Source organism: Protopterus annectens, chromosome 2.part0, assembly GCF_019279795.1.
Source record: "Protopterus annectens isolate FY-2018-M chromosome 2.part0, PAN1.0, whole genome shotgun sequence".
NCBI classification, from domain to species: Eukaryota; Metazoa; Chordata; order Ceratodontiformes; family Protopteridae; genus Protopterus; species Protopterus annectens.
Window position 1 is genome coordinate 1,454,754,929 of NC_056728.1, and position 72,089 is coordinate 1,454,827,017.

General features: G+C 39.0%; 1 protein-coding gene across 1 annotated transcript; it reads right to left on the reverse strand.

Moving 5' to 3' along the window:
- Window positions 1-21,595: 21,595 nt before the first annotated feature.
- LOC122792847 (uncharacterized protein K02A2.6-like) lies at window positions 21,596-23,038 on the reverse strand. Its single transcript, XM_044060407.1, has 2 exons — window positions 22,145-23,038; window positions 21,596-22,009 (listed from the first exon to the last, which is right to left on the reverse strand). Exons 1-2 carry the CDS (start codon window positions 23,036-23,038, stop codon window positions 21,596-21,598), a joined length of 1,308 nt encoding a protein of 435 aa, XP_043916342.1.
- Window positions 23,039-72,089: the final 49,051 nt, after the last annotated feature.

Sequence of the window (72,089 nt, forward strand, 5' to 3'; positions counted from 1 at the left end):
GGTTATTTTCTTTTCTTCATGCAGTTACTTCACAATACTAACATTTGTTTTCATTACTGTACGGGAGCCAAACATGGCACAGATGAGTCAAAAGCAGAAGTCTGGTATCCACATGGCAACATCTGCTGCAGGATACACCCATAACTTTATCTTCCAAAAAATATACGTGTGAGAAATCTGGGAGATCATCAGTTCACCTAAAGCATGGTTTTGTGATGTGGGCGGAAACCAGGGCAGCCACTGAAGAGTTGTGCAGATACAAGGAGATGCAGCCTCCAGAAAGAAGGTATTATAGCCCTTTCATCTTCAAATGTTTCTCCTGTTGCTCTCACTTATAGCCAGTAAAGTACACATACCAGATAATGGGAAAGTAAGTTGTGCAGAACAGAGCCAGTTGTGCATTTATAACTGCACGATGGGTCCCCCTTCATTAATGGTCTTTAAGGCAGGCACTTATAATTTATATATTCATGAGAATTTCATTATCCTAATGATTAGTATGCAACATGTAGATTTGCATTTCAGAAATATAAACAGTGACTTTGACTCAGAGAAATTATGGGACAGGGTGCATTTATAGTTCCATTTACTTCCTAAGTATTCTTTAAGGAAAGCTTTGAAATGATTACAGATGAGGTTTGTTGGAGGGATGTTAGGATAAAGTTTCATAATAATGTTATACAGAGAGAACCATCATTGTGGTTGCTTGACTTGAGTATTTGTACTAGACATTTGTCTTCAGATCTTAATTATCTTTAGGGTATGTACAACTTTAATAGTCGACTTGTAAATGGGCACTTATAAGGTCTGAAGAGAATGCTGTTAACAAGTTTCATCTATAAGTGTGTAATGAAATTAGATAGCTCAAGGCAGTATAGGTACTCTCCTGTACCACCTTACTAATGTGTGCTGACCTAACCCTGTTCCTGCCTGTGAGCCCATACCTACATATCGCTTTGCCAGAATCCCTTTACATAACACTACCACTACAAAATGCACTCAGACATATATTACATACGCCATCATGCATACAAAACACTAAGTATATCCCTTTTCCTGTAACCCTAGCACACAAAACAAACACACAACCCTAATGCCAAACCTTTCTCTATATCCAAATATTTTGGCATTAAAACCAAGTCATATGCTTACCATACCTATGACCAGTCAAACTGTCCATTTTGTAACACCTCCAGCACTCAATAAACAAAGCTTTTGATGAATTTTCTAAGCACTTCACTCAGTAGCTGAACTGCAGTAAAGTGCCCTTACATCCACAGATATATTTATATATTTATTATTTATTTATTTTACATTTGTTTACCGGGATAGTCCGACTAGATACATGTCCATTTTCAGTGAAGGCCCAGGGAGAAAAGCTCCAAAAACACATTCAACAAACTGTTGCATTTTTACAGTTTAAAACACAAAATAAAACACAAATAAAAGGCTTTTCACACATGTAAACAAACACAAAAACAGATACACAAACAAATTATTAAATTTTTACTTAGATGGAAAATTCTAGACGGTGTTTTTTTAAGAATGATAGGGTATTGAATGCCTAGTAGGCAAACCTGGTAGTAGATCCAAGGAGATCATAGGATTTATAAGTTAAGAAACAAAGTAATAGCTGAAGTCCTCAATGTGCATACAAATGATGGTTAGAGTTAGTCTGGATTAGGACAAGGACATAGCCATCGTTTTTTAAAGTACTGAATCAGACTTTTGTTGAATTGAGGTAGAGAGAGTTCAGATGTAAGATTAGCAGGAAGAGAATTCCAAGTTTTGCCAACAGACTTAGCAAACAGAGATTCTCTGGCTGTGTTGTTGGATTTGAGAGTTTGAACTAGTAGTCTTTCAGGTGAACGAAGTGCGCTAAGGTTACTGTAGGGAGTGATTAGGTTTTTAAGTACGAGTGTATTATCTGGTTGGTACAGGATCTTGTGTGCAACTATTAGTTCGTTAACCTGAAGTAGGTTAGGCAGTTCAAGCCATCCTAGTAGATTTAGGTTATGACAGTGATGAGTTCTGTAGGCTGCATCGGTAGCAAATCTAGCAATATGATTGTAGCTGCTAGAAAGTTTATTAAGGTCAGTTTTGCTGAGGTTTGTAAATAGAGGGGAAGCATATAGGAGGGTGGAGAGTAGATGTACGAGCAATTACAGTTCTGGCTAATAGCGTTAGGAAGGGCTTGATCCTATATAGTGAGCCAAGTTTTTTATTAACTGTTTTAATAGTTTTATTGATATGCAGATTAAACTTAAGGTTATTATCTATTATAACGCCTAAGAATTTGGTTGAGGAATCTGGAAAAATAATGGTGCCATCGCTGGATTTTAATGTAAAGGTCGTAGGGGTAGACCTGCGAGTGGGGGAGAAAAGCACCAGTTTGGTTTTATTAGGATTTAACATGAGACAATGGTTAACGAGCCAATTTTCAACTGTGTTAAAAGTATTTTAGGATAAAATCTGCAACTCTGTAGGTGAAGTGTCGGAGCATACTAAAGTGGAGTCATCCGCATATTGAATGCATGTTGCATTTGGGATGACCTTATACAAATCATTGATGAAAATGGAAAAATAATAGTGGACCTAGTATGGAGCCTTGGGGTACTCCAAGGGTGATGGATAAAAGGGTGGATAATTTGTTCTGCCATAGGACAGCCTGTTGTCTGTCACTGAGATATGATTGAAACCATTGCATAACATGGTCTTCTAAGGAGATGGATTTCAAAGTGTTTATGAGTATTTGGTGGTTTACCATATCAAAGGCTTTTGAAAGAACAAGAAAGATAACAGAGGAAAGTTTATTATTGTTTTGGTGTTGGTTAATGATGTTAGAGAAGGAGAGGAGGGCTGTGGTTGTACTCTGGAATGGTCTAAAGCCATGTTGGGTGTTTGCTAGAAAATTATTATGGATAAGATAGTTCAGGAGTTGATTGTGGACGGATTTTCCCATAATTTTAGCCAAGGGTAACAGAATAGCTATGCGTCTATAGTTTGAAAGTTCAGTAGAGCTGCCCCCTTTATGGAGTGGGATGACATGGGATATCTTCCAGACGGAGGGAATGTACACTTCAGTTATAGTTCTATTGATCTGGATAGTAATGGGGTATGCTATGGCATCTGCAGCTTTTTGTAGATATTTTTCAGGAAGGAGATAAGCCGACCTGGTAGGCTTTTGTTTAATTTTCAGGCCAAAGATCTCCAAACTGGCTTGAAGTTAAAGGGGAGTTGAGAGCAGGGTGTAGTGGCAGAGAATATGGGCATCCAGGGGATAATTGGTTAGCTAGATTCTGGATGGTTGTTCTAAAGAAGCTTTTGAAGGTATTAGAAATTTCTGATGGGGGGGTTTGGTTAGAATCCAAGGGGGTAGGAGTGGAAGACTGTCATAGGTTCATAGGTTTATAGGTAGGTACTAGGCTATTGGCCCTAGGGCCTATATAAGCCTAACCAAAAAAGTACCCTGGCTTTCACCACCCAAGAAAATTATTTTCCTGTGCCCCTGTCGAGCAGAGCCACAGAAGTGATCCCTGGGGTGAATTTCCTATTTCCCATCCAATCATCAAGATTTTTCTTGAAGAGTGCTAATGAGGAGCTCTGTTTGACATAGACAGGTAGTCTGTTCCAGAGTATGGGAAGTCTCTGGGACAGAAATCTATCCCTCCAGCACATTCAGTTTATTGTGGTGATAAGGTTTAGGTACCTAGAGCGTGTAGCTCGGAGGGATTGGGATTTCTTTAAGTGGAACATGTCCAACAGCTCTGGGTTTGACATAGCTTTGTATGTTAGGCAGAGATCGCCTCTGAGTAGGCGATATGTGATGGAGTAAAGCTGGAGTTTTTTGAGACGGTCTGCATAGGGCATCTGTTTGAGGCCAGTAATCCTCTTTGTGAGGTATTTCTGTGGCCTTTCCAGTTGTTGTAGATTCTTGTGAGGTACATACCAAAAGGGGCGTTGTACTCTATAATGGGTCTAATGAGTAATGAGTAGTGGGGAACAATGACCTATTTTTTTCTGGATGAGAAATGTTTTGTGATGAGGTGTGCCATGTAGAAGGATTTCCTGACCACTGTGGCAATGTGATTATCAAAGGAGAGATTACTGTCCACCTGTGTCCCAAGGTCTCTTATCACATTTTCGGTGTTAAGTAGACTACCAGCTATGTGGTAGTTCATGATACAGAGTTTTAACCAAAGGGGATGACAATACACTTTTTGGCATTGAACTTCAGGCCATGGCTTTGACACCAGGCATCTGTCTCAGTGAGGCCCTTTTGTAGTATGTCCACATCGTTAGGAGTTTTGATTATGGCTCCTAGTTTGCAGTCATCTGCAAACTTTGTTAGCCAAAGACCTTCTGTGTTAGCCTGTACTTCAGAGAAGTATATACCAAACAGGAGAGGACCCAGGACTGAACCCTGTGGTACTCCACTTGTCACTGGTCTGAAGTCGGATTTGGAGTCTGCTACTTTCACAGTGTGGGTTCTGTCCATGAGCCAGTTGGCAACCCACCTTGTGACATAGGGATTTATACCTAGTTTAGTGAGCTTGTCTATAATTCCAGAGTGGGGGATGATGTCAAAAGCCTTGGCGAGATCTAGATAAGCTGTGTGAACCACCTTACCCTCATCTATGGCTTTGGTGACTGCTTCAAAGAAGTCAATCAGGTTTAGGAGACATGATCTGCCTTTTACAAATCCAAACTGGGTAGGGTCCAGAGTTTGGAGATTACCAATGTCTTTGTTTATGAGTTCCATGATGATACGTTCCATGGCCTTACAGACCAGGTTCATCAGGGTAATGGGGCAGTAGTTCCCGGGTTCTGTCGTGGCTCCCCCTTTGTGGATTGGGATAACTGTCTCAGTGCACCATTCAGTGGGCACAAAGCCTGAGGTGAGGCTATGATTGAACATGGTACTTAGGTAGGGTGCCACTTCATTCTGTAGTTCGTGTAGAACGCAGCCTGGGGTATTGTCAGGTCCCATGGATGCTGTGTTCTTGGCTTTGGAGAGTGTGTTTTTTACCTGTGCAGCCATGATTACAGGAACTTTGCATTCTTCCGGTATAGAGATGGGCCCTCTATGGTGTGAGAGGGGGGTAAAGTTAGCACTGAACCTATCTGCCAGGATGTTGGCAATATCAGTTGGTTCTGTATATTTAGTGCCATTGTGCTGTAACTCAGAGCATATCTGAGTGTTGCCATTGAGATTCTTGACATAGCTATAGAATGCTTTGTGGTTGTCTTTAGAGTCAGTGGCAATTTTGTTTTCGTAACTAGCTTTGGATGATTTTATGTGGGATCTCAGCTTCTTACTGAGGTTGCCAGGGAGTTCCTCCAGTCATGGGATTTTACTCTTTTTTGCAAAAGTTTATTTCTTCTGTTTTAGAGTTTGTTTATGACAGAGGACCACCAGATTGGCTTCCTTTTTTTGGAGGATAGCATCTTGGTTCTATTAGGGATAGCATGATCCATGCACTCGTGTAAGTGCTTATAAAGTGCATTTGTGTAGGATTCAGCAGTCGCACCTCTATTGTCCATCTGCATGGGTATCATGAAGTTTGCCACTTCTGTCTTAAGAAGTGTGAAGCTGGCTTTGGAGAGGTTTTTTACAATGGTTTCTCTAATTGGGGGTGGGGGCTGTCCTGGACTAAGGAGTTTGTTTATACCTACCCAAAACTTTTGTGGCTTGTTTTGGGGTTTTTCTTGTAGATGACAGTAATAGTTTTTCTTGTCTAATGTGGTGGATTTTTTGTTTTATTTCTTAGCTGTCTGTATCTAAGTTGATCTATGTTTTTTTTTTTTTTGTGGTCCTCGAAGTGGCCCAAGCCATATTTCTAAGTAGCATTTTATGTCTGGTCTCTTTTGAGAGCCAAGGAGCAACTTTTGTTTTGGTTCTAACAGTCTGTGCTGGTGCATGGGTGTCAAGGATGGACAGGAATTTGGTATTAAAGTAATGTACTGCTTCTTCAAGTGGTAACTGTTTCAGACCTGACCAATTGCAAGATCTGAGTTCATTTTGGAAATTTGTGCAGTTGAAATTCTTATTGTTCCTTATTGTTTTAAAAGTGCACTGGTTGTGGATATCAGCTTTTTGCCTGATTAAATAGGTGAGGAGGTGATCACTTACATCATCAGGCAGGATTCCACTCTTGTATTTGAAGGGATGGGTGTTAACAAGAATCCAATCCAGAATATTTGCTTTATTGTTGGGTTTACTGATCCTAGTGGGGGAGGATATGACCTGTGAAAATCCATAAAGGTTTATGTCATGAGTGGGGGGTTCTGAGGAACACATGTTCCAGTCTATGTTGAAGTCCCCAAGTACAATGGTTTCTTGGGGGTAGTTGCTGGATAACCATTGTAGGATATCTTCAAGGGTATTCATGTTATTGCCTGGGAGAATATGCACACAGATGAGATTTATAGATTTGTTCTTATTAATGTGGAGCTTAGTGATAAGAATTCCAGCATTGCCAAACAGGGATGTTTGCAGGGCATTATTGGACACTTCAAGCATGGAACTGTACAGAACAGCTACCCCACCTCCCTTTCTATTGGTTCGATCAAGCCTTAGGATGTTATAGCCTGGTGGTATAACTTATTTGTCTGAAGTAGAAGGTTTTAGCCAGGTTTCAGTCAGACATAGTATGTCTGGGGAAAGAGCATCTAAGAGGGCATGTAGGTGTTAAATCTTATTATTTACACTTCTGATATTTAGGTGACTAATCAAGAGTGAGTTTGGGGGTTTGTCTAAGATTTGTGTAGTAGTGGGACAGTTAGTAAAGGACCTAGAGCCAGTGGATGAGGATGGGCCATGATTTGGGTGGATATCTCCATCCATTGTCAAGGTGCATTGTAATCTGATTGTGAGCTTCCAGATTTTAATTAATAGACTTTGGTATCTTTTGGTTTTAGGGTTGGCATATCTTTTTCTAATGGTATGCTGAAACCTAGTAAGTAAGGAGTTAGATGCAAGGGGATGTATTAAGTGTTCAAGCTTGTGTGGAGCTATAAAAGTGGAGGTTTGGCCTTTTGGGCAGTAGAAACCTGGGTATATATTATATTCATAGGAAGTAAGAAGATATGGGACAAGCAGATAGTGTAGCAGAGAGTACAGTGGTAGTATTTTAAGTGGTTTCATTGAAAGTAACATTGGGATTATTGAGGTTGACTTGTCCCCAGTTTAAACTTTTTAAGATAGGATAGAAAGGTTAAGTACTGGAAAGCCTATTGATGACTTGGATATAGCTGATTGGTTGACGAAATAGGGGGTGTGGTTGTAGCACTATATATTTAGCACCCATATTTAGGTATATGTGTATGTGTATGTATGCATGCATATATGCACATTTATTTTTGTCCTAGTGACCTGGTTCATGGTTAAATGGGACTAAGACGAATTAACTAGCTCATTTCACAAATAATTTTGTTAAAGGTACAGCGAAAAATCAACTAAACAAAGGTCCAAAGTGGAATGTTGGAGTGAGATAGTTGTCATAAACTAGGATGTTAAGATGTTGGCTTTCCTCTAGGGGATGTTATCAAGAAGAGAATTTAAATAAGTTTTTGAAATGTACAAAAAGTCATTACATAGACATGTTTCTAACTGCATTTTTACTATTTTTTGTGTTAAATGCTTTGCCTACAACAGGACAGATAAGAAATGCAGCATCTGTCCCTTTTGCCATACTAACTTGTAATCAATTATTATCTTAGATACACTATTTCTATCAAAACTTTAATGCTAAATTAAAATTTTACAGGCAGGATATTGACTATAAGGTTATAGAAAACAGTCTGGCATTAGTATAACATTGTAACCAGTGACTGAATGATTTTAAAAAGTCAGTAAAATTTAATTCAGACTACAGACAGAACCAAAGCCTCTGCATACATTTTATAATTGCAGAGCACTAGAACTTGCAGCACTGAAGTCATTATAAGAAAATGAAGAACTAATTCTTAAGGTAGCTGACAATGGAGAGGCAGTGGTTGTTGTGAACAAGCGCTAGTACATCGATAGCATGAACAAATTGTGAAGTGATGAAAAAGCTTATAAACTATTCATATGACAAAGATGTATATCCTAAAGTGTAGTATTGATATTCTTTTAAAGGAAACTGTATTTCAAGGACAAATACAAGAGCAAAACTTCAGTGTATTAAAAATCTGCACATCCTATCTGTACTTTGGTATATAAATTACCTATAATACATAAAAACATGAGCAATTTCCTTCATGACCTATTGTCTTGGGTAAAGGTTATTTATCAGAGGCAGTTTCTCTGTGTATGGAAAGACTTGCCTAACAACAGCTAAGGCTTATGCAAAGGAAATCAATGAGTTTCTAATTAACCATAATTGGTAAGAAAAACGTTAGTACCGTCACGTGGTTATTTTTGTCTGTCAAGTGTTTACACTATAATTTCCCATGATTCATCCTTTCTTTCTGTAAGCTGACTCAGTGCTCATGCCACAAACCTGTGGTACTGGAGCAACAACTCTGGGTGGCAATTAATCAGTCAAGAAAATAATGTCTTCAGCAGATTCTTAACATACGGTGCTGTAGCTAACACTTGATCAATGCCTCGTTATAGGAAAGTTGGGTGTTTATATGTTGTAACACATATTTGCCAGTTCCTGAGTGACTGACAAGCCAGGCTGTAGCAAGTATTGAGTTAGCTAAGGGTACAGGCAATAATTAGTGAGGAGGTCTTTTAGGTAAGTAAAGGGAGCTTTATTGGTGGTAAGTTTTAGTTAACAGATGAAGTTAGCATCAAGCAGTGGGTAGGTTGCAGAGTGATTTGAGTAGCTGAGCTAATTGTAACAAAGGAAATGTAGGCTTGGAAGGGTAAGCTAGCTCCCCCCCCCTTTTTTTAGCGCAGAAATGATTTCCTGAGCAGTGAGATATTTTGGCTAAGGGAAATCTATCCAGCAAGTTGCCAGTTAATTAAGGTAACATATACGCCGGTCTACGCCATAGAGTTGTGACAGTCACAGACAATTTCCAAAAAAAAAAAAAATGATTTAAGAATTGACTGTTCTGTGCTAGTGGATGGTTTGTCACATTAACAAGAAGATTAAGAGAGGAATAGGTAGCTCTGAGTGGGTGTTGGGTGGTTTACAGAACTGCAACAAAGTTGTTGCAATAATCAGTAGCTATATTCATGCAGTCTAGATTTGAGGGGTACAGCTGACCAATAGGCCTTACCACATGCAATATGCATGTATTGCCACACTTTGTGGGTGGCACCATTTGTAACAATAGGAGAGGGTGCTGCTCCTGCCCTTTGCATCAACCAAGCAGGAATAATTTTAACACAAAAAAATGAAGCCATTCTAGTGGTCCCCTGCCATTAATAAACTCTACAACAGAAGGAAGAAACTGTTGCAGAAAAAGTTGAAGTAAAAAGACTGGAAAAATTCCCTTATTAGTCTCAACAAAAAGTTGAAATCCCTCATTAAAACCTCCAAAGCCAACTATGAAAGCAGAATTATGGCAACAACAACCACAAAGCCTTCTATAGTTATGTCAAGAATTCCCATGGCAATACCCAGATTTGCTCTGAGTTACTGCACAATGGTACCTCCTATACTGAGCCAACATACTAGCCAACAGAATCAGTGCCAACTTTACCCCTTTCTCCCCCCCTAAAGGACCAATCTCTATACTGGAAGAATGCCAGGCACCCAGCATTACTGCAACACAGGTTAAAGCTGCCTTATCTAAGGCCAAGAATACAGCTTCCATGCGACCCAAACTATCCCTTGCTGTGTTCTATATGAATTACAAAGTGAACTGGCACCACATCTGTGTGCTCTGTTCACTCTCAGCCTCACCTCAGGCTTTGTCCCTACTGAATCGTGCATTGCTACAGTCATCTGTCTCCATAAAGGCGGTGCAACTACAGACCCTGGAAATTATTGCCCCGTTAGCCTGATGAGTCTGATATGTAAGGCTATGGAGTGCATCCTTATTGATCTAATTAACAAGGATATAGGGGAAACTCCAATCTCTAGATCCCACGCAATCTGGTTTTGTGAAAGGTAGATCATGCCTGCACAACCTGGTTGACTTCTTTGAGTCAGTCACCAGAGAGATGGATGAAGGTAAAGCAGTTCATACAGCCTACCTCGATCAGGCCAAGGCCTTTGATACCATTCCTCACTCAGGAATTATTGATAAACTCACCAAACTAGGCAACAACCCCTATATCGTTAGGTGGGTTGCAAATTGGCTCACAGATAGAACACAGTGTGAAAGTAGCGGACTCCAAGTCAGACTGTCGACCAGTCATGAGTGGAGCCACACAGGGATCAGTCCTTGGTCCTCTCCTGTTTGGCATCTACTTCTCAGAAGTCCAGGCCAACACAGAGGGACTCTGGCTGACCAAATTTGCAGATGGCTGCAAGCTGGGAGCCATTATTAACTCTCCAAGTGATGCAGACATCCTACAGAAAGGCCTCACAGAGATCAATGACTAGTGTCGAAACCATGGCCTTAAGCTTAATGCAAAAAATGTGTCATCATCCCCTTTGGGAAAAACTCAGCTCCCACTAATTACCACATCTATGGGAACCCACTGAACACTAAAAGCGTTATGAGAGATCTGGGGACACAGGTTGTCAGCAAAGTCTCCTTCGACCACCACATTGCCACTGTGGTCAGAAAGTCCTTCTATGTGACACAACTCGTTACCAAGGATTTTGCATCCAGGAAGAAAGAGATCATCATTTCTCTCTACTCTTCCCTCATTAGGCCAATTATTGAGTATAATGCCCTATTTGGCATGTACCTCACTAGACACATGCAACAGCTGGAAAGGACACAAAAGTACCTCATGAAGAGGATCCTAGGCCTTAAACACATGCCCTACATGGACAGACTCAAAAAACTCCAGTTATTCTCTGTCTCATATCGTCTACTAAGAGGCGATCTCTGCTTGACTTGCAAAGCCATGTCTGACCCAGCCTTTTAAAAATGCTACATTTAAAGTAATCCCAATCCGTTCGTACCATACATTCCAGAGACCTCATCCTCATTACCACAATCAACAGAACATGCTAGAGGGACAGGTTCATAACCCAGAGGCTGCCCATGCTGTGGAATAGACTTCCCATACATGTCAAGCAGAACACCTCAATGACCCTCTTCAAGAGAAGTTTTGATGAGTGGATTGGAAATAGAAAGTTCACCCTGGGGACCACTCCAGTGGCTCTACTTGATAGGGGCATTGGGAACTAACGACTAACAACGGGTAGCACAATGCCAGGGCACTTCTATGGGCTAGGATTGTAAAGGCCCCAGGGTCATTAGCCTATTACACACCTATGAACCTATGAACAAAAAAGGAAAAAATAATAATAATAATAATAATAATAATAATAATAATAATAATAACATAAACTAAACATTTTGAAGAGGAAACAGGAACCATGAAGACACTATACATAGTATAGCTTATGGTGATGTTACCACCACAGCTACTAGTGCAAAATAAGGCCTTTCAGAGCATTGTGGGGGTACAAGGGAGTGTGACCCAGAGTAGTGGAATGTTGCTGCTGCACCAAGTTTAGATGGGCCAGAAGTCTTGTACTAGGCAGATGTAGGATGTTGCGAACCACATGACAGTTGTCATTTTCTCAGCAGTATTCACCTGGGGAGGCCAGATTTTACTGCAGGAATTTAAGGTTTGAGTTTGTGATAATCCACATGGGCAGCATACCTCTCAACTTTGAATTTTATAGACTGTTCACCTGTGCCTTAAATTTTAGCTTGTTCCTCACAATTCATTGTTTCTGACAACTCATGGGATGGTAGTCAATTAATGATGGCATACACATGAGTTCAAACCTCAATTCCTTTAGAAGGCCTGCAAAGGCAAATCTGTTATTATTGTTAGGTCTTGTGTTAAAGAACTATATGTGGAATCTATTCCAAATATTGTGGTCGTATATTCTTTGTTGATTTGCTTAGTCAGTTTTCTTGTGCTTATATGTTGAGAGGTAAGGTCTGTAGCCTAGGATACAAAGCCAGATTCCCTTCCCTTCCATTGTGGTGCTATAGAATGGGGGCAAAAAAACAAAGTGGAGCAAATAGGAGGTAGCTAGAGAGAGGTCAATTGGACAGGATGACAGTGAGGTGGTTTCTTTAAATAGTTGGGGAGGTGTTCTATAAAAAAAGAAAGGATGAGAAAAAACGGGTGAGATATGATGTCAGCTTGTAGCTAGTCTGAAGGCTATAGCTTTTATGGTCTGTTCTTGTATTTGAACCAGAGGCCATGATGGGCAGGATATATACAGATATATCTGCATGTAGCAGTAATTCACTACAAATGGAAAGTAATGGCCTGAGGAAAGGGGGAGGGGTGAGGGATACTTTGGGACATTGGAAGTCTATTTTAGTAGGGGGTGTAAGGTCAGCAGGAAATGAGGAAGAGTAGGGGAAACTGATCAACATGACAAGAGGATAGTATGGCCAAGTTGTGGTAATCCACACAACATTGTTACTAGAAAGATGTACATAGGCTTTATGATGGGGAAAGCATTGCAAAAGATGTGCATACTGAGTTCCAATATAATTTGCTTTTCAAAAAAAAAAAATCAAAAAAGAAAGAAAAATGGCAGAAGAGTCGTGGGAGGGTATGGATGGTGGGAGGTACAGGGGGGAGCAGTGTGATTATTGCCAGTTGGTGATGGTGGTTATTAATCTTTTGCTTTTGTTGATAGATGTTTATGCTGCCAGAATTACATAGGAAGTAGGAAATGGCTGCTTCACAAGCAGTGACTCTCTTTCAGGAGGTAGCATCCCATCAGGCTCCAGAGGAACCAGAGAAACCTCCCACCAGTCAAAGGGGAGGAAGAATCAATCCACAGGAGGCTGGCGCTGCAGCCAAGTGGTCAAGAAGGCAGAGGTAGAAAACTATCAAGAGTTAGGAGGAGGTGGCAACCATTGTGGCATCCCCTGAGAACACAGCAGGTAGTGATTTGTATATCTCCTACTCAGCAGGAGGATAATAAGACACAGGAAAGTGTTAGTTTGTTAGTAGTACTGCAGGAATGGACTGAAGGAAGTTGAAGACTGTAGCAGTTTTTCTGAAAGTTAATTTTAGGCAGAGACATGTAGGAGAAGACAAGAATGATGGAGGTCACGGAGAAGGCAGAGGTGTAGTGGCACCGATTAACTTTTGAGCTGCTGGGAGCAGTATCTGAGAGTGATTTGAGGCTGAATATGCCAGCTGTGAGCTAGCAAGGAGACCTCTGATTTTTGGCAGGTAGTCGAGGCATTTTCATCATGCTTCACATACCAGTGTAGTAAAGAAGAAAATATGGAGAGGGGAATTTGTTGATATTTTTGAAATTATCAATGTGGATAGAGCACAGTAGATCACTGAGGTGGAAACCCTGGGGTGTACGGACCTGACAGCAGCTCTATCCACATTGGAGAGGTGGGAGCCTAGGCAGTTTGAGGTGAAGGGATAATTGGGTATTGGGGGTTATGTATTTTATGGCAGTGATCTTGGAGAAGTGCCCCAAACAAGGTTTGCCATTGATAGCTTATTTCCATATTATAAGACAGGCACAGTGATTGGGGAGAGGGGTGCTGGTTTAGGTACATCCTGCATTTTAGGAAGTTGAAGGCAGTGGATAGATCCCTGAATTGGGAAGGTAAGCATGCAGAAACTTGGTTGGAAACAATAATAGGTAAGGTAGGAGGTATTCTCAGAGGTAGCCAGGAGGAAGGTTCACATACGCTTAAAGTCTGTAGGATGTCCAATGACAGTAGGTGTAATTTGACCATGTGCAGGTTTGCCATGCTTGCTCATATTGTAGTCACCTGCAGAGTGAACTTGGGTGTTGGTGGAAGGAGGTAGAATAGGAGAGATGAGTTCCTCTGGGGCCATAAAAGAATAACAGAGCAGTAATTGTAGAATAGAGTGGCACACAAGGAAGTGGTTCCTTTAGAGGTCAGAAGGGCCAAGATACCTTTCATGGAGGGGCTGGCTGACTGGTTGTGGCACTCTTCTAACTGATTTGAACTGTTTTGGAGTTCTTTTTTTAAGTAATAAAACTATATTAACATAACAAACATTATACTTCACATATATTGCTATATATCATATAACCAAAACAATATTACATAAATTATTCAATTCCTGCTTTTTTTTAAAGAAACATCTTCATTAAACCATAACTTACTACATAGGCAATCTCTGTTGTAGTAGAGTTAATTGGTGGTTTTAAGCAGGAGTTCTCTATTAAATTCTCTGTCTGGGAGTGTGAGAATATTTGTAATAATCTAAAGTCTGTGAAAGGTAAAGGTGACAGTGTCCAGGCTCTGTTGGATAAAGAGGTGAAGGCTATCAGGATTTTATGCCCCCTGCATTTTCCTCTTTTTAAGAATACAGGATTTCACTGTAAGAGTTGGCTCCCAGAAAGTGACCTGGGGAACATCATTGATATATTGCCTCTCTTTTTCAGAGGGTCATTCAATCAATAATCCCATTGATAAGAGTGAGGTGAAGGTGCATTAGGCACTATGCATCACTGGATGATGCCATGGGAATGATCCTATTTTTTCCAAGACCTCATGATTGATAGACCTAGATATTTAGTCAACGTTTCCATTGTTCCCATTCAGCATGAAAATGTGCCTGGGCTGGGGATGTGTCTTTGAGGTATTTTGTATTTTAGCAAAGCCATGCCCTGGGGTTGCTTCATAATATGTGCTATTTTTGAAAAGTTTAGTTCAGCCATACACTAGATTTGGGAACAGAGAGTCTCAGGGTAAAGAGCACTGCATTATTTAGATTATTATTATTTTTTCGTTAGGAGAAGGAAAAGATGGAATATAGAGGGTACTCATAGTTTTGTAGACTTGTGAGAGGTTTCAGGGGTGCCATTGGTGTAAGAGAAGTGAAAAGGCTTAGATAAAGTTGTAGTTTTCCTAGGTTCATTGGTGAATGTGTCCATAGGCCTTTTTTCACCTTCCAGAAGATAAATTGATCAGATTATGGTAGAACACGAGGGTAAGTGAGGTGATGAAGTTTCTTTGTTTGTTGAACTTTACATGTAGAGCAGCTGGCCTATGCAGATCATTAAATAGGTCAGTTACAAATCTTTAAGAGGTTATAAAAAAGAAGCATCACTCGGTTAGGGTGTCCCAGAGAGTTAAGGAAGATTTGTTAATATACAGCAAGTTCTTAGAAGGTTTTAATGGGTATTGCCTGTGTTAGGAAGACTGGGTTTCATCAAATGATTTACAGCTCCGTACAAATGCAGTAGTGGGATTAGGCATGGGGGCTTACTTTAAGGGTAAGTGCTTTTCCATGGGAGATGTCTGATGCAAGAAGAAGAGACATTGCCTTTTTTGAATTGATGCCAATTTGGTTAGCAATGGTTATGTGACAAAGTGAGCTGTCCAGTAAAAGGGCTGCCTTTCATTCCAATAATAAAGTGGTGGTGCATTTGTTTATTAAAGAAGTCAAAGAAGAAGGATGTGGTTCAATTGTTGTTAAGAAAGTCAGCATCACATTCCCTTAGTATTAATGATCATGGGAGATTAAATGGGTTTGCTGATAGATTGCCTGGTTTTCAGTTTTGTAGATTTAGTGCCCTGGCCTGAAAGGCAACAGAGCAACCAACTGCAGTCCCAGAGTGGGTTTAAGAGACTGGAACTTTACAGCCAAATTATGGTTGGTTCAGTGTTCTTGGTTTGAATATACTAAGAGGACTAGTAGGGCTGCATTGTCATCTATTCAGTCCTCTGTTGGTGGAATGCCTTTGCAAGGCAGGAACTGGTCAGTTTGTTTATTTGCTAAGTATGCAGTTCAAAAATGGGGGAAAATTTAATCCTTGAGAATGATGAGGGTGCATTTAGTGACTGAGGACATCAACAAGGTACATGAATAATTGAAATTTACTATGCATTCATAAATTGGTAGAATGTTGTACGGATGGGAGAAAGTTAACGGTACATTGACAGATGGCAGGATGCCCATTATTAAGCAGGTGTTCATGGTGGTGATAAACAGAATGCATGTGATGTCTGCTTCTTTGGAGTTGCATGCTTTATGAGCAACTTTGTTAGTATGCTTGTACCAAGATGCATTTCAGATCAGTAAACTTTTGGGGAGGCTGAAATGGTATGACATTTGCTTGACAGATGAGGTGGTGTTAGTTAAGCTTTTGAAAATTAAAATAGATCAAGCTGGCATATGACAATGAGCAATTTTGGAGACTATTGCTGAGACAATTGTATATCCTGTGTGGTGGATGCATGTAGAACTGTGTTACCTATTCATTTCAATATGGTTTTGAATGAGCTTTCTTTACTCAGGGATTTGCCCTAGAAAAGTATTCGTAAAACTCTTTTTGGATAGGAAAGACTTCAAATTTGGCTCCTGATGGTAAGCCCACATGTTTTATTAAGAGGAAGGGTAGATGGGTGTCTGCTGTTTATAAGTCCTGTATAAGGGGATTAGATTTCTTGTTCCTTTAATGTCTGTCTTTGTTTACAAGATGAAGGAAAATATTAATCACAGGTCATACTTGTATTTTCTGGGATGATGGGAATGCTACAATAGACAGACCGGTGGTGGGGGGTGGGGGATTTGTGTGCCTTGATACATCCACTTAGGATGTACTCGGGAAAGGGAAATGAGATTTGTTGTGGATGCAGGTGATATCCTGGCTGGCAGAGTCCAACGGCATTGCACTTAGGTTTAGGGTTTGCTTAGCAGACAAAAATCTGGGTACAGTACCAAAATAAAAATTGCTATCCTGGATATTAGTGATTCACTTCTTATTAAACAGAGATTTCCAGGGGCATTAGTGGTCTGGTGTGCTATCATTCCTAAGCTTTATTGGAGAGGAAAGATTAACATTTCAGCTGTAGAGTCATTTTATTATCTATAGGGTGGCAGAGGCAGGGCTTTGCTGGGCTTGTTAGTAGTTCAGCATTGGAATTTTGCGGATAGGGCCTAGCTTGGTTCAGGCAGGACAGTGTCCATTTAACCAACAATGGTCTTGATCTTTTTAACATCTGTACATCATTATTTGTGAAGTAGGTGCCTGTCTGGGCTAATAAGGAAATGAAGGATTGACAGATATTTTTGGGCTAAATAGGGGGAGGGGGTGGAACAAGCTGCCAAATAGGCATCCTTGTGGACAGATTTATAGTCATAAAGATATTTCTCAACTTTTTTCTAAGATCATTAACAAGATTAGTTCAGGGGTGAGCAGTGATAGACATGTTCTGTGGAATTTATACAGAGTTCTCAAATAAGAGGGAGAAGTACGTAATGCACAAAATAAATTCTTGGTACTGCCCGAATGCTTACAACAACTACTATAACTGTCGCAAAGGTTAGCTAGAGCAGGAAAACAGTGTATTAGAATGTTTCAACTATAAATCTATTTAGGACATTATGTTCACTACAGGAGCTGTAAAGATGAGCATCATTTAACTATAGTCACAGGCTACAGATTCGGTGCTTTTACAGCTATAGTGCTTTTCCTAAGACACAGCAGGTATAAAAACAGTCTAAAAGGAATTACAGTTTATAAGGATCTTAAAAGTCAATGAATGGCTCTTTCCTTTCTGTAGAGCAATACCCATTAGATAGTGCAGTCTTATATTTACTGCAAGAACAATGACAACAGTTGACAACATTAACACAGACAGATTTTAGAGGGGGTGCTAGGAGTGCTACAGCTCCCTATCATTGCTTATGTTAAGAAGTGATCAACTAACAAGTCATTAAATAGTTTTGAATTAGGGTTTTCCATATTACAGTTTCCTCTGTAAATTACACTTGCAGGTGAACTCTTTTGTCATTGTTGACCTTTTTTCATTTTAAAATTCCATCTGGAGGTTTGAAATGTTGACATTAGGCTAATTAGCAGATAATCAGTTGAAGATTTTGCACTTTGCATCTCAGCAGAAGAAATTCTGAAAAGTTGTTTGAGCTTCATATCTGTAAGAGTAAAACTTGACAATCTCCCGTAGTTATTTTGTTTCACCTAGTAAATTATATTATAACTTGTTGTGACTCCCATAAGTATATCTCCAAATAATTCAAACCAAAAGAAAAATAAAAGTTACACAATATGGAGGATTATGAGCACTTTGCCAATGCTAATCACAATATTCTGTTTTCATAACATCGATGCCAAGAAATTCACTTTGAGAGCAAAACAGTTTTGCTTATTATTATCATGAGCTCACGTTTTTTAGCACAGTGTTGCAGTTAGGTATATAAGCCTGTGTTTTTTTTTCTCATTTTAGCACATTAATATGTCTAAGTACAATCTCTTTGCAAGAGAGATTTTGAGGTTCACTATGGGTTGAAGTTCATCATGGGACAAACTGGTCTACATTTAAATGCATTTGGCATACAGGATTACATAGTCACACTAGGAGGTTCAAATGACTGTGTGCAAATTTGGGAAACATTGAGTAAACCACAACCCTTGTAATACATTTAGAGATTTTGGTAATAGGCTAGAATGAAAACTAAATAAGGGTGCTGCTACAGTTTGCAAGAAAGCTGCTTTTGCTCTGCATTTATAGAAGAATGTAAATACTAACAGTAAAACAACAGAGACAGTGCATTTGATGGCACTAGGCAAATTCTGCATTCATGGCCTGCTACTCATATATTGTGTGGTCACGGGAAGCTACCCCATCTATGTGAGTGTTGCATTCATCACTGACACATATCCATTGTCCTAATTTACACAGAGAGTAGTTTGCAATGCAATTACACTTCTGCAGCAATCAGTGCTTAGAAATAAAAGCAGGGATATCACAATAGAAAAGGAGTAAAAGCGTAAATTTTGCTTTAAGTGCATATCAAAATCATTTCCTTAACTAACATCTGATTAGCTGTGCTTCTCCTGTAGGGTTACAAGTTTCAATATGGCTCCAGTGGAAATGCCTGACTCAGGGAAGGATATAAAGCACAAAGGTGGGGGTGGGAGGGATGTTAGGAGGAGGGAAGGTTCATTCTTAGGAAATTCTGCAAGACTGCCTCCCACCAGCGTACCTTTGGGAAGGAGAGAACCGATAGGTTCATAGGTTCATAAATTAGTACTAGTTTAACTGCCCTTGTGGGCCATTTTAAGCCTAGCCAATTAATCCATATGAGAATCAAACCCTGAACTTTGTGTCCGCAAGGCAAATACCTTAACCATTATGCTAGGAAAAATATAACTCCCACTGCTTTGTAAAGGAGATGGAACAGGAAAGTTAGTCACTTTCATTGTCACTCTAAGCATAACAAATGGAGGGGACATAACTGTAATCTGAGTTTAAGGTAGGTAAAACAAATATTGGATACTACTATCTAAAAGCACAGGTTTATATACTACATCTACTTAGTTAAGGAAAATAAGCACAGGTTTATATACTACATCTACTTAGTTAAGGAAAATAAGCACAGGTTTATATACTACATCTACTTAGTTAAGGAAAATAAGCACAGGTTTATATACTACATCTACTTAGTTAAGGAAAATAAGCACAGGTTTATATACTACATCTACTTAGTTAAGGAAAATAAGCACAGGTTTATATACTACATCTACTTAGTTAAGGAAAATAAGCACAGGTTTATATACTACATCTACTTAGTTAAGGAAAATAAGCACAGGTTTATATACTACATCTACTTAGTTAAGGAAAATAAGCACAGGTTTATATACTACATCTACTTAGTTAAGGAAAATAAGCACAGGTTTATATACTACATCTACTTAGTTAAGGAAAATAAGCACAGGTTTATATACTACATCTACTTAGTTAAGGAAAATAAGCACAGGTTTATATACTACATCTACTTAGTTAAGGAAAATAAGCACAGGTTTATATACCTCATCTACTTAGTTAAGGAAAATAAGCTATACTACATCTACTTAGTTAAGGAAAATAAGCACAGGTTTATATACTACATCTACTTAGTTAAGGAAAATAAGCACAGGTTTATATACTACATCTACTTAGTTAAGGAAAATAAGCACAGGTTTATATACTACATCTACTTAGTTAAGGAAAATAAGCACAGGTTTATATACTACATCTACTTAGTTAAGGAAAATAAGCACAGGTTTATATACTACATCTACTTAGTTAAGGAAAATAAGCACAGGTTTATATACTACATCTACTTAGTTAAGGAAAATAAGCACAGGTTTATATACTACATCTACTTAGTTAAGGAAAATAAGCACAGGTTTATATACTACATCTACTTAGTTAAGGAAAATAAGCACAGGTTTATATACTACATCTACTTAGTTAAGGAAAATAAGCACAGGTTTATATACTACATCTACTTAGTTAAGGAAAATAAGCACAGGTTTATATACTACATCTACTTAGTTAAGGAAAATAAGCACAGGTTTATATACTACATCTACTTAGTTAAGGAAAATAAGCACAGGTTTATATACAACATCTACTTAGTTAAGGAAAATAAGCACAGGTTTATATACTACATCTACTTAGTTAAGGAAAATAAGCACAGGTTTATATACTACATCTACTTAGTTAAGGAAAATAAGCACAGGTTTATATACTACATCTACTTAGTTAAGGAAAATAAGCACAGGTTTATATACTACATCTACTTAGTTAAGGAAAATAAGCACAGGTTTATATACTACATCTACTTAGTTAAGGAAAATAAGCACAGGTTTATATACAACATCTACTTAGTTAAGGAAAATAAGCACAGGTTTATATACTACATCTACTTAGTTAAGGAAAATAAGTTTATTTTAGATATTAACACTGAGACTTTTTTTTCTCTTTTCTTGCCTTTTAACACTGTCTAAACAGCTCTCAAAAATCAGGGACAAATCTAGAAATAATCAGGGACAATGAGGGAGAGTTTTAAAATATTAGCACTATTAACTTGAGGCATTCGCAGAATACATGAATGTGAATTAATATATATTTCCTAAAGTAAAAGGAGTTTATAACTCTAATTATTGCAATTATTTAGGTACAATTCACCACATTTTCTCCAAAAGTCACCAATTTTAGGAGGAATTAAGAGGGATAGACCTAAAATCTGAGTCAAAATCATGGACAGTTGAGAGGTAAATAACTTTATTTGCTGTCTTGGCATTTCTCTTTGGCTATGTTACAGAGTTCCTTTCTAATTTTCATCACTACATATGTAAGACCATGTTGCTGCTAGTATAGGGCTGGATGGGAGGTTTGTAATGGCTAAACTGTTTCGACTTGGCATTGTGTTTTTTTCCTCCCAGGAGACCACACGGTTCTGGAGTTGTAAGGCCTTTCTTTATTAAGAGCCTCCAGGTGCGCACCCATGCTACATGTTCACAACTTCGCCATAGCCATACATACACCGGAAACAACAAGTTACCAGAGAATATACAGAACCAACACTACATGTTGCTAATTCCCCAGAGCGCCCCTACAGTACAATAACAGCATTACTTGCCCGATACTACATTCCTCCCCTCTTAAGCACTGAATACCCTTCCGTACATAAGAAAAACAAGGGAGCAAGCCAAAAACAATCCATCTAGTCACTTAATGTTTAAATACCCGGCTAGTATTAAACGGTTACCCCCACAATCGAGTTAGGTTGCTCTTTTAACCTAGACATGCAATTGTAACATTGATAGTCCTTCAAGTAACTAGGTTTAACCAGTGCCCGCTTAGAACGGCGCAATGGTACCACCCTAGGTGACTCTGGTGTCACAGTTACTATCTCTGGTACCGGTGTGTCCATCCCTGGAACAGTTGGGTCCTTGGGAACCCCTCCTTCTGAGTCCCGGCGGTCTCCCTCGGCCCCCACGATCGGAGATCCTCCTGCCGCTGCGAGCCCTTCTCCCGGAACTAACGGCATTTCCGGGGCTGGCAGTTCCATGGAGTCCTTCTCCTGCACACTCCGCAGAATCTGGTCCACATGTCTCCTCACCAGTAAACCTCCATTCAACCTCACCTGGTACGACAGGGGACCCGTGCTCTTGACAATAAACCCTGGAATCCATTTAGGTCCATAACTGAAGTTCTGCGTCATCACTGCATCTCCCTCCAAGAAACTTCTCTCTCTCCGTCGTTGATCATGATGAACTTTTTGCCTCCACTGTATCCTCTCTACCTTAGCTCGGATGTTTGGATGCACCAGATCCAACGTGGATCTTAATCTCCATCCTTGCAACATCTCGGCAGGGGACAATCCCGTGGTAGACTGGGGTGTAATACGGTAGTTGAATAACACCCTTGATACTTTGGCTGCCATACTTCCGTCTCCAGCCTTTTTCATCATCGCTTTAAAGGTCTGGACAGCCCTTTCAGCACAGCCATTTAAAGCCGCATGGTACGGTGCTGATGTGACGTGTACAATGCCATTTTTTTCCAGGAAACCCTTGAACTCTTCACTCATGAAACATGAAGCATTATCTGATACAATAGTCTCGGGTAATCCTTGGCTACTGAAACTCTTTCTCAGGCATTCAATGGTAGTGGTGGAAGTGGGTGTTTTGACTGGGTAGGCATCCATCCATTTAGAATGCGCATCCATTATTATCAAAAACATTGCCCCCATAAAAGGCCCGGCATAGTCTATATGAAGTCTCTGCCAAGGTCTACTCGGCCACTCCCATGGGTGTAGTGGTGCCGCCACAGGTAAGTTGCGATGCTGCTGACAGATTTTACACTCTTTCACAGCTACTTCAATGTCGTGGTCCAACTTTGGCCACCAAAAATAACTTCGTGCTAAGGCCTTCATTCGGGTGATGCCCACATGATCCTGGTGCAGCTGTTGTAGAAGTGCACGTCTTCCTGGGGGCGGAATTATCACTCGTGCCCCCCACAACACGCATCCATCTTGCACACTCAGTTCTGTTTTCCTCACTTCATAAGGCCGGAAAACTGGATCAGGTTGTTGTGTTGTCCAGCCTTGCTGGACCCATTGAAACACTCGAGCCAACACCGGGTCTTTTCGTGTCCATTCGCTCAATTCCTTCGCGGACACCAAAGTGATGTCCTCCATCATCAACACCCGGTCCTCCCTTTCCTCTCGCTGGGAGGCCCGGTAGGCAGACGGCTCAGCGCGTCCGCATTGCTATGGTGTTTTCCGGGCTTATAAACAATCTCATATTCATAAGCTCTCAATGTTACAGCCCATCTCTGAATTCGGGGAGAAACCATCTGAGGCACGGCCTTCATTTCGTTGAACAGTGACAACAAAGGCTTATGATCGGTGCACACCGTAAACTTCCTGCCATAGAGGTATTTGTGGAACCTCTTAATTCCAAACATTACAGCCAAACCCTCTTTGTCTAGCTGGGAATAGTTTGACTCTGCTGGTGTCAAGGTTCATGACATGAACCCAATGGGTCGTTCTTGTCCATCTGGCATACGGTGTGCTAACACTGCCCCTAACCCATAAGGTGAGGCATCACATGACAAAATTAAGTCCTTGTGACTATCGTAGTGCACCAAAACCTCTGAAGACTGCATTAGTTCCTTGGACTGCTCAAACGCTTTCTCTTGTTCCTCCTGCCACGTCCACAGGGTCTCCTTCCTTAACAGTTTATGTAAAGGAGCTAACAGCGTTGACAGATTTGGTAGGAACCTGTTATAATAGTTGAGTAAGCCTAAATAAGCCTTCAGCTCTGTAACATTTGTGGGTGCAGGTGCCTCTTGGATGGCTTTTACCTTGTCTGGCAGGGGTGTAGGCCGAGGCATCCACCTTGTACCCCAGGAACTCTGCTTCCTTTACCATGAAAGCACATTTACTCCTCTTCACCCGTAAACCAGCCTCTCGCAGTCGACTTAGCACCTCATTCAAAGTCTCCAGATGCTCGCCATTGTTCCTCCCCGTCAACAGGATGTCATCCAGATACACAGCCACCTTCGGAATTTCTGCCACCAGTCCCTCCATTATTCTCTGGAAAATAGCTGGACTAGAGGAAACCCCAAAGGGTAAACGATTGACTTGGAACAGCCCTTTGTGTGTGTTAAGGGTGACATATGCCTTTGACCCTTCTTCCAGAACTACTTGCTGATATGCCTGACTGAGGTCCAATTTACTAAACTTTTCACCTCCCGACAGCTTTTCAAATACATCCTCCACCTTGGGTAATGGATACTGCTCCAGTTTTGAAACTTGGTTCACTGTTAGCTTGTAGTCACCACATATGCGTACCGTATTATCTGGCTTTAATACTGGAACAATGGGTGCCGCCCATTCCGAAAACTTCACTGGTTCAATTATACCTTGCTTGGTGAGTCGCTCCAACTCAGTCTCCACTTTCTTCTTCATTGCATATGGTACGGGTCGAGGTTTGTAAAATCTTGGCGTTGCGTTTTCTTTAACATGTATCTTTGCTGGTGGACCCCTCCAGGTCCCCAGTTCCTCTTTGAACACTTCTTCGTTGTTCGCCAGCACATCTTGCAAGGCCAGCCCCTGCTGTTCTACTTTATGGAGCCGTAGACAACCCATTTCCAGCTCCTTGAGCCACGCCCGGCCTAACAGGTTTGGTCCCTTACCTGCTACCACCATGACTGGCAACTGCTTGACTTTATCGTTATGTTTTACAGTTACTTTGGCCATCCCCAGTGTGGGAACTGTTTCACCGGTATATGTTTTCAAAGTCACTGAACAGTCCCGCAGCTTCTGAGCTTCTTTTAGCCATAACTTCCCATACTCAGCCTTGGACAGAACGGTCACACTACATCCCGTATCCACTTCAAACTGCACCATTTTACCATTTAAGTCCAACTGGGTTGTGATGGGATCGACTCTTTCCCACCTGGCCTCTTCCATGTTAAACATAGTAAACACTTCCTCATCTTCCCTGGTGTTTTGATTTGTACCTTCATGCAGGTGGTGTGCATACTGCCGTTTTATTTTCCGGTTTCCCTTTCTGTCCATCATACTGCTTTTTTCCTCCCCCTTTCTCGGCTGGTCCCTAGAGGGCGTAGATCGGCACATTTTCTTCACATGGCCTTTTTTTCCGCAAGCATGACATTTTTCATTTAAGAAACGACAGTTCCTTGCCAGATGTTCTCCGCCACACCTGTAACAGGCATACTGACCAGACTTCCCTGGTGATTTATGCTCCCCAACCACTTTATGCACTGGCAGTGGGGTAGCACCCCTGCTCCCCACCCCTTCGATGGCTCTTGGCTGCAAATCACGAATGTCTTTATTCGCCGTCTCTATGGCCTGTGCCAACTTCAAGGCCTTTTCAAATGACAACTCAGGCTCTGCTAACAACCTGCGTTGTATGCGGTCATCTGCAATGCCACATACGAGCCTATCTCGTAGCATTTCTGTCAGTCTGTCCCCATAATTACAGTGTTGTGCCAGTTCCCTCAGCACTGCGACATACTCCGTTACCGTTTCATTGGCCATTCTAGTCCTTGAATTTAACTTGAACCTTTGGACTATTGCACTCGGCTTCGGGTTTTAATGTGACTGAAGCAAGCTCGTCAACTCCGTGAACGATTTATCCCCCGGTTTATCAGGACTCAATAAGTTCCTCATCAGACTGTACGTCTTGCTGCCCACCGAGCTCAGCAATATGGCTCGCTTCCGGCCCGCATCCATTATCTGGTTTGCTTCAAAAAAATGTTCCAACACTTCACAATACTCCTCCCAGGTCTGGGTCTGACAGTCGTATGCAACCAGCGACCCCAACATGGAACCAGACATAACCCTGGCAGGCCCAGTCTCTTCGTCGTCCGACATTAACTGCACCCCGCCGTTTTCACTCGCAGCGGACTCGGAGGCATCCGATCCTCGTCGCCAATATGTTATATCCAGGTAAATAAGGAGACCACACGGTTCTGGAGTTGTAAGGCCTTTCTTTATTAAGAGCCTTCATGTGCGCACCCATGCTACATGTTCACAACTTCGCCATAGCCATACATACACCGGAAACAACAAGTTACCAGAGAATATACAGAACCAACACTACATGTTGCTAATTCCCCAGAGCGCCCCTACAGTACAATAACAGCATTACTTGCCCGATACTACAGATATTAACACTGAGACTTTTTTTTCTCTTTTCTTGCCTTTTAACACTGTCTAAACAGCTCTCAAAAATCAGGGACAAATCTAGAAATAATCAGGGACAATGAGGGAGAGTTTTAAAATATTAGCACTATTAACTTGAGGCATTCGCAGAATACATGAATGTGAATTAATATATATTTCCTAAAGTAAAAGGAGTTTATAACTCTAATTATTGCAATTATTTAGGTACAATTCACCACATTTTCTCCAAAAGTCACCAATTTTAGGAGGAATTAAGAGGGATAGACCTAAAATCTGAGTCAAAATCATGGACAGTTGAGAGGTAAATAACTTTATTTGCTGTCTTGGCATTTCTCTTTGGCTATGTTACAGAGTTCCTTTCCAATTTTCATCACTACGTATGTAAGACCATGTTGCTGCTAGTATAGGGCTGGATGGGAGGTTTGTAATGGCTGAACTGTTTCGACTTGGCATTGTGTTTTTTTCCTCCCGTTTAAATGCTGCTTAAACATCTTGCTTATTGTCTTTGCATTTCTCTTTGGCTTTGTTTCAGAGTTAATTTCCAATCTCTAGCACTACTTGTGAGTGACTCCATCCATGCTAGTAGAAGGCTGGGGGAGCAGGGTTTGTAATAGCTAAAACTAACATCTGGTTAGTTGTGCTGCTCCCATAGGACTGCATAATTCAATATGGATATTTTGTTATCAAAAGCATACTTCGCACTCCTGAAGACACTGAAAATCTGAACAAAGGCTTTTGAGAAGTATGGGTATCTAGCCAAAAATCTGGACAACTAATTAGCATAACATCATAAATCTCTGTCTACTTCCAATAGGTCTGTCGGATCAAACCACTCAGAAACATACGTTTTAAAACTTAAAAAATGGAAGTAGCAAATGACGCAAAATATTATCAAAATAATCATGTTTTATTCTGAACTCCCTTACACTAATTCCTACACCTATAGAATCCATGCAATTTAGTTAGTGCATCGAAATGTGTACATGAAAGACAAACAGTCTAAGTACTTGCTCAGATTACAGTACTCAATTTACTATTCACACATCAATGTGGCTTTTATATATTTTTGTACAAAAAGGTATTTTACTTTTTTATTTCATGTGATAGCAGTGTCTTGTCCTGTCACGAGTGTGTGTGTGTATATATATATATATATATATATATATATATATATATATATATATATATATATACACACACACACACACACACACACACACACACACACACACTTTTCCTCGGGCGTTTATTGTTGTTTGAAGGGGATAGGTTTAAGACAGGCAACCCCTAGCTATCTCAAGGGACCTAGTCAACTGTAAATTCACACAGGCAGACTGCAGAGAAGACAATCCAGAGCTTATCTAAACAGACCTGTATTGTTTTGTGATTGTGCTTGTTAAGAGAAGTTTTTATTTGAATTGATATGCAATTTTTACCACAGTTTTTCATTGTTTGTAGGAAGGAACAGATAGTCTGTAGACAAGAAGATTTGCTTTGACTTATATTTTGTTGTTTTAGCTTTAATTTTCACTGTTTGTTGTTAGAAAGGGATAGGTTTTAGACAGGCAAACTCTAGCCATCCCAAGAGGCCTAGACAGCTATAAAGTTGCACAGACTGCAGAGAGGACAACCCAGACCATAACTAAACAATCCTGTCTTGGCTTGTGATTTACTGATCTTTACTGTTAAAAAGAGATGTATCTGTGAGCAAAAGTGAGCAGAACCTACTATGCGCATTCATGCATGAGGTAAATGAATTCTAGCTTTTGTGGGACTTTCACAGCTTATACAGTAAGAGCATCAAATTTACTGTAGTTAATTTAATATTTAACTGTGGGTTTAAATTGTCTGAATTCTGTGATAACTTCATTTTTGATTCTTTTCTTTCATTTCCTTTTATAATTCTTTATTTATTTGCAGCTGAACATAGATTCCTTAAACGAGCATGCCATTAATGAATTGCCAAAGCACGCATTTCTTGTAGGGTACAATAAATGTTATGCATATTTAAAGGCAACGCATGATAACATTGGTGATCTGTGTACATTTGCAGGAAATATAATGAGCATTCAGTACTGCTGTGCTTGCCAAAGCTAAATAGAAGATGTTAGCCTTAGAATGCCTTAATGTGAAGAAGTTTATATCGATTTCCATTAATTTCAGTAGAAATGATTTCATTCACAAGGACTGTCTGACTTTTGGTATGGAACTTGTAGCCCTCTTAGATAGCATAGCGTGTATAGGTGTTAGGATGCATTTTTCACAAATCACATAAAAAGGAGAGTCAGGTCACCATGAATAAAAAGAATTTGGGGGTAAATACCTACATGAAAAAAAAAAGGAAATGCGTAGAGCATTTGACTCTAATTCTGGGCATGCATGTCTTCAGACAGGATGGTGTGTACTTTTCAAGATCAGGGAACAGAATTTTTGTAGCATGATATTTTGCAATATTTGACAAACACAAGGCAGGATTTTTGCCAGATCGAAAATTTAACAGTTCACAGATAGCAACATTTGATGTATCTCTGATGGTTGTTGATATTTGGAGCATTAATAATACATTTTTTTAGGGGAAAATTTGCTAAATTTCCACAAGACTGATGTTGTTATTGTTTATGAAACATGGTTAAGGAACAATGATTGTCAGGGTATAAATGTTTTTACTGTAAGAGACATTCTGACAAAAAAATCAGGTGGAGGTGTTATGATAGAGATTAAAGATAGTTATAAGACCTGTGATTATTACATGTTCAGTGATAATCCTAATACTATAGATTGTGTAACTTTGACAATAAAGACAACCCTGGAACATATAACAATTGTCGGAGAGTATAGACCACCAAAGTCAAGTGCTGATGACCTAGTCCAATTCATACACTTCTTGCAAGAAACACAGGAGGAAAAATAACAGTGGCTGGGGACTTAAATTTACCAGAAACAGACTGGAATAATATTAATTCAAGAAAGTTAGTAAGGAAATTATTCACAATGTATGTTCAGAAGCAACAATTAATTCAGATTGTAAAAAAAAAAAAAAAAAACTACCAGGGAACTGAACATACTAAACATTGTTTTGCTCCTAAAGAAATTGCAGTTACTTCAGATCAAGTTTTACCACCATTGATGAGCAGTGATCTTGGGGTTATAATGGTTAATGTATTCATAGGTTCATAAGTTCATAGGTGTGTACTAGGCTAATGGCCCTGGAGCCTTTACAAGCCTAGCCCATAGAAGTGCCCTGACATCGTGCTGCCCGACGTTAGTTTCCAGTGCCTCTATCAAGTAGAGCCACTGGAGTAATCCTTCGGATGAACTTTCTATTACCCATCCACTCAAGATTTCTCTTGAAGAGGGCCAGTGAGGTGTTCTGCTTGACATGTATGGGAAGTCTATTCCGGAGCATGGGCAGTCTCTGGGTTGTGAACCTATCACTCCAGCATGTTCTGTTGATTGTGGTAATGAGGTTGAGGTCTCTGGAGCATGTGATAGGGAGGGATTGGGATTGGAATTTCTTTAGATGGAGCATTTTTAACAGAGCTGGGTCATACATGGCTTTGTAAGTCAAGCAGAGATTGCCTCTTAGTAGACGATATGAGACAGAGAATAGCTGGAGTTAAAAAGCTAAATAATTCTGTTAAACTGAAATCTAAACTAATGCACAAAAGTTTAATAACAGATTAAACAAAAGAGTTACAATGTAAAACTATTTGAAGTGACACATTCAGTGAAAAAGCTGAAGAAGGAATAGGAAACGTTTTAAAAGAGAAATTGTTTGAATGCAAAAAATAAAAAAAATGTTTAACATCAGGATCTGTGCATACAACATTGGGGGATATATTTCCTTAAGAACAAGATACTTGGTTAAGGTGAGACATAAAAAAATATAAGAAATGGAAACAAGTCAGACTACAAGTTTAAAAAATGAAATAAACAAGCTGGACAAACAAATTAAGCATAGTGTGAGACAAGATCAAGAAAAATTTGAAGAAAATGTATATAAAGATATTGTGCTTAATAGAAAAACATTTTATAGATATACAAGATGTGTAAGGAGTAAAAACATACAAATTGATAAACTGTGTGCAGATTCTAAAATTTATTCTCAGACACAACAGATTATAAATATATTTACAAAATCATATGCAAAACAGTTTGGCCCTACAAAGGGGAAGATAAGTTGTAACCTCAAGTATTGAAATCAAATTAGATTATATTGAAAAAGAACTATGCAAACTAGATTCAAACAAGGCACATGGGGTAGACAGAATTAATAATAGTGACTTGAGAACGCTTCAGCAAGAACTTACAATGCCATTATATTTATTATTTACAAGGTCAAATGAATATAGAGAGATTCCTAAAGATTGCAAACATGCACTTTTAAACCCATCTTTAAGGGAAAGAGGAATAGGACAAACCCAAAGTCATACTGACCCTTAAGTTTACTTTCACATTGTGGAAAATAATGGAAAAGGTAAGCTAAAGTCAGAACTGGAAAGTTGAGACTTGAAAGCATATATCAGTATGCATATCTTGAAAATAGATCTATTACCACCTGTTACATGATGTTCCTTTATAATATAATAACAGCTATGCATGAAAAATCATGCTGTGATATCATTTATATAGATTTAACTTCAGCATTTGACAGTGTCATACACAAAACACTGCTCAATAAATTAGTACAACTAGGTATTGATGTACTCTTGATAAGATGGATAGCTGCATGGCTTACAAATAGGACATGACAAGTATCATACAGCAATTAAACAGGTTAAATTCAAGTTTACAGTCATCATGACCCACAGGTCTCTGTCCTAGGCCCATACTTGTTTAGATTCAGTCTTCCGGATCTATCTTTTTCATTTGTGGTGTTCTACAGTCTGTATGCAGATGACTTGAACTTAGATAAACAAATTATATGTGTTACAGATAAAAAAGAACTTGACTAACTTGACCATTTGGGCTCGGGGAATAGTATGCTGATAAATACATCAAAAACTATGTATATGGGATTTAGGGACATAAACTGAAAAGTGAATATTTAATACAGCACATAATGATTGAAACGGTAGACTCATTTAAGGACCTGAGTATACGAGTCAATCTAGCTTTGATTTTTTCTTATCATATCAACCAATCAGTTAATGATAGTTATAGAACTATATAGGTTGTATAAAAAAGAGTCATAAGAGTCTAGGAAATCAGAAATTATGAAGTCATTGTTTGTTAGCTACATTAGACTCAAATTTGAATATGGAATAACAATATGGAAAACTTATAAGGAAACAGGCATGAGTAAACCAGGAAGAGTATGGCAGAATTATACCAAGGGGTATCCATGGATGTTAAAATTTAAATTATTATGAAAGACTAAAATATTTGAATGTGTACAGTGTCTCATATAGATATTTAAGAGGAGACCTTATTCAGATATATAAGAAATTTAGAGCCAGATACCTCTGGGAATGTTTGGGTTTATCATAAAGTAGTGTTAAAGCATCAGACACCCTATACTGAAGATTCTATAGGAATGAGAAGTGTACAAACTGGTTCCCTGAGAGAGTAGTTGATGCATGGTATAGACTACCAAACTACATAAAATCAAATATTAGTTTAGATATTTTTAAGAACAGCCTGGACACTTATTAAGTGAACAAGTGTTTTGGTATATTGGCAAGCTAGAAGGGCATTAATGCCCGTACTTCAAACTGTATATGCATGTATACAAGCCTAGTACTTCTAGATTTTTTCAAATGTCCATATGATGCATTCACAATATACTCAACTTTCTTACAAGGTAATTCTTCACAAAATCATACTAATTACATCTTTTTTTTCACAATGAGTGTTCCACTGGTCTTTCTGTTTTTCTCTTTGCAGCATCTTCTTTCTATTTCCATCCCCATCATGTTTGTCTTTATTTATTTATTCCTTAGTTAAGAAGGTAGGTAGATGGATGTCAAGAGCCTTTGCAACTGTGAACCAGGCTAGTGACACAATATTAATTTAAAATAGTACATCTTGCTTTAACACTTCTTAACTAAAATTAATACATTTTTTCAGTTCATATTTTTCATATTTAAAATGTGAACATAGACAATTTCCGCCTGTATACTAACTATTCTTGAAAACCAATGCTATACAACATACATTAAAAGAAAAAGGAGTCCTTAGCGGGGAGTAATACTTTAAACATCTTTCCAGGTATATTGATAATACAATGACATGGTCTGTCTGCTTTCAAAGCATCAATATGAAATTCCCAATTCAGATTCATTCTTCCATGAATAACTACTGAAATCATTTTATCAGATTGTATTATCAGTTGTCATTTTTGATTTCAAACTATGATTTGGATAATATTTTAAGCATGTCTGATGTCAACATACTTAATATGCAAGTAAACAATTGTGAATGCGGAAAACAACGTCTGCATATTGTGGACTATGCTGCAGAGAATGAACATTGCTGTGTTTGTCTGCATGACTGGATGTGGAATGTTAATTTATGTTTGATGTATCCTGGCTACTTTTCACTCACTTCAGTTGCAATTGTGATTATTGCTGGTTAAATATATTGGACCTGAGCTTTGTCGAGATAATATAGCTTAACTTGACTGTCAGTGATGACCCCCATGCAAACTACATTATATTTAAAGTATTTAATAATATTCGTCCTTTGCTAAACTGAGCTAGGCTTGGAATGGTAATATTAACAAGAGACTGAATTTGCTCAGCAGCTGTTACTGTGGTTATAATTCTAAGGTTGTTGTCCCTGCTTAACAATATCCCAAATGTCTCTCTCTTGCATGCTGCAGAGGTTACAGTAACCCCCAACTGTCAGAAAACATAGTAACCTGGTCTTTAACTTTATAAAGGGCTGAGTTTTCCCATATCAAGATTTTCCTGTTTAATTATACTTTCCATTCGTATATGCTACCCTTTCTTTTTTATTTTCAGGAGAAAGTGCGGCTCTCCCTTTAGTGTGTTTCTCCCTTTAGTGAGGCTCTCCATTTAGTGTGTTTCTCCCTTTAGTGTGTCTCTCCCTTTAGTGAGGCTCCCCATTTAGTGTGTTTCAACCTTTAGTGTGTTTTTCCCTATAGTGAGTCCCTCCCTTTACTGTGTCTCTTCTTTTAATGCGTTTCTCCCTTTAGTAAGCTCCACATGATATCCTGTAACCACTATAAGGCTTTTACATAACAGACTGTATTTGATGATTCATTAAAGTTTCCACTAACCTAAAGTCATGTTTTGGGTGACAGTTTACAAATCGCAGCAAGATGAACTTTAGGTAATGGATAACTATGCATCTTGTATGGCCTGTACTTGTAGCCTGATAATGTTATATTTGTATGTTTCTTTCACAGAGAAGAAATATCTATCTATATATATATATATATATATCTATATATATATATATATATATATATATATATTTAGGCTAGAACTACGCTTTGGTTAAAATGTATGGTTACAATTTGGGCTAAGTTTATATTGTATATGTAGGAAGAGAGCATATAAATGACTGATGAAGGATGAGTGGACTATGTTATTTAGAACATGTAATTCCTAGTCATAATATCAGAAATAGTAAATGTAAAAGATACATTAATATAGTAAACATAAATGTAAGAGATGTGATGTTTTAACAGGAGGATCAATATTTCCCTTTTATGGAGCAGGTAAACAATTTAGAAAATTCAAAGTTAGCACTGCTGCTAGAGGAATGAAGTTGTGTTACATTTGAGTCAATATATTAGTTAAAGTGGTGGTTCTTGTACATTGATTAGAGAGGAATGTTATACTCTTGGTAATGAAACTGTGATCTGGAGCTACCTCAAGCTTATTGAGGAAATTGCTCAAAAAGTACAAAAAGAAAAAAAATCATGGTTCTCTTGATTGAGTGATTCTGTCAGTGGCTGAGAAGAAAAAGTAATGCACCTTGTATTGATCATAGTTAACATTCTACATTGTGTGAGCCTAGTAATTGCTGCCATCAAATGTGGAATGGAGTGTGTAAGGCATCAAGCAGTAGAAGTCTTGACAGTGGACCAAGCACATTAAGTTTAAGATATATTACAATTTATGAAATGCATTACACTGATAAAGTCTTATTATTCATAAAGGCACCCACTGAGCAAGTACAACAAGCATGGGTACTTATGTTTTTCAGGGGGAATTGTTATAGTATTGTGACCTCAATACCTGTTTCCAAAAAATTCTCTGAATAGATATGGGTTACCCTTGAGACAGACATTTTAAAATTGTGACTAGAAACATGTAAAGGAATAAAACATTCAAGATGTAGATTATAAATGTCTAGTGCTTGTATAAAAATTCCTCTGCCTCTCTTTCTAAAGGACAACTACCAATATAAATGTACATTTTAACTGATTTAAATTAATCCCTCTTAAAACAAAACAAACTGAAAAAAAAATGTAAACCAGTAATGAGAAGTAACTCTCAGAAAATACACAGTCAGTCAGTCTGTTACTGTGCCTAAACATATTTTAAATTCCTGTTAGCTAAAGATCAACAGATGAAAGTTCACATAATGAAACATTGAATTCAGTTATAAAACTGTAAACATCACAGTAAATCTGGTCTAAATTTCGTATTCCTCATGTCTAAGTTATGCTTAAACTTGGTAATAGACAGAGTCAGCTTCACATGGATGGGAAGCCTGTTCCACAGGAGGGGCAGTCTCTGGGGCACACATCTGTCTGTCCAGCATGTTCTTTTTAAGTCACAGACAAAATTCAGGTCCCTAGACATTGTATTTCTGGTACTCTTTGACTTATGAATATGCAGGAGATTCATAAGTGAGGCATTTGCAGATATCTTGTAAGCCACACATAGATGACCCCTCAGGAATCTATAGGAGATTGAGTAGAGGGAAAGGGTGGGTTTGTTACACCTTGTATCCTTTTTGTAAGGAACCTTTGCGATCACTCTAGTTGCTGCATATATCTGGTCAGGTACATACCAAACGGAGCACTGTACTCTATGATTGGTCTGATAAATGAGGAGTGGGATAATGACGTCTTTGCACCTACATTCCGTGCCCTTACTTATAAGTTAATCAACACAAAAGGAAGTCCTTACCAATGTGGGCATATGGAGTTTGACGGTAAGGCTACTTGCTATGTGCATACCCAGATCCTTAACCACTGGGTCGAATCTTACGGGTGTATTATCAACATGGTAATTAGCTGGGATGGTTGACTTTCCAAAGGGTACAACTATGCATTTCTTAGCATTGAGTTTAAGACTATGGATTTGACACCATTTTTCAGTCAGAGACAGACATTTTTGAAGAATGCTAGTGTCTGCAGGGGAGTCGATGATAACATCCAGCTTACAATTATCTGCAAATTTAGTCACCTATAAACCTTCAACATTTGCTTCCATTTCAGAGAAATAGATGCCAAAAAGGAACAGGCCCAGGGAGACTCCGTTAGTGACTGGCCTGTTGGTGGAGATAGCCTTACCAATTTTGACCTCCTCTATCCTATCAGTGAACCAGTTGGCTATCCAGTGGGTGATAAAAGGGTTTATACCTAACTTAGTGAATTTGTCTATAATTCTTGAGATGGGTATTGTATCAAGAGCCTTGGTCAGGTCAAGGTAAGCTGTGTGCACAGTTTTACTTCCATCCAGTGCTTTGATGACTCACTTAAGCTGGTTATATAAATGTGTACACCCTTAAACTAATACTTTGTTGAAGCACCTTTTGATTTAATTACAACATTCAGTCTTATTGGGTACACACCTGCCATCAATTAAAGAGACTCTGATTAACCCCAAATAAAGTTCAGCTGTCCTAGTAGGATTTTCCTGACATTTACTCAGTTGCCTGCTACAGCAAAAGCCATGGTTCACAAAGAGTTTACAAAGCATCAAAGGAATCTCTTTGTTGAAATGTATCAGTCAGAAGAAGGGTCCAAAAAATTTCCACAGCATTGGATATACCATGGAACACAGTGAAGACAGTCATCAAAAAGTGGCGAAAATATGGATAAACAGTGACGTTGTAAAGAACTGGATGTCTCACCAAAATGGATGAAAAGACAAGATTAAAACTGGTAAGGGAGGCTGCCAAGAGACCTACAGCAACACTGAAGGAGCTGCAGGAATTTCTGGCAAGTACTGGTTGTGTACTATATGTGACAACAATCTCCCATATTCTACATATGTCTGGACCATGGTGTAGGGTTGCAAAACGGAAGCCTTTTCTTACACAGAACAACATCCAGGCCCAGCTAAAATTTGCAAAACAATACATCAAGTCTCCAAAAAGCATGTGGGAAAATATGTTATGGTCTGATGAGACCATGGTTGAACTTTTTCCAAAAGGTATGTTCGGTGCAAAAACAACACTTCGCATCACCAAAAGAACACCATCCCCATGGTCAAGCATGGTGGTGGCAGTATCATGCTTTGGGATTTCTTTTCTTCAGCTGGAACTAGGGCTTTAGTCAAGGTGGAAGGAAATACCAGTCACTTTTGGCCCAAAATCTTCAGGCATCTGCTAGAAAGCTGAAGATGAAGAGGAATTTCACCTTTCAGTACGACAATGACCCCAAGCATATATCCAAATCAAAAAAATAATGGCTTCACCAGAAGAAAATTAAAGTTTTAGAATGGCCCAGCCAGATCCCAGACATAAATACAATAGAGAATCTGTGAGGTGACCTGAAGAGGGCTGTGCACAAGAAATGTCCTCGCAATCTGACAGATTTAGAGCTTTTGCAATGAAGAGTGGGCAAAGATTGCCAAGTCAAGATGTGCCATGCTGATAGACTCCTACCCAAGAAGACTGAATGCTGTAATTAAATCAAAAGGTGCTTAAACAAAGTATTAATTTAAAGGTGTGCACACTTATGCAACCATCTTATTGTACGTTTTTTATTTTTTATATTTTTCCCCTAACAGATTTGTTTGTTTTTCAATTGAATTGTACAGGTTATAGGTCACATTAAAGGTGGGAAAAAGTTTTGAAATTATTTATTGTTGTCTCATTTTTTTATATCACAAAAACCTGGCATTTTAATTTTTATATCCACATACACAGACGTGTGTGTGTGTGTGTGTGTGTGTGTGTGTGTGTGTGTGTGTGTGTGTGTGTGTGTGTGTGTGTGTGTATATATATATATATATATATATATATATATATATATATATATATATATATAAACACAGTAGCAGTTCTGAACCATCACCCTCGATCAGCTCAGAAATGTTAATAAAACGAGCCACAATGGAACTACTGGGGCAAAGAAAAGGGCAAGAGTAAATGCAGTGCAATACACAAGGAAAACAGGTGGGTGCCAAGTACTGTTAATTTCAGTTTTTTCTGAGATGACAGGCTCCTTTTTTAAACGCCTTTACTGAATTATCACTTGTGACAAAGGTAAATTTACATTGCTATAAAAGTACTCAAACTATATTAACATAACAAACATTATACTAACATATATTTTCTATGGGTCTACTATACATGACCGAAATTCCAAAAAGCCGAAACCCATATGTCCGAGACCATATGTTCGACTTTTGAAATTTCTAACATGTACAAATAAAACAAAAAAAAACTACCTACACGTTGCTAGCAGGGGGGCAAGCCCCTCTGCACTTCCCATGGGGGGGCTGCACACCTCACATCCCCTGCTATTTAAATATACCATCTCTGAGATTGCACTCTAGTGCAGAAAATGGAAATGTTACCATTCCACACTATAGGGAGCTGTCCTTTCAGAGCGTTTGAAGTTCCGAAAGTCGATCATATGGTCTCAGCCATATGAAAGTCGACCTTTTGGAAGTTCGAGCATCTGTAGGCGACCCATTTTCTATATATCATGTAAACTAAGTAATATTACATAGATTATTCAATTCCTGCTTTTTTTTAACAAGAAACATCTTTATTAAACCATTACTTACTACATGGGCAATCATACATTTATATAAATGAAAACAAACCACACCAACACAATCCTAGTCGTAAGCATGTTACATCACAAACCGCACTGACACACTCCCAGCTGTAAACAATATACATCACTTATAATCTACCCAATCTATCTCACTCAGGCATTACATAGCTCATTTAAGTCCTGCTGCCTTTTAGGCCACACTCCTTATGTAATGTTTTATTCTTTCCTATTTTTTTTTCCTATGTGGTTTGCTCTATCCTTTCTTCTAAAGATCTCAGTTTTGTTTTGTTTTATCTCTGTTACTATATTCACCAGTTCAGTGTAGTTGGATTAGATTTTCCATTTTTTTTTTAGTAATTGCTTTTTGGCAGTCACCATTATCAGACATGGTAAGGCCTTAACATATCTAGGCAATTCTGATTCTGTATCATAGCTGAGAAAAATCATCTCTCTCGTCAGACCATCTGCCCACCCAACATCTTCAACAGTGCATCCTGCAGGCAATCATTAAAGTCCACCAACTCACTGCACTCCCAGAAAATATGTTCCCAATTACCTCTTTCCTCCACTTCATACCTCCAACATTTACTGCCTACCTGAGGAAAAATTCTCTGGAGTCTACTTGGGGTATAAAAATATATATATGTAAACATTTCCAGGCAAAAATCCTAAATCTTTAGATTTTGTTTCACATTTGGGAGACATACATTTATCCTCCCATTGTTTCTTTGTGACTTGCTTATCCAGTCTCTCTTCCCAGTCCTTTCTAACTTCCTCTGATTGATTCTTATAGTTATTGTGCAGTATTTTATATGCTCTACTAAGTATTCCTTTTTAATGGCGGCATCTCTACTAGATTCTATTAAAAACTCTGCCAGTACTGGTCTTTCATTTAGGATCCCCCTATTTCTTTCTCTTTGCCAATATTTTGATATCAATCCTTAATAAGGAAAGAAATCTATAACCCGCAGTCCAAATAAATTCTTGGTGTTTTCCCATTCTATCATCTTTTCCTCTCTAGCTATTTGCTCCCGATACCTAACACAAGAAAGGGAAGAAGGGTAATGTATGCAAGGAGAAAACGACAACAAAAAGAGGATGTAGAATAGCTTGTACAGGGGAAACAAGCAAGAACAAAACAATACAGATGGACAGTGATACTTTTACATAGACAAGGATGGAGTGAAAAGGGATGCACACATGCATACACAGAGAGGGCAACACTAATAATAGTGATGGAGTAGCTTGAACTACACACAGGCATGGAGCATGATACTTTATAATGTCTATTTATATAACAGTATGCAGTGATAAGCACTCAGTGAAAAACATGTACATTTTATTGATCATAGTTTGGATAAGCTGGGTTTATACCTGGTATTTAATATAATAAGTGACAGGCTATACCTCAGTTTTATGGTAGTCATTATTCAGACAATCTAAATTTTTCACAGAGAGTGCAGTCTTCATGCATAGTACACTCCAGGTAAATACATCTCCTCTTATATACTATAAATATTCATTATATAAGTAATTACACAGTAAAGGCTCATTACTGTTCCAAAATGTGCACAGTGACTGGACAGCCCGATCAGTGCTCCCATTGTAGATCATCTACATACCAATACAAAGAAGTCTGGTCACTGAAGCATTGTTTAGCGGCCAGGCTTCCCAGTAACATATTCCTCCTAATACCAACCTCAAATATATTTTATGAGGGACTGGGTTAGTTTTAAAAAAATCAGGAACATTGAGTAAAAGTTTGGACAGTTCAAAGGTATGGTTAATTGCAATATGATTGCCAATACTGTTGAGTGTCAGTTTCCATATTAGCTTTATACCAAAAGAATGGAAAACAGCTCAAATTCATACCTCTGCTTAAGGCAGGACCTTCTACAGACCAAGGTAATGACAGACACATAAGTCTGGCAAGCCTCATATGCAAATCGATGCAAAGACTTTCATGGAAACAATCAGTCAGGACATAGGGAACTTCCAAACACTAGACCCATCTCAGTTTGGATTTGTCTAAAGCTGGTCATCTTTAATCAACCTGGTGAATTTTTTTGAAAAGGTCACCTAATAAATAGATGAATGCAAAGTGATACACATCACATACCTTGATTTGGCCAAGATTTTGGCACAATTCCCCACTCAGGCATAGTAGAAAAGCTAAATAAACTAGGAATAAACCCCTATGTCACCCACTGAATTGCCAGCTGGCTCAGCAATAGGATACAGGAAATCAAAGTAGGGGAATTTAACTCCACAAAGTCAAAGACACCAGTCACCAGTGGAGTCCCCTAGGGTTCTGTGCTGGGGCCGCTCTTGTCACTTACTTTCTGAAGTAAAATCCAATGCCAAAGGGCTGTGGTCGAGTAAGCTTACAGATGACTGCAAGTAAGGAGCAGTCAATGAATCTCAAAATGACTTAGTCATCCTGCAGGACGGCTGGTCCCAAATAAATAACTGGTGCCAAAATGATGGACTGAAACTAAATGCCAAAAAATGCATTATTGTAACCTTTGGGAAATCATCTACCTCAGGAAACTATCACATTGACAAAACACCCCTAAAAGTTGACCCAGTTGTTTGGGATTTGGGAACTTATGTAGACAGTGATGTAACTTTTGACCAACATGAGTCCATTGTTGTAAAAAAAAATCCTATACTGCACAGCTTATAAACAAAGGGATCGTTTCCAGATCTAGGGATGTCATTGTCCCTCTTTGCTCAACCCTCATTAGGCCAGTCATTGAAAATAATACCCCCTTTGGCATGTATCTGCTCAGGCATGTACATCAACTAGAATGCCTACAGAGATACCTTACTAAAAAGATACAAATCCTAAATACCATATCCTACATGGACAGACTGAAAGCCCTGTAAGGATACTCGGTTTTCTACAGACTGCTAAGAGGTGACAAATATCTGACATACAAGGCACCCACCAACCCATTACTGAGGGTATCTAAACCTCTTCTCCAACAAACTATTTGAAGGGATAGATATATCTTACAGAGCATACCACTGCTCAGGAACAGGCTTCCCATGCACATAAAATGAAGTTCATCCCTATTCATCTTCAAACACAACTTGAATCTATGGATAGACAATAGAAAATGTACCCCAGGACTGCACCCTGTACTACTAGTGGATGGAGTCTGCTTCTAAATGCTTTATCCCATGCATATTTCCCCTAAAATTATTTATGGTATGATCCCATTTATTCTCATTAGGGGTCATATATAATTATTGACTGGTTGTAAGGCCAGTCTCTAAAATGGGATAGGTCAATTCCAGCACAAAAAGAGACATTTGCAGGCTTAAAATGGTCTGCAAAGGCAGTTAGCCTAGTGCTTATGTATGAACCTCTGATTAGTCAAAGTGCCTATAACCATTTCTCTCAACTGTCCACACTTTTGCAAAACATCCCTAATTTTCCTTATGTTTTACCCTACCCCCCATTACATTTTTGTTTTTCTAGTAACTTTTTGAAAGTCACTAAATTATGCCTGGCAGAATTCATATTTCCAACTTAAGTAAGTAAATAAATAAATAAGTGAAGCACACAGACTGCTACAGAGGTCCACTTTTCTGTGCCTCCTCAATTGCATTGCACTGCAGTGATGTGCTGTACAGGTGTGGGGATGTACATACCATATGCATGCCCAGTACATCAGTAAACAAGGAAGAACATTGCATGACACTAAGGAACTCTTATACAAAAACATTATTTAAAAAAGGTAAGCAATTTTTTTCTTAAATAATGTGAATGTCTTCTTCTTCTTCTTTTTTTTTTGGCTGCTCCCGTTAGGGGTTGCCACAGCAGATCAACTGTTTCCATTTCTTCCTGTCCTCTGCATCTAGCACTGTCACACCAACCACCTGCATGTCCTGTCTCACCACATCCATAAACCTTATCTTAGGCCTCCCTCTTTTCCTGTTACCTGGCAGCTTCATCCTTAGCATCTTTTTCCCAATATACTCTGCAACCCTCCTCAGCACATGTCCACACCAACATAATCTTGCCTCTCTGGCTTTGTCTCCAAACCTTCCAACCTGGGCTGACCCTCTAATATACTTATTCCTAATCCTGTCCATCCTCGTCACACCCAGTGCAAATCTTAAAATCTTCAACTCTGCCATGTCAAGCTCTGACTCCTGCCTTTTTGTCAATGCCACTGTCTTCAACCCATATAACATAGCTGGTCTCACTACCCTCTTGTAGACCTTCCCTTTTACTCTTACTGGTACTCGTCTGTCACAAATCACTCCTGACACTCTTCTCCACCCACTCCATCCTGCCTGTACTTTCTTCTTCACCTCACTTCCACACTCACCATTACTCTGAACTGTTGATCCCAAGTACTTAACTCATCCACCTTCCCCACCTCTACTCCCTGCATCCTCACCATTCCTCTATCCTCCCTCTTATTCACACACATCTATTCTGTCTTAGCCCTGCTGACCTTCATTCCTCTTCTCTCTAGAGCATATCTCCACCTCTCCAGGGTCTCCTCCACCTGTTCCCTACTCTCACTACAGATCACAATGTCATCTGCAAACATCATAGTCCACGGGGACTCCTGTCTGATCTCGTCTGTCAACCTGTCCATCACCATTGCAAATAAGAAAGGGCTCAGAGCTGATCCTTGATGTAATCCCATCTCCACCTTAAACGCATCCATCACTCCCACCGCAGACCTCACCGCTGTCACACTACCCTCGTACATATCCTGTACCACTCTTACATACTTCTCTGACACTCCCGACTTCCTCATACAATATCACAACTCCTCTCGAGGCACCCTGTCATATGCTTTCTCTAAATCCACAAAGACACAGTGCAACTCCTTCTGACCTTCTCTGTACTTCTCCATCAACACTCTCAGAGCAAACATTGCATATGTAGTGCTCTTTCCCGGCATGAAACCATACTGCTGATCACTAATCATCACCTCCCTTCTAAACCTAGCTTCCACTACTCTTTCCAATAACTTCATGCTGTGACTGATCAGTTTAATCCCTCTGTAGTTACTACAGCTCTGCACATCACCCTTATTCTTAAAAATCGGTACCAAAACACTTTTTCTCCATTCCTCAGGCATCCTCTCACTTTCCAAGATTTCATTAAACAATCTAGTTAAAAGCTCCACTGCCATTTCACCTAAACACCTCCATGCTTCCACAGGTATGTCATCTGGACCAACAGCCTTTCCGTTCTTCATCCTCTTCATAGCTATCCTTACTTCCTCCTTGCTAATCCACTGCACATCATAATTCACTATCCGCACATCATCCAACCTTCTCTCCCTCTCATTCTCTTCATTCATCAACCCCTCAAAGGACTCTTTCCACCTGCTCAACACAATGTATAATACCAATAAACCACAACTGGGTGTGAATATTACAGAATTAACCAATGGCTGGCTTTGTTTGATCATTTCAGTTTCTCCCTTGTGGTCAAACCACACCAGCCATTAGTTAATCCTGAGGTACCCCACACTCAGTCATGGGTTATTGCTAAATTATCACTTTATCTTATTACTTATTCCAAAGTTCCCATAGTCACTTACCCCCTCCTTTGTATAGCGCCCGCATAGTTATTAACTTAGCTGAAAACTCTCAAAGAAGAAAAATGCATCCTCAGAAAAAGAAAAAAAAAACATAGGGCACAATTTTTTCTAACATTCATCATCAACCCAAGTCTTTGATGTCCACATATCCCCTGTCATTTGAAGCATCCCATTGGTTTCAACTGTTCATATCTCTGGAGCCATTAGGGTTGCTAAAGAAATATACATAGGAAACTGTTCATCAAAAACCTATCTTTACAGTTGTATTATTTATTAGATTCTACATTTTAGAATTTCTTAAGTTGTAATAAAGACAGTAAACATTAATTTTGTAATCAAAAAAACTTCCCTCGCAGCAAGCAGGACCCAAGAAATCAATCCAAACAAAATACCCACGTGCTAAGGTAACAACCTGCAGAAATGAAATGTAGAAATGAAAGTAATAATCCACAGTGTTAAACATCCAGAGTATCAAAGATTTATTCTGTAAGCACTTTCACAATACTTCAATACTGCTTCATCAGACAAACAAGAGAGAATTAAGCATCCATTAAGTATGCTTCATCAAAATTCAAACGAACCAATGAAAAAGCCTACACCATGGGAGATAGACCTTCCCCTTATTACATATAAAATACATAACGTTTGCTTAAAGCTGCATACTCATAAATTGAAAAGCTAGATATAAAAACATTTAAAGCTAAAAATAGGAATAAAAATATACACAACAATAAATATACAAGAGTTTTGTCCTATATTTACTTAATTCGCCTAGATTTTAGAATTGGTTTAAGGGGAAATGAGTCATTAAGACCCAGGCCCCTATGTGCACCAAGTCTTAATATCCACTCCAGTTCAGCACATTCAGTTCGATTCACATGATCACCAAGTCTCTCACACAAATTCTGTATATGTAATACTTGAAAGACAAAGACATGTTCTACACCCATCAACATTGTATGCTTAGCTAGGGCACTGTAGTCTAACCCTTTCTTAGTACAATATAAATGATCCCTTATTCACTCCCTTAATTGTCTGTTGGTTTTTCCAGCATAGAAATGAAAGCACACCTTACAGTGCGCTACATAAACCACATTTTGTGTATTACAATCAGCTCCTACCCTAAGCTCCCACAGATGTCCAGTCTCTGGATGTTTAAAGAACCTTGATTCGTCAATAAATGAACATTGTGCACAACTGCCACAACTACATGTTCCAACTAGACTATTTGCCCTGGTGTTCCTATTTCTTGGGTAGCATAGCTGTTGCTTAAGATTCTTCTGATTCTTGTAGGTAAAATTAGGTTTAGTACCTACTACTTTTGTGGTGTTATCATCCACCAGTAATATGTGCCAATTGCTTTTTATGGTGCTCCTGAATTTGGTGAGATTGGTTGCATAGGGAATAACCCTGGGCAAATGAGACCTGTTTTTTATTTCATTCAACACAGGCACAATCGTGGTAGGCAGAGAAAATATGGTTTAGCTCTCCCTGTTCTTTCTTCTGGAACCTTCAGATAGGCCTCCCTAACCTCATGTTCACTATACCCTCTATTATAAAAACTTTTTTGTAAGTCTAGTAATTCTTGATTATAGTCATCATCCTGGCAATATATACATGAAATCCTCATTGCTTGTCCCTTCACTATATTGGAAAAAATGTGAGGGGCATGCATGCTGTCCCGATGTAAAAACGCTGGACTATAACAGGATTTCTTGTGTAGCCTAGTATTCCGGTCATTCTCCCTTTTAAAGATGGTCACATCAAGAAAATCTATTGCACTCGTAGAGTTTTTCCACCAATGTAGCGCACTGTAAGGTGTGCTTTCATTTCTATGCTGGAAAAACCAACAGACAATTAAGGGAGTGTGCCATTAACTAAAACATAAACAACTAGCTAAGATGATAAGTACTTTGTATACTGTGATAAAGAAATATGTATCCTGTCTAACTCTATGTCATTATACTGCCTACCGTCCTTGCTAATATGTTATTAATGTTACATTTGTAGTAATCTCAGAAATAGTAATGGCAGTCTTGTACTTGTATGTAAATAGCCTATGTTTTTGTTAAGTTCTTTCAGCTCATTTACTGTACCTAATTATCAATGTAATTCTGTTGGAGCTTTTCTCCCCGGGCCTCCGCTGAAAAAGGACATGTATCCAGTCGGACCATCCCGGTTAACAAATGTAAAATAAATAATAAAATAAATAAATGCTTTCTCTAGCCTCACATGCCAACTTTGTCTGGTTTTGATGGGGTATTGCACACTCATGGCCAATGGCACCTGATAACATCTTTCCCCTGGCATTTTTATTGTGAATGCCCCTATTGCTCTAGATTCTATTAACAGTCCCACTATTCTTAGTTTTGTTATCTGTATGTTCTGTCTTCCTAATATCTTCCTATATTTTTGCATTAACCCCTGGAGAGTTAGCTGAACACTTCTATTTATATCAAACCTTTCTTCTACCGCTTCCCATTGAATAATTCTATATCATTATCTAATCAGTTTCCAATATACCAGTTCTTTTTCTTTATACATCCACACCAATGCAGCCCTTACCATTTGCCTTGGAGGTCTTAAGTTTGAGGAGCGGCCTATAGGGAAAAGTAGATCCTCCCAAATTTCACCGGTTCTAGTTTTACTGTATTCTTGAGATGCTTTCTAACATAAGGCTGTATGCTTATCTGAAGCCAGGATCAGCCAAGTTACAAATGCACTCAAGTCTTTCCACCACTGGAACCAGTATGATTTTCTCATAGTCCATGTGAGTATAAATGACCTGACATGTACCTGTCTGGACTATTTTAAGAGAGACATTATAGTCCTTTCTGAATATGTGCATTGCATTGAACATTTTTCTGTTTTCAATAAGAATTATGCCACAGTACGAACAAAGGATGACTGACTTAACATTTGGCTTAGTTTCTGGTATCAGTCACAGGGTATTCAATATATGTCTGCCTGGAGGACGTGGTCAACAGACCATGTTGCTCAGCAAAAGATGGCCTTCTCCTATCCCCTTCTGATCTTCCATATTTTGGCTAAAACTTCATCCACCCCTTTAGAGCCTTTTTTAGGCAATGTCAAAATGATTAACTTACCAACAACATAGCAAATAAAACACAGATGAACCTAAAGGTGTTACTGCTCAATGATAGGAGTCTTAGCAAGAAACTCCACACTGTATAAGTTCTCCTCATTCTGAAGGATATAGACATCTGTGCCATTAATGAACCAAAGCTTAAAGCCACAGAAAGTAGTCTGGCATTGCAAGGCTACAGTACCTTCCACACATTCAGACCATCAGCTTCACAGAGAAAGACTAAAGTCTGAGATGTCTCGATCTACATTAGTAACAAGGATACCTCAAGGATGGTTAAACAGGGCAATACCCTGGAGTTCTTCTATTTGCAAATCACCTCAGGTAGAGTCCTTACTATATCTTAGCAACCTACAGAACAAGTCACCATCTATATCATAAGAATCCCATAACTCTTATCTTGACCTACTGGAGACACTCTCCATCCATCCCTACACTCTATTCATGGGAGGCTTTAATTACCTCTCTATAGAATTGGAGATATACACTGCCTCCAGCTTGCAGTAATGTTTCCTGGACTTTATTAACACAAATGCCCTTGATCAGTTAGTGTGCACTCCAACAAGAGTTTCAAACAAACTGTACCTAATTCTCACTAATATGAAAGAGAAATGCATCTCCCAGTCTTACTTCCTCACTGGTGAGGTCAGATCACAGAGCTGTCTCCTTGAATATAAAAATCATCTTGCAAAACCCAAAAAAGCCTGATACATGCTGCTAAGTGACAGCGTGTTAAAATTCAATGCCCCACCTAGCATAAGTTCACAACAGTCTATCTAGAATTGTTCACAGAAACACTGTACAGATATGTAAATGACTGCATAGAGACTCCTATACCTACCACAATTAAGCCCCAATGCAAACCCTAAAAATGAACCACACTGGTGAATTCCTAATCTTAACAGAATATATAACAAAAGTAAAAAAGTCACAGCCAAAATCAGAAAGTGCAACTCTCATTATGCCAACAGCTCACTAATTAAACTAAACTGGAAACTAAAGGGACTAATTAAATCCAACAAGGTCAATTATGAGGTCAATATAGAATCCCAGGCAAAAGACCACCACAAGGCCTTCTCCAGCTATGTCTGAAACCTCAAAGGTAGCATGCAGCAGTGTGCTGAACTGGTGGTTAATGATACCACCTTCAATGAGCAGTGTGAAACAGAAAACCTGCTGACAGACAAATTTAGCTCAAACTTCACCCCCCTGGAATATCCATACTAGTATAACCATCACCTCCCACCAACTATTAGCAGGGAGCAGGTACTGGCAATGCTAAGACCAAAAACACAACCTCAGTGGGACACTGCAGTATCCTGGACTATCTCCTAAATACCCTGAAACAGGATCTATCAGGACAACTTGTGTCACTTTTCAACTACAGTCTCAAAACAAGATACGTACCAAGTGGGAAGACAGCAACAGTTATCCCTGTTCACAAGGGTAGATAATCAACTGACCTCAGACACTACAGACCCATTAGTCTGACTAGTCCAATATGCAAAGCCATAGAATGAATTATCATAGAAATGATCAGCAAAGACATTGGCAGCTTACAGACACTGGATCCATTCCAGTTTGATTTTGACAAGGGAAGATCATGCCTACTCATCCTGGTCAACTTTTTGAGAAGGTAACCAAGGCATTGGATGAAGGGGAAAATTGTGCATACTGCCTACCTAGATCTGGCTAAGGTATTCAATACAATACCCCCCTCAGGTATTGTGGACAAACTCACTGAACTAGGCATAAATCCACAAATAATTTGCTGGATTGCCAGATGGCTCACAGATAGGACCCAAGAAGTCTGGATTGCTGAGACCACCTCAACCAGGAGGAAGGTCACCAGTGGAGTACCACAGGGTTCCATGCTTCACCCACTTCTGTTTGGCATCTCCTTCTCTGAGTTCAAGGCTAATGTCAAGGGCCTCTGACTCACCATATGAGTCAAATGACTGCAAATTGGGAGCTATCATAAATTCCCCATCATGGCACCAACATCCTGTAAGGGTGTGTCATGCAGACAAGTGACTGGTATAAAATCCACAGATTAAAATTCAATGCAAAGAAGCATTATAGTGCCTTTTGGGAAAATGTCCACCTAGACAAATTACGTCATTGATAATACACTCTTAATATTTTACCCGATAAATAGAGATCTGGGAACATATGTAGATAGTAATCTTGCCTTTGACCGACATGTAGCCAAGGTGGTAAGAAAATTCTACATCACTAAACTTTTAAGTAAGGGTATGGCATTCAGGTCTAAGTGAGTTATATTAACATTAGTTAGGCCTTATCAAACCCATCATTGAGTACAATGCTCAGTTCAGCATGTACCTGACTAGGCATATGCAACAGTTGGAACTCCCACAGAGGCTCCTAACATTGCCCTTTACAGATTGCTTTAAAACCCTGTCTTTATACTTAGTCTCCTATAGGTTGTTAAGAGGTGATCTATGCTTAGCATATAAGGCATCCTTAGATCCAACCCTGATGGAGCTTTTGCACATCTGCAAAATGAACAGCACCAGAAACACTAGATCCAGGGATTTAACCTTTACTTGTGACATACATAGAACATGATGACGAGACAGATCTGTGTCTTAAAGGATCCCCATGCACTGGAATATGTTCCTCATCCATGTGGAGCAGAGTCCATCCCTAACCCTATTCAAATGTAACCTTGACCATTGGATGGGAAATTGTAAATTCAACCCCGCCTCCATGTTTTATAGATAGAGGTCGACAGTAAACATTTCCTAATTAACATCCCCCTCACATAACTTTTTAACAACTCCATAACTAACATACTTCTCCCAACATACCCTTGCAATTTAGATGCACATGTTACAAGGGGATGCAATTGGGTTGGGTTTCATGGCTGGGCTTATAAAGGTCCTGGTGATCATTAGCCTAGTACATACCTATGAACTTATGAACCTGTAGCCTATGTCACTGTGATCTTCAATAAAGTCCCAAAGTTTTCTTTGATTTCCTGTCAAGAAAGTTCCTTCTCCCAGGAGCAGCCAGCAATGCTTTCCACTTGGTATAATACATCCTGTTTTGAAACGGCAAAGAAACTTCAACTTGTGTGGTCACAAAGTAAGACTCCAGACTGGGCATGCGTACACCTCCTTCTTCTTTTGGAAGGCATCCTTTTCCCATTGCTCTCTCTCTCTCTCTCTTTACGTCCAACAAAAAATCCCTCTGTTCCTGCACAACCACCAAACAAATGTTTATTGTTGGATAAAAGTATACCTAGCCATCATATTAAGGGAACCAAAAACTATTGACTCCCTGCATCTTACTGTCCTCCATAAATAGGGTTTTCTACTTCATAATCATACTCACAGTTTTATGTTCTGTTTCCCACCACATTTCATCTGCTGCTTGTTGAACATCATTTTAATAACATCCCTACATATCTAATGTTATCATCCTTCTGTAGGCATATAGTTAACAGATATAGATTTGTCTTAATTTTATACTGCACCATCTTATGTCTTTAACTTACCAAACATTGTCTTCAAATCTTTATTCAAATTTCATGCATATAGGATTACATCATCAGCAAACTTGGCTGCCTTTTCTTGTACAGATGCCTACCTGTATTCCTCTATGCCTGATAATCTAATGACATGTGCCATCAGTTTTAAATAGAGCACAAACATTGATTCCTCATCTTCCAGGCTAAAATCACCTCCCACATTCCCTCTGCCTTTAATCACTGACATTAATACTTTGCTTTCTTCTGCAATAATTGTTGCGTTGGTGGTTAAAATAATGATAAAGACATTTACCTCACAGATACAGAATACTGGTTATGATTCTCACCTTTGAGGAGAAAACTAACTTAGCTGAAAATGCTCCACAAGGGTAGGAAGCCTAGTAATTCCCTATGAATATATTGTACATTTGGGTGTTACAGATATTCATTTATACTATCTATAACTACTTCTAATTCCTGGGCTTGTCTGTAAGGAATGCTGCAATATATTTCATTTCCCTCAAAAGCTCATCAGTATCTGTCACTTGATTCCTATATGTTCTTCACTCATAGACTTCACTTCTCTTGACCTACCAGGCATATCTGGTCTACAAAATGTTATATTTCCATCCCCTGCTATTATTAATATACCTATCTGAAATGCCACAATTTGTTAAATGGTATTTGTGTTGGTCATTGAGGGGATATATACATTGGCAACAGTAAATTGACTGCCCAGTCATCTACCTCTGGCTACCATATAAATCTCTGGATCATCTGCTATTTTTTTTAACAAGAAGTACAACTCCAATTTTCCTCTTATTCTCAGTGCAGAATGGAGTCTCTCCATTTTTTTAATCAACATTTTAAGCTGTCTTTGTGATAAGCATGTTTTTTGTAGCATTATGACTTGTGCCTGTGGATTTACATTAAAACATTTCTATTTTCCCCTTGTTTGCCTGGTCATTTAGATTCCATGATAAGTTTCTGGCTCATCTTTCCCATGTGTCCGCATGCATTACTTTATCCTTAACATGTTGCAGACCTGTCCTATAAACTATCTTGAAATGCTCCTCTGATTCTAACTTTATTTCCTTTTTTCAAAGGGTTCATAGAATCATAGGAGACTACCAGGCTATTGACCTGGAGGTCATTTCAAGCCTAGACATTTTATCCCACTGTAATACCATAGAACTGTTGGTTAATACTCAAGATTGCATTTAGTAATGGTTGCCCATGTCCAGGAGGGTTGTGGGCAGTATTCCTCAGTAGGATTTATGGTGCCTCATCCACTTGTCCAGGATCCTCTTGAACCGTGTCATAGAGGTGCTCTGTTTCACATGAATAGGTAGTCTTTTCCAATGATGCAGCAGTCACTGGGAGATAAATCTGTCCCTCCAGCATATCCTATTTAAGTTGAAGGCCAATATTTATGTCCCTGGAATGGGTAGCCCTAGTCCTGTTTGATTTATGGATATAAAGCAAGTTCATTAGGTTTGGGTCAGAGATTGCTCCATAAGCAAGGCATAAGGCTCACCTAAGAAGTCTACACAATACAGAGTATAGTAACAGGGACTTTAGTCAGTCTGTGTAAGTCATGTACTGAAGTTCCTTGATCTTCTTTGTTAGAAACCTCTGAGGTCTCTCCAATTGCTGCAGGTGCTTTGTACGGTTAACATTCAGTTTGTTGAGGTATGCTGTGTGCATAGATTTGCCCTCATCAGTGGTCTCGCCTTTGTTTTTTTGGACAGCAACTTTTTGCATTTATTATAAAGCTGTTGATGCTGGATATCTGCCATGGTGGCTTGTTTTTACTTGGGGCTCTAGTGTTGATTCTTTCTGGTACAGCCAAGTCTATACACTTATGCAAGTGATTGTACAGGGCTTTAGTGTAAGATTCAGTGCAGTTACAACTTTCAGCTGGGGATGTGCACTGAATGCATTTACACCTTCACCTAGGAGGGTGTAGTTTGCCCTGGTAAGGTTTTTTAGCCTAATTTTCTGCTTTTTGAGTTCTGGTGTTAGTGCCAGCTTGAGGGTGATGGATTTGTGGTTAGATTTAACTAGTGAGGGTGCAACAGTAGTGGTAGTGAATTTGTTTGACGTGCTGGGGAGGACTAGATCTAGTATGTTTGTTCCTCTTTTTGGGGTATGAACAATTCATTCCAGGACATTTAAGTTAAAAAAGTCAAGGAACTTTTGCATTAATAAGTTACAGCTAGCAAAGGTTCCCCAGTTGATGGTGAGATAATTGAAATCTCCCATAACCAGAATGTTCGTTAATATTTGAATTGTCTCCAGTTTGGTCAAGTATGCTTCATGTGAGTCATGACCCATGGAGGGGAATCAACAACTGGCTATGACTTGAATGGGGGTCTTATCCACCGTAACCTGAACTTGAGGTAACTCCATGGAGTTGTCCAGTCTAACTAGATGGGAGGTGAATTTATCTCTAATATAGATAGAAACACTACCTCCTTTTGTTCTCACACGTTCATTTTGTGGTCTGAAGGTGTGGAAGGCATTGTAGCCTTGCAAGGCCAGGATACCCTCCAAGGCCTTGACCCAGGTTTCTATGACTACACAGACTTCTATGTCTTCCAGTGACAAAAGTGCTTCCAGGGTGTGCAGTTTTTGGTTTAGGTTCCTACTGTTTAGAAGCATGACCCTTATTTTGTTATGAATGGCAAATTTCAAATTGGTCATTTTGTTTCCTAGACTTTGCCTAAAAAGGAACTAGGGGGGAGGCAATAACCTTTGCAGACAGCCAAAAGCCTAGAGGTGCCAGGTGCAAACTGTCTCTGTCAAAGCAGCGAGGTTTGTCAACCATGACTTCCCAGGCTGACAGGAACTGGATCCCCTTTGAATAACACCAAAAACTAAGCCAATTATTTCAGTCAGTCATTTTTTGTTTATATTGTGGCATCATTCTAGGTGAGGGTAGTATGCTGCTCAAGGCTAGTGACATACCTGCCTGGGACACATAGACAGCTCAATTGTGTCTCACTTCATATAGCCCTGTGCGGTACATCTCAGCTCGTTCACTCCAACATGAGCTATGACACAATCATAATGGTACTTGTTGCTGAGAGACCTGAGTGCATGCATGATCTGATGAATCCTGGCACCAGACAAGCAGCTGACCATGACTTTCTCCTTGTCCAGCCTGGTGAGTGGGACATCCCTATGTATCACTATTGAGTTTGCTATATATTTTTCCTTTCAGTTGCTATTGAATCACTACTGACCTCATAACCTCTTTTAAAATTGCAGACATGTTGCTTTCCCTCTCCTTACTAAAGCTATTAGCTATATACAAAACATGTTTCACTCTTCCACTAATCCCTTAACCCCTTCTATTAATGAACTAAATTATGTGCATTTCCATGTTGTGGACACAACCTCCTATTTAACTGAACTAGCATTAGTCTTTGACAGCTGTTTAACTCTCTCTTATTGGCTTTTTCTGTTCTTGAAGTAAAATTCCTTTATCTTGTGACCCCTGGATTGTTTGAAGTTTGCAATTCTCTTCTAGTTCTGAAGTAATGGAATACCTTGAATGCAAATCATTTCAGCTAATTTAACCGACCCACGTCTCATAGGTATGCCTTTAATATGATATCCTACATGGTGTATGCTTCTTTTTCTCCCTCTCTTTTGAAAACCATGTCATCTTTTGGTCTGTTATCAACCTCCTCATCAATTATGTATATCTAATGGCTTTGTCTTATTTGTTTAAATCTTATCCTGTATTTCATTCCTGAAAACATCCTGCTCTCTAGCTAATTCTTCCATTAGTGAACAATCACTCTTTAACCCCCTTAGTGGTGTTCCCCTCTGTTTTTTTCATTTGTAGGTCCAAGCACACATCCCCCTGAACTACCTATCCAGTGAAGATACCAGCCATTGCCCATCCTTTGATTGTTCTGCTCCATCCCTTCTCCAGATATGGAATAATCTTGTTAATACAGCTGTCACTATGTATTGGAGAGCATCCTACATACAATAATCTTGTTAATACAGCTGTCACTATGTATTGGAGAGCATACTACATGCTTCCCACCTCTCCAGAAGCCTTTCAAGATGCAAAACTGTGTACAGTTACTGAAAACGTTTCCCCTACTTTTCAGTTCCTAAGAAAAGTTGACAATAAGTAACAGTGAGAAAGCACCTAAGTACACACTTTCAGACTGCATGCAGCCATGGTCCAACACTATTACTACTCTACTCTCTTGAGAAACCACAGCCCCAGCCTGCAGCATTGTTCAGCTAAGGATTCTGCCTCCAAAAGTGGGCTATTGCCTACATTTGAGCTGAACACATGGCCGCTTAACAGAACAAACTTATTAATGTGGTGTGCCTCTATGAAAGCAAGTGATCCCAACTTAATGTATACTATCTGTCACAATGCTTTGGATGTTTTCTGACTGGATAGAATGAAAAAGACAATCTTCAAACTTCTCCTTACATTTATTATACATACCCCAGGACTTTGCCATGTATCACTGTTCATATCAACGTCCATAAGCTGAAGCAGTATTTAAATATACTTTTAAACAGATAGAACTGCCATAATAAAGAGTCTCTATCAGCTGCAGTACCCTTCTAGATTAAATTGACAACTGTATGTATCTCAGATTAGTCAGATTCTTCCATTAGTTTAGTTATTTAGTCTTTCTGTAGCTGTCTGCTCATTATCATTACAAATGTTCTCATACTCCTGAATTTATCTAACATTTTTCATTGAAAGTCAGGAAGAGCATCACTGTGTCCCCATTCTGTAGTCTGCATTAGACATTCAACACTCCATCTATTCCGTTAATCTGCAGCTTGAAATTAATACATAACTCCCAGCAACTTTTGGTTACCAACTTTTTAGGCTAGCCTGATACTCATTGAGTGTAAATGTTCTTTTAATAATAGGTCTTTTTATGAAAAGTTTCAGCATTTTAATTCAGTTTTTTATTAAAGTTTGATAAGATGTGTGGTTTAACCAATTATGTGTAGTTGGACACCATTATACATCTAATATTTTAACATTTTTATAATATAGATACTTTTATACATATTCTTCCTTCATATACATATACACACACATTCTTACACTCACACTTAGAGGTATACTTTTATTTTTTGTTAGAACTGCATTTTACAAGTGAAGGAAACAGCATAGAGATAAGTTAGTTATATTAATTTGCTTAATTCATAAACACTACTTTAGCTTATAGACTGCCTGTGAGTTAGTACTTCTTTTTAAATGTAAATTTGTTGTTTAATTAGATAATTGACTAATTACTTAGCCAAAGGATGATATAAAAGCTGAGTGTTTGTTTTAGTTATCTGTCTGAGGAATTCATCCTATGAGGAATGACGAAAAGCGCTTAACATAATAAACCTGTGTGCAGCAGTTTTCCTTGCCTGAGTTGTTCGTTTTTTCGAAAGTTTGTTTTCGTTCCTTTTGTTCAACATAACTCCCAGCACTTATAATTGCTTTGATGAATGCATTCTCCAACCTCTAGTCTGCACCAAGTAGCCATTGTCAGTAAAGACTGTCTTCACACACTTTGAATATTGTCCCTTTTTCTACAGGATGGACAAAATTCTTTCTTTCATTCAAAGTGTACAACTGAAATTTCATAGTTCTAGATTGTTTACTATTGTGGGAGCATGGTAAAGAATTCCTGTGGGTCCTGTCTGTCAGGATCTCTTCCATTTTAATTCCTGTCCATTCATGTAGCATCTTAGATAAATGATGCATAGTACTCTTCTCCACATCCTCCGAAGTAGCCATAAATCAAACATTTGCCCTTCTGGATCTGTCCTCAACCTAAGCAAGATTTTGCTGCAATTTTCTTGCTTTAGCACATTCTCCATAATTATGTTTTTAGATTCCCTTCCATGGTATTGAAGTTTGGAGATCTCTTCAACTTGGCTGTATAATGTTTATTTTCTTACTTATAATCTCTTGTTGCTGCTGGCAACTTAATTATTAAAAGGTCCTCATATCTTGAAAACTGTAGTATAAATTTGATCAGTCTTGATTTCCAATTAAAGTAAATTCCCAATTTCATCTCATGCCATACTTAGCTCATTTTTCTACCTAGAAGGCACATTGTCTGGCTGTTCTGTCTGTGTGATTTATTGGCATTTTTTTTGCCTAATTGTTTCTTTTCCAGATTATTCCTTGATGATATTGATGACATTGATAGTTCATAGAGGATATGGTTGCTGAAAACTGAATAATTTGTGTTTTTTTAATGAAATTTACCTCAAGCCAGCTTTGCATGAGTAGTTCTAGTGTTTTATCTCTCACTGCAGTACAGGAAGTCACCATGCCTCAGTTTTAGTATTATATATGTATTATATGTATTGCAGGGACTTTACTAGATTTTGGTGTAATGCGATAAGATATAATATAAAAAGATTTTATTGTAAGGAGACTTTGTCTATAGCCATTTATGTGTGTTCTTTAAATGTGGCAGATGAATCAATTTATAATACCAGGTATTAATTATTGACTTTCTGTAACATGGTTTTAATTGGATCAGTGATAACATAGAATCAGATTCCTTTGTTCTAAACTGCATATTTGTGGATTTTGCTGAAGTGATTATAAAATCAACAAAATTCACTCATTTCCATAGAGCAGTCTAAACATTTTGTAGATGAGTTTATACTGAGGTATGAGTACATCTTAGTCTAAGGATTAGCCTACTGACTTCATAAACAGACAGAGACGATACAAGGTGTAAGGTAGTATAGACATTTATATACAGGGAGAATAGACTGGGTCTTAAAACACATACACGAAGAATGCTGGTAGAGCAGTTACTCGGTCACATAAATAGTTTTCTCAGGGTCCATCTCAACTTACTGAAAAGCAATATATTGAAAGTTATAATACTCAATGCATAGTGTAAAATGTCAAAAATCTGAACTGTTAAAATGTTGAAATCAAAATCCTTACTTCAGTACATAAGTAGATAGCTGGACTTATCCCCCATCCCCCCACCCCACCCCACCCCCACAAAATTCATGTTAATATTTGTTTCTGAGTTTCACTAGCAGGAAAGTGATATAGTTTGCTGGCTGGGTCTGTTCTGTTGCAGTATACATGTATGCTATTAGTACATGTTTTGAGTTCCACATTGAAAAGTTTCAACATTTTGACACTTCAGGATTTTAAATTCAGTAGTATGGCTTTCAGTATACCAATAAGTTGTAATTTGTCCATTTTATACATGATATTGAATGTGTGACTAATGGCATAACACTATATCCATGAAAATGAATTATTGCCAAATACTAACGTTTGAATTAGTATGGTATGATTTAGTGATTCAAAGGTTCACTGTGGAGAAATCAACAATACACAAGATAATTAACCTTTTTCTATGGCTGCATAACAGATGTTGAAGACTAGACTACTGTTAAGGTATTTTGACCAAAACAGGTTGGTTATTAGACAGACATCAGAGACTGGTGTAAAATCTAGAGCTTAGAATGGGAAGAGATGCAAGCAGACTTAGTAGAGCTGTGTTAAAATGAGGAGAAAATACACTATTTTTAAGAGATAGATTGAAAGTATGAGTTAGTGGTCTTAGATTACTGGATGGGCCAATTATGCGAAAGAAGGTATAATAGACATGGCCTGTTCCTCATAATTTGTGGCTTTCTGGCAAACCAATAAGTATTTAAATAACTAAATAATATCATACATTTGAGTTTCAGACTTCATTTCCTTCACAAATATCAAACTAAGATAAATGTTGTTATTCTAGCAACTTTCTAAGTCTATAAGAGCAATATTTTAAATATGTCCCTGTTTTTGGGCCTTTGCCCCCCCCCTCCATTCTTTTAGGCTTTGTCCAGATATCTTATGCTACGAGGTTGAGAAGTATGGGTATAGTATGTAATGAGTGGAGGGCAGGTTAATCAATTTACTTGATCAGGCTGGACCCTATAACAAAGTTACAATAGACGAGCGTAAATCATTTGCATCAACTACCAGACTGCTGAAGGAATTGTGAGCTTCAGTGGAGACAAGAGCCTGAATCCTTTACATCATCTACCAGACTGCTGAAGGAATTGTGAGCTCCACTAGAGACAAAAATCTGAATCGTCTACACCAACTGCCAGACTGCTGACAGAACTGTCAGCTTGAGTTTCAATACATTTTCAGAAAACTATGAGATGTCCTTACATTCACCCCTGCAGTATTCATTACAAATGGGGATTCCCTGCCATGAAGCCTACTATCTAGCCAGTTTTCCAAAGTCTACCATTGCTTTAAGGTAGTCTGAACATCACCTAAACACTCCTTGCGTGGCATAGGGCATAAAGGTTACATTCAGGCATACCATCCTATGAGGTTCCTTGTGGCCAGTCTGAATGTTGTTTTTAACTGTCAGTCTGTTACCGCTATCCGTTTTTTGCTGTTTTTTCTGTTTTTGGCATTCTGGTGATTACTCCTGTTTGCTGAAGTCTGCACCACTGCAGAAAAGTACCCAGTTGTTTTTTTTTTTTTCAATTGTTTTGTGCTGTTTGGGGGGGGGGGGTTAATGTCATCCAGGAAAGGTAAATGCCAGTGTGGGAGACTGATTCCCCATAAAGACCACCACGATAAACATCTTTTTTGCCTAGGTGCTGCTCATGACAATATGTCTTGTTCAATTTGCTAGGCGTTTGTCCCCAAAGCTCTTCATACTAGACTTTCTTCCCTTTCACTGTATCTTGAGAACCAGCGGCTTAAGCTTCTTGCTAAAGATACTATGGATGGAATTTCCTGCCCTAAGGGTCAGCCATCAGGGAAGAAGAAGGTGCATAAGGTAAGACTGGAACCTTCCACTGTCCAGCCTCTGCCGGTAGTTTCTCCCAAGGTTATTACAAGACCGGAGACTCACCTGGTTGCATTGTCAGATTCCTCAACTACCCCTCAGTTGGAGGCCAGTGAGGATCTGGTGGGTAGCACATCCGAAGATGATTTGCAGGCATCCATTTCAGGTGTTCAGGGGGACCCACGGTTGATTGTTTCCTAGGGGTCTAGAGGGGTTCCGCAGTTTCTCTTTAGGGAAGACATTCCTACTAAAGTTGTGGAATGCTGTCTTTAGTCAGGGCCTTCTCAGGTTTCTCGATGGACGTCCCTTAAAAAACAGAAAACTAATCATGTTTCTTCTGCTCCTAGGGATCCATAAAGTGAGTGGCAGGCCTTTACTCAGGGGTTATTTAATGCTTTACTGTCATTAAGGCCTCCTCAAGGGGTTTCGGTTCCTGCTCCTCCTTGGTCCTCTTCTTGCCCTAAAAGGCCCAGAGAATTGCATTCTTCTGAGGAAGTGTTGGATTCTGATGATGAATCCCTTACTTATTCTACCCAGATTCCTTCTCCTTTAGACTGCGGGTCTGAGGAGGAGGAATCTCATACTCTAGATAATCCTTCTAAGGAAATTTCTATTGGGAACACAATCTCTAGGATGATGGAATTTTTTTATGTGGGATCTTGCCCAAGTTTCGGATATCCATAAGAGGTACTATGAGTTACTGCAGATGGAATCTCCTAAACTTGCAGCCATTCCTCCTGTCTTGGTTGCTTTATTGGATGTTTCTTCCAATGCCTCTAAAGTGCCGGATTCTCTGCCCCTCACTCAGAAGAAGTCTGACAGATTTTATAGTGTGCCTGAGAACTGTTCCTTTTATTTACATGTCCTGCTGCTGACCGCTCTGTGGTGTCTGTATCCTTTGATAAGCCATCTGAATTGCTTCCTTCATCCAAGTTACTGCCTTATGACAAGGACAGCAGAACCATGAATAGGCTAGGTAAGAAGGTTTATACTTCTGCTACCTTAGCTTTTAGGGCTATTAATTATCAGACCCATATCTCTAGGTATGTGTTGGTTCTTCTTTCTCAGGCTTGTCAGCTTTTTTCTGATCTTTCAGACTCTAAGAGTAAATCTTTTGCTCTTTCCTTGCCAGGGATTTCCTCTCAAGTAGTTCATCAATCTATCAAATGTAGTTATGATGCAGCAGATGCCTCTTCTAGGGCTGCTGCTTTTGGTTCAGTACTGAGGAGGTATTCTTGGCTTAGGCTTCACCCTTTACCAGATGATATTAAGGCTAACTTGATGGATACTCTTTTGGATAATAAAATTTTGTTTGGGGAAGCGGCGACTGGTTTATTTAAGTCTTTTCAGGACAAGAGGAAGGCTTTACAGGAGTTTAAACATGTCTTTGTTTCTCTGGTGGCTAAATTTCTTTGAAATTACCCTTCTAAGCCAGCCTTTGCTCGTAGGCAATCTTGACCTCCATCTAAAGGTAAAAAAGGTGGTAAATGGACTCCTCCTGCTAAGGCCACTCAGACTGCAGGGATTCTAAAGCCTTCCTTTCCTGACAAACCAGGTTCTGTCTGACTATCCACCTGTCCCCAGCCATATTCCTTTTTCTCGTTGCCTTTTTCTTTCTATTCCTGTTTGGCTCTGAATCACCCAGGATTCTTGGGTTCTGTAAATCATTTGGCAGGGGTACTTCATGGTCTGGATTTCCCACCCTCCTTTTATGGGCATTCCTTAGCCTTCTTGGGAACAACTTCCTTTTTTCCCAGAGGTTCTTCAAGACCTCTTGTCTCAAGGTCCTATTCAAGAGGTACCTGTGCCCTGAAGGGGGGAAATGGTTTATTCAAGAATGTTTCTAGTGCCAAGAAAAGAAGGTACTTGGAGACCTATTCTAGACCTCTCTCATCTAAACACCTTTCTGAAGATGCCTTCCTTTTGGATGTTGTCCCTTCAGAACCTTTTTCCTCTTTTGCTCCCTCAGGCCATTCTGGTGTCTCTGGATCTCTATATTCTGATCCATCCTCTTTTCTGGAGATTTTTGTGTTTCTCAATTGCTTCCTGACATTTACAGTTCCATGCTTTGCCCTTTGGCCTTTCTACTAGCCCAAGGGTATTCACCAAATGTCTCACTCATGTAATTGCTTTTTGCAGGCTTCAAGGGATCCAAATCTTTCCTTATTTGGATGACCTGCTGATTCAGGCACCCTCTCCAGAGGTCCTTTTGCAAAATCTTTGCATTACCATTTCTCTTTGTCAGAGCCTGAGGTTCATAATAAACTTCAAAACATCTTCTCAGGATCATGTCTTTCTGGGTTGCAAGATTCAGACGGTATCAATGATGGCATCCCTGCCTCCTCCAAAAGCCTTAACTCTCAAGTCTTACTTTCAAACTCTTCTTCCCCTGGCCTCCATTATAGCCAGGGAGTTTCTGAGAGCTCTGGGGATCATGGCTTCCACCATTCCAGTGCTCTCTCTGGCTAAACTCCACACGAGGAAGTTCCAGTGGTTTCTGAAGTTGGTGTGGCTTCAGCATGTGCACCCTCTAGACTTTTCAGTTCCTCTTCTCCCGTGTCTCAAGAAAGGACTTCTGTGGTGGATTTAGTAGTTGCCTCTGAATCCAGGGCACCATTTTTAACCTCATCTTCCCTCTCAAGATCTGTTCACAGATGCTTCCGATGTGGGACGGGAAGCAGCATTTGGCTCCCTGAGAGTTCAGGGAGTGTGGTCACCTTGCAGCAGATGGAACACATCACTGTCAAAAAGATGAGAGTTCTCATGTTGGCTCTTCAGGCCTTTCATCCTCTCTTCTCTTCGGGGCCTGTCAAGGTATTCACAGACAATACCACAGTTATGTGGTATATCAACAAACAGGGGGGTCAAGATCTTACTGTCTTTGCTGGCTGGCACTTCTGGCATAGGATCTGGCTCTCAAGTATCAAGTGACTCTTCAGGCAGTTTATATTCCTTCAGATCAGAAAACTGTGGCAGACTCTCTGAGCAGGTCCTTCACTCAATCCCATGGATGGATGCTTCACAGGGATGTGTTTCTGGACATTGTTCACCAGTGGGGTACTGCTCAAGTAGATCTCTTTGCCTCCCCTCTAAACAGACAACTTCCTCTTCTTTGTGCCAGAGTCCCAGGTGCTCTGGTATGGAAGGTGGACGTCCTCTCATTTTCTTGGAAGAGGATGTTTATTTATACATTCCCTCCCCTTCCTCTCATTCCGGCTGTCCTGTTCACCATTCAACAGGATGCTCCCAAAATATTTTTTGTGACTCTCTTTTGGCTGCAACATCACTGGTTCCCCCTACTTCTGTATCTAGCCAAGGGCAATCATCACAAGTTACCTCACAGGGTGGATGTCCTCACACAAGACAAGGGGTCTCTCATCCATCCCCACCTGTCCATCAACTGACACTGTGGGTGATAGGGTTTTGATTCCTCATAGACACCTTTTCTTCTAAGGACTTGCTGCAAGTCCTGCAGAAGACCAGCAAACCTACTACTAGGAAATCCTACTTGTCTAAATGAAAGAAGTTTTCTATTTGATGTCTTTCTCATGACCTGGACCCACTTTCTGCAGATGTTCCTTTGGTTCTCTCTTATTTGTGTGAGTTCCTAAATGCTGGTTTGGCCTATTCTTCTATTAAGGCCCACTTATCAGGTCTTTCTACTGTTCTGCCTTTAACCCCCCCATTAGCTTCTAGATTTAAGGCTAAGCAATTTCTTAAACCTCCCAGGAAGCCTGTTTCTCCTTCCTGGGATCTTAATTTCATTCTGGAAAAATTGACTCAGTTTCCCTTTGAGCCTGCTGTTTCAACTTCCTTGCAGTTCATTTATTAGCTCTTACTTCTGCCAGACGGGTGTCTGCGTTGCAAGCCCTTATGGCTTGTCCACCTTTTTTTATTTTTCATGAGGACAGGATGTCCTTGCGTACTAATCCTTCTTTCATGCCCAAGGTGGTTAATAAGTTGTCACTTAATCAGTCTATTAATTTGCCTACTTTTTCCCTTCATCACAATCTGACAGTGAGAGGGTGCTGCATTTAGATGTGCATAGACAGCTCAGATTTTATTTGGATAAAACTAAAGCTATCAGAAAATCTGACCAGTTGTTTGTTTCATTTCATCCTAGGTCTTTAGGTTTGGCCTGTTTCCAAGCAAACTATTTCTACTTGGATTTGAAAGGCTATTTCTTTTGTTACACTTTTCATGGTGAGGGCCTTCCTTCTTCTGTAAAGGCTCATTCCACTGGAGCTGTGGCTTCTTCCTGTGCTTGTTTTCAAAGGCTTAGACACTAATTCTATCCTTGAAGCTGTTACCTGGACTTCTGTGCCTACCTTTACCAAACATTACCAGTTGGATGGTATCTCCAGAGCTGGAGCTGGTTTCGCCGAAGCCATTCTTCATGTCTTCTTATAGGGCTCTGCTGCTTCCTCCTCCCAAGTTTCTTCTTCAGCTTTGGCACCCTCCCATTTGTAATGAATGCTGCGGTGGTGAATGTAAGGACATAGTACAGTTGTGTAACATCTTACCATAATGACAGATGTCCTTGCCTTCACCGCTGCAGTATTCACTCCCTCCCTCCACCCCCTAGTCTTTTTTCCTTCCTAGATGTGCAGGTTCTCCTTGGTTATCCTTGGACCTCTGTTCCTACTAAGATATTCAGTTCTGAGGATGGTACACCTGAATATCACCTTTATGCCCTACACTACACAAGGAGCATGTAGGTGATGCTCAGGGTACCTTAAAGCAATGGTAGACTTTGGTAAATTGGGCAGCAAAGTAGGGAATCCCCATTTGTAATGACTACTGCAGCGGTGAAGGCAAGGATATCTACTATTATGGTAAGGTTTTACACAGCTGTACTTTTTAGTTCTTTTCAATGGATGAGTTTCAGTTCATTTTCATGGAATTGTGAGTTTCAAGAGAAGAGAACTTTACTTTTGTCCATGCTAAGTTTGTTTTCAATGTGCAATTAACTGTTTTGTCTAGCAAATGACAGTCACTGTTTGTGCTGCAGAATTTGAAAGCAGTGTTAGTGTCACAATTGCCTTTGGTGCAAAAGACTGTGGATTCTACCCCCAAACCATGTAGAGAGTACTGATATTGCAGTGCCCTTTTGATTGCTGATTATTTGCTGCTTTTCGAAGGGGGTAGGGGGTTCTACACTTCTGATTGTGTCTTTCTTTGTATGATATGCCTAGTAACTATGAACTTGCGGTTGGCTCATCAGTCATTCCCTATTGCAATATAACCAGCTTACCATTTCTTTAATGTGACATAGACAATTAATTCTTCAAGGGCAGGAGCTACTAAATTTGTAGATGAAACTCCTTTTTCTTCATCATCCAGAAAAATGTCCTGCGCTACAAAACTTATTTCTACCCAACTGTCCAGCAAGGGACCTCTGTTCCTGTAACAAAGTCTTATTACTTACAAATAAGTCAAATAATGTTGCAAGAGATTCACTCTACTCCCATTGCATTGCTAAACTCTGGAATAGTATCCCAACACAATAAACCTCTCCAACAAACTCACAAGTTTTAAACCACTGCTTAAACAGCATCTTAACCAAACCTGGTCCTGCACATGCTCATCACAGGGTTAAATCTTTATCACTGTACAATACTATCCAAGTACTCTCCCTAAAAATAATACTTTCAACCTCTTTGCTGAAATGACAAAACAAGTTTTATACATAACAATACATTAAATCGCACGTGTGCTTTTTCTTTAGTAACTTCCACCTGTAAAATCTTATAATGTATATGTATAAATGTAACTACTGTTTGTATATAAATGTAAATAGAAATGCAACTATTCTGTGTTTGACTGGAACTTAGCATAATGCAATGTAAGCAAATGGAGCTTTTCTGCCCGGGCCTCAGCTAAAAATGGTATTATCCAGTCTGACTTTCCCCGTAAACAAAAATAAATAAATAAATAAAAACAACACAATAAAATGTAAAGTTGTTTTCCAGTAAAAACCTCTTCATTAGTTAGAGATCTCTTTAATGTGGAATTACTCAGATGACTTTTACTTCTGCAGAGACGATGCTTATTGACTGATATTGGCAGAGAAGTTTACTGTTAATTCTAGGTCTGTTTTCATTCTGAGAGTGTATTGTTTGTTTAGCAAATGGCTATCTGTGTCTGTGCTATTTTATATTTTCTTTCAATACCTGTAATCATTGTAGAAGTAAATAAGAAAACAGTATGCACACTGACAGGTTTGAACAGAGTTTATGACAACTGGGGAAAAATAGCCAAGTAATGGAACACTGGAATGGCTAGGAAGGGGGCTGCTGTGGGGAAGGTGGGGGGTTGCTGCAGGAGGGGCTGGTCTGCAATGCCCCCATATGACCATGATCCAGCCCTGGTTATGATGCAAAAATGTATACCCAAGTCTCTTCTAAGTGCATTTACTCAAAATGTATAGGAATTCCAAACTGTAGTATATAGTTTTCAACCATGCACTTTGTAAAAATCTTGGGATTTCAGGATATTTACATTTGTACTGAGCACATAGCTCATACCTGAGCCAATAGGTTACAATGGGCCATGTGCACATCCTATACCTGAACTCACTTACTCAAAGTATGGGGGAATTCAAGACTGTTTTACAATGTTTATACTTCTGTATTTGGTTGAAATGAGTTATGAGATTTTCTGTGTAGTACGTCATACACTGCTTTCAGCTATGTCAAATTTTTCCAGGATGTTTGGTTTATGGCATGAGCTAGTGTGCTTTCCTCTTATCTTTGTCTGTTTACTCAAATTATTGGAGATTTCCAGATTAAAGTGTACTTTTACATATCTACTGAGGAACAGTTAGTCAGTTTATAAGATGTTGTTGTTTACTGGCAGCACATCTCTACTTCTATGCATGTGCACTATAAATCATATATATATATATATATATATATATATATATATATATATATATATTTAGTTAAATTCTAGGAGAATGAAGTATTCAGTTATGGTGTCCTTACTTGACGTTTGCTAAGAAGAGTTGATAAGCTGCTGAAGAAAGCTTATGTATAAAGGCTAAAGTTACCCCTTGGAGTATAGTAAGGTAAAGAGTGAGACAGGCTAGACTGCCATGCAGTTGTGCTATTGGATTGTAATATAGCTTCTGTAAAGATGCTAGCTTAAGGTATAATAAATCTTTTAGTTTTGTTATTACGGGTTTATTACTTTATACAGTTATTGACAAGTAATATGTTTTGACTTTACAGATATGAGACTTTAAACAGTTTTCAGTCTAATGGGGCCCAAGGCAGAACAATGGACCAAGTCCTCATGCCCCACCATCACTCCCTCTCCCACTTTCACCATACCATAATTATTTACTAAGTGTAATTATCCACCTTTTATCCATAAGTCATCAGCCAGTCACCATCCATAGCTCTTAACAAATCAGGGGCAAATCTAGAAATAATTACAGACAATGAGGGGTAATTTTAAAGTATTAATACTATTAACTTGAGATATTGATAAAATGAGTGTATTAATGTACAGGTACTGTGGACAACCAAGCTTACTTGGTCAGCCAGCCCTTACCAACTCTTCCATAATACTTGTCTTGCTCATGTCTCTCAGCTGGTGATGTTGTGGGTGGTACTAAACTCTCCTTGTTTTTTATTACAGGGCAGCCAGTATGTGAGAAAACACTTTAACAAGCAGCATTAAACATGCAGCACCTGATAACTGGGCTGGGGGTGTAAATGAGTAGAACAGACCAAAATGGGTGGGAAGCTGGAGATAAGTAGTCTGTGCTGTCTGTACAGAAGAGAGGTGTAGAGGCATTATGCAACTTAATAAATCTAAAAAACCAAAAATGTACCAGTGTGGAAAATAAAGTAATGGAATATGCCCCTCATTCTCCTACCTGAATGGAAGAAGTCAGCCGCTCACTGTCAAAGCAAACCAGCATGGCACACTTGTGGCAGCAACTAGATTGGTACTAGTTATTGAAACAGGAAACAGATGGGCACTGGGAAAGTAAGAATCATCAGATTGGAATCTGATGGAAAAAAAGAAAGAAAATGTGGGTTTTTGTACCTTTCTCTCTCTCCAGTCATCGGGCCCTAGGTGATCGCCTACATTGCCTAGTGCTGGATGCATCTCTGGTTTAAGGAACACATAAGTACAATTTGCAGGGTGTATACAATTATTCAGTATTATTGCATATCTGTATATATTGTGAGACAAAAACAGTTGTTCAAAGTTTAGGGTCATCTGTTTTACTAGAATTGTTCTGAGTTAATAGTAATAGTTTTGTACTTTGATGGTTTTACTTTATCCTTGATATTTCTAAGATAATGTTTTCTGTGGATGTTGTTCAGTTTTTTTTTTTTTTTTTTTTTTTTTGAAGTTTTAACTGCTCTTGTGTTGTATAGGATTAAAGGAGTAAGGCTAATGGAGATGGAATTGTTGTTAATGATGTAGGGAAGGCTTGTATGGTTGAGGATGGGATTTTCAAGAGTGCAGTGGATCAGCTAGTGAAGACCTGCTTTTTGTAATCAGGTTGTGCATATGCAGTACCTCATAGAAGCAGCAGTGAATAGGACAGCACTGTACTTAATCTAATCTGAACTTCTTATAATAAATAAAAAACTAAGGCATTTTCACTTTAAGATATTCAAAGGCACTCAATCAGGCATGCAAGAAATTCCTCAGTCTGCAAGCTTTCTGGTTCCTAATGCCAACAGTCCTGTAAAACTTGTAAAAAAACAAGATGTCCTAGGAATTTTTTGCTGACTTATGAAACCTGAGTAATAAATTGTTTCCAAAGTTCTAACTCACTTTACACTTATAGTATCACTGTTGACCCATGTGAGGACAAGAACTAAGGCTGATAAGAATGTCACCAAGCACCTTGCTCCAACCTCTAGGCACACATGAGCTTGGGGATGTCACTTTAGGCTTTGATGCCTAATCAGTTCAGAGATTGCAATACTGACTAATCACCAATGAAAGATAATTTACTGGAATCACCTTGTTGTTCTATTAGTTGCCTCCCATTTAGACTCTAGGGTGGAGGTCTCATACACGAACCTACAATAATTCACTGAATGACCATTTCACTCTAAAAGAACTCATTGAGTCAACATGTCTGAAAGACAATTTCACGGAAAGTCCATTTATCAGTCAAAATTACGATAAAAAGCATTGTAAAAAGTCAACATTTAAGGAATGTACATTCAGTATTATGACTTTCAGTATATCTCTACTCAGTAAGTTGTCAGGCACTTGTGTGTGTGTGTGTGTGTGTGTGTGTGTGTGTGTGTGTGTGTGTGTGTGTGTGTGTGTGTGTGTGTGTGAGTAAATATACAGGTAGATAGAAAAAAAAGGCTAAAATGTTTCTAGAGACAAACCACTCAGTAAAAACTGGAAGAAAAAATTCAACCAAGCTAGAATGTTCACTGTGTTATACTTTAAACCTCCTGTAATAAATGCCCATGGGATATATGTATATGACCCCTTTAGGACATAATGTGTTTCACCTACATGGCTTCTGAATGTTCAAGACTTTTTAAGTCTTTACAGTTACATTCAGACAAATAAAACCAAGCCCCAGTAGTAGTAGACATGTCGGTTTTGGAGTTTTTATTGCCCTCCTCAACATAACATAAGTGAATACCTTGGCTATATTTCAGAAACAGTGGGTCTTTAAAACTAACTAATGTCCATAAACATTAAAGTGCCTGCAAAATATCCCAACTAACATTCGAACCAAAGAGTAAAAAGGGCACACAAACCACTTAGTAAAAACTGCAAGAAAATCCAGACAAGCTGGAGTTTTCTCTCCATGACACCTTAAACCTCCTGTAATGGAGGCTCATATACATATATTTATATATATATATATATATATATATATATATATATATATATACACACACACACACACACACACACACACACACACACACACACACACACACACACACACACACACGTGCAAATGACCCCTTAAGTACATCAAACATTAAGGTGCCTGCAAAATATCTCAACTAACATCCAAACCAAAGGGTAAAAAGGTTATACAGACAAACTATTCAGCAAAAATTGCAATAAATACCCAGCCAAGGTAATGCTCAAGGTGATCAGCTGGTTAAAAGACCTAGTGTTTTTGAAGTATAGTCAAACTATCCATTAATTATGCTGTGCTGATGAGGTTATTTGCATATACCCCATGGGTCTTCATTACAGGAGGTTTAAGGTATCACACGGTGAAAACTCTAGAGTAGCTGGATTTTCTTGCAGTATGTGTAAGTATATATATAAATATATATATATATATATATTTATATATATATATATATATATATATATATATATATATATATATATATATATATATATATATATATATATATATATATATATATATATATACACACATACACATACATGCATACATACATGTATTGGTTCATGACAGTTTACAGGCAAGTGCTAGGCTAGTTGACCATGCAGGCCAATTTAAGCCTAGCCAATTTCCCTTTTTGTGCTCCAAATAACATATCGCATTTGGTTATAGATCAGTCTTACCCATCCCATGGTTGATAATTATATATTATCCCTAATGAGAATAACTGGTATCACACCATAGAATATGTGAGAGGACCCATGCATAGCATAAAGCATTTAGGAGCTGCCTTAGTCCATTAGTAGTACAGGGTGCAGTCCTGGGGTATTTTTTTTTTTGTTTCCTATCTATAGATCTAAGTTGATACATATGGTTAAGGATGAACTTAGTTTTATGTGTATGGGGAGTCTGTTCCTCAGCAGCAATATCCTCTGCAAGATATACCTGTCCCTCCAAGCCATTCTGTTAATGTTGTAGAAGAGGTTTAGATCCCTAGACACAGTATTTCCAATGCCATTTGACTTGCTGATACACAATAAATCCATCAGTAGTGGGTCAGAAAATGACATGTATCCAGACACAGGTCACCTCTTAGGAGTCTGTAGGTTATCAAGTATAATGACAAGGCTTTGAGTCAGTCCATGTAGGACATGTTCGTTAGGCCTTGTATCCTTTTAGTAAGGTATCTCTGTGGGGATTCTGGTTGGTGCATATGTCTGGACAGGTACATGTCAAAGAGGGCATTATGTTTAATAATTTGCCTAATGAGGCAAAGTAAAGGGGGCGATGACATCTCTACATCTAAACACAGTCCTTTTATTTATTAGCTGGACAATATGAAAGGACTTTACTACAACAAAATACACATGTTGGTCAAATGTTAGGTCACTGCCCACATAATTTAATAAATCCCAAAACAACTGGGTCACCTCTTAGGAGCGTATTGTCAGTGTTTAGTTTGCAGTGGTAGATGACTTCCCAAAGAATACAGTAATGCATTTTTTTGGCATTTAGTTTCATTCCATGATTTTGGCACCAGTTATTTATTTGAGGCAAATCTTAATGCAGGATGGCTAACTTATTTTGGGATTTTAATGCAAAAGAATTCACTGAGTCAAAATGGCTGAAAGCCAATTTCAAAGAAAGATCACTTAAATTCAAAATAAATGAAACATGAAACAGTCTAAATCACACAATGGAAAGGTTTTATATGATCAATTACGCACACACACACACACACACACACACACACACACACACACACACACACACACACACACACACACACACACACACACACACACACACACACACACACACACGGATTTTAATATACTAAGTTAGTATTCACACAACATTGTAGAAAACTTAAAATACCATATAGAGGGAATCATTGTCACTGCACATATAAAAATCACATCAGCAGTGTTTGCTTATATATTACATCACCACAAGCACCAACTAAAGCTTCTTCATGCACTGTTCTGTATTTCTGTTTCTGTATTCTAAAACTGTGTATAGCTATACCACGTTCAACAAAATTAATTTTCAGCCAAATTGTCATTCAGTAAAATGGGCTTTCAACCATTGGGATTCATTGCCTTGTTATACGGTGAACTGGTCATTTACTCATATGACAGCAATTCTCTTATACATATACACAAACGATAGATGCAATATTGCTACACTAGTACAGTGGTCCCATCTATGCCAGTGAAATTCTTACAGTTCTATTTACTCCTTTAGAAAACGATAAGTGACAGGCATTCTCCTCAACCAGTCATCATCATCATCATTATCATCAGTCCCTGTCCCCTTTTGTTAGTTTTACTTGGGGTCATGGTGGCACATCAGTATTAGTCAGTGTGACCAGATCACCTAGAGCCAATGTTTACACTGCGTAGTGTCCAGCCTTTTGTACTAATAACCTGAACAGTAGGTAGCCTTAAGAATCCATGATGTTCCTTCCACTATCGCTGTAAGTAGCAAACAGTCATAACACTTTAAAAAACATTAATAAGAAAAGACACTGAGATCTCCCTATCCTGAAAGCATAGAGGGATGAGTCCCTGACTATAGCCCAAATGATTCCTGTCCAGTTTGCATCATGGGCATTGGAGGTACCAGATGGCAAGAATGGGAAGATGAAGCCTGAGACATCTCACCTATCCTGGATGGAGGGAGATGGCCTCAGCCTCCTGCATTAGTGACACCAGCTGGAGCATAGATATATCACCAGCAGCAGTGGGCCTGGCAATGCCTCTTTAGCCCATTTCCAGAGGTACCATAGACAGCATCACATGAGCATGATCCTTGATGGAAGCAATGCAAAGCTCCCTGGGTTATGTTGGTCTAGCTGAGCATATGACTGATCTTCCTACAACCAATTAACTCTCACCTATAAAGAGCATAAGAGTTGCATTGTCTCTCACAAAAGCAAAGGTTGGTCATGAACAAAAGGGCAGCCTTTTTCCTTGCAGTTCTACTCCACTTTGCCAGACTGGTTGCTGGTTTCCATGCTGTCCTCTTCCCCTTACTCATCTCTCATTTCCATTCTGTCCTGTTTGCTTGAATAGTTTTTCTCCTTGTTCACAAACCAGCTAACACTGGTACCCAAAAGAAAAAAGCAGCCTATCCCTACATGTTCCATAATAATACTTATTTGTTAACCAGGGAGGATCACTAGAACACAATCCCTTTTCAGAAAA

Bases quoted from the DNA above. Each gene is read 5' to 3' on its own strand.
- LOC122792847 (XM_044060407.1), bottom strand. From the start codon at position 23,038: ATGGAGGACATCACTTTGGTGTCCGCGAAGGAATTGAGCGAATGGACA. The intron at 22,010-22,144 runs GTAGAGAGGATA...TTTATTGTCAAG, and splicing joins ATCCAAACATCCGAGCTAAG to AGCACGGGTCCCCTGTCGTA.